We start from the raw sequence: 72,089 nt of genomic DNA on the forward strand, positions 1-72,089 counted from the left end.
AGTGTTGTCCATGGTAGTTTCGCCAGTGAAACTACCTTGGAAGGCCTACTTCAAAGGGGTTTCGCTGGCGAAACTACCTTGATGGCTTACTTCCATGAGGTTTCTTTGGATAGACCCTTTCAAGAGGCTAGGTTGAGAGAGGGTTTTCAATGTCACCCCCTATTCAATAAAAGTTGTAAGAAGGATCATAAGGGGATTGTCATAGAGAAGTCTACTCTACATGTGGGTTTCTTCGAAAGCCATCCCATTATGTTACTCACCATTCCCAAAGATTCATGTAAAGATTTGTGTATAAAATAGGCATTGCTATAATACTTTTCATATTTCTAAGTAAAACTATGTTTTGTTCTAATCTATTTTTGCCATATTTTTACATAGTTGGAAGCTTTTTTTTTCCTTCGCTCGGATGCTTGAAAGATTTCGCTTGAAAAATGCTCGTCCCCCTGGTCTTCTAGCTTCATACCTTTTTTGGCGTACTCTTTTAGGTACAATAGCCAAGTAATGCTGAAGCCTTTTACGCCGATCTTTGAGTTGTTCTTTGTGTTCATTTTGTTGTTCCACCGAGATGGCCATCTGTTCAAAATCTAAACTTTTTCATAGATGAGTGTTTGGATTCCATTTGTCATGACGGGCCTCACCTGCCAATCTTCTGGGACACCTTGGCCCCTGTCACCATTGGGTTCTGACCTTCTAGCTCTACATAGTAGTCAACTTCCACCCCTGGGGTAGCATAGCCGAGTCTATCTTCTCGTGCTCATCACTCCTGTTGGATAGTTGCCCCTGCCAGCCTCCTTCGGTCATTGAACTCTAGTTCCAACACTGCTCCGTCTCGCATAGTTGGATGTAGCCACTACCTTTGGTTTAGATATTCTTCACGTCTAGTTGTGTATCATCTTCTTCTCTCTGAGCGTGTGTCAACCATGCTTAAATAAAAAAGCAATCGAAGAGCAATCCATGTATCTTTTGCGTTCCACACCCCGGTCTTCAAGTACTCTATCAATTGATGCCAACTTACTTGGAGTCACTTGAATAAATTTCCTATAGTAACCCACAATTCCCAACAATTGTTTTGCTTCATCACGAGTTATGAACTCTCTCCTTTTCCGCACTAACACTAATCTTACCGACTCGGTTCTCTGTATTTCCTACCCTAATAGCTTGTCAACTTGCAATTCCCTTGACCTTCCCCAATAGGATTGCCAAAATGTTGATGCTTTTGTTCACTCACCCTGCTAACTCAAAAAGGCTCAGTTTAATTCCGAACCTGATCTTATGCTTCGTGCAGATAGCTCGCTCTTGCAATCCTAAGGTAGAACTGCTCGAACAAGTGCCAACGATTAACACTCGGAGGTAGTGGCTAGCTAACAGGAAAGAACCGTGTGATGACGGAAGAACACCGAGTTATTACCCACATTAACACTTAGTGAACTATCACAACAAGTGAAACCAAGGAGACAGTCAATTTCTCTTCCTTCAATCAAAGTTGCTTGATACAACTAAGCCACCTCGATTTGCAATGAACACTCAACAACCTAACAACTCAGGTCGGAGGAAGAGAACTCAACACACTGCTCTATTTTGTTGTCTTCCTTGCCTGTTACAACTTTTCCACCTAAAGAACCGCCTTCTAATTGACTGTGCGCTCGATGCGCCCACCGCTACTCGCCGATAGGTCGATTTGCTGGAATCAACTGCACCTCTTGTTGCAAAACGGATGCTCGACCGCCTCCTCCGCATCTTTCCCCCAATCGAGGTCGATGCTCGATGAACACATGTTAGCCTAACCCGAGGCTAAGAAAGAACTTGTGCTACATATTTTGCATGTAGTCGCTCGTGGCTACTTGTGAATGAGGTGAATGCCACCTTTAGCGCATTGTACTACATCTACAATTGAGTAAATGCTACTTGGCTGGAGCGGCCTTGAGCTACCCACTGGTGTTTTGCATGACGCAACATCTAGGGAGGTACCCAATGCTTTACCACATGGTGTGGATGGAATCTTGTTAACGAACTATGCTTTTTGTGCTTGTAAGCATAGGCGAGATAGCACGAGTTGAAAGCACACACCTTTGAGAATAAACATGGGCATTTTTTATATATTTAATATAGTAATGCATCTTGAGAGTACATTACATAATTGTATTGCATGGTTGCATGAACATGTAGTCAAGTTCAACATCAATTGGGAGGCCATGCATGTTAATTATAGCATAGAGGGTAAAAGAGAAGCTCAATATAATTGATGAGAACTATTCAGAATTGAAAGGGGAGTGCCCAAGTACCTGGGCTCCGAAGGGGAGGCATGGCAAGGGGATGGGTCTAGTGGGGGAAGCTTGTGGGAGGGAAAGCACCATACCAGAAGAATCTCAGAATACTCATAAAGAGGAGACTACTCCCAATACATAGGTGTCAAGGAGGTCAAAGGAAAAGAAGAGAGATTCATTCAAAGGAAGAGGCTAGTACTAGCTCAGAAGCAAAAGAGAGAGACTACACACGTGGAGATGCTACATGCAAAAGTGTGTAGATTGAAGATCATCCATGTCAAAGTCATCTAATGTAGGTTGGTTTTGAAATTCTATCTCTTTCTCTTTGAACCCATGTTATGCTGGTTCATTTTTCTCTCAACCTCTTTCTCTGAAGCTATTAAAGCTCTCTCAAGTTGTATAGCATGCATCCACACCGTCTATGCTTGAGCATGCAACTACTCACCAACAAACGTTCTCATAGTCTTGGATGGTCGCAAAACTCACACAAGCACAACACAAAGTCCCTCTCTATTTCTCTATAACTAGAAACTTCTGGTTGAGAGTGCTTTAGATACCAAGCCTTCAATATCTGAGAGACTCTTTCAACCTTGAGAAGACATTGCTTACTAGCGCAATAGTATGTTTTCTTCTAGTCTAGTCACAAGGAAAATTTGAATTTTTAATAATTTGTGCTTTGTATCTTCTGATAACATGAATGCACTTTAAAAACTTTTGGTTCAGAGGGATTTGGTACATATTATCATGGAAAATTTAGTGGTAGAATTCGAAAGTTACCATACACATGCTAACTAGCATAAGAAGCATAGCACATTAACCTATTTTCACCTAGCTAACTAGCATAATAAGTAGTAGTAGAATTCGAATTCGAAAGTTACCATACACATGCTAACTAGCATAAGAAGCATAGCATATTAACCTATTTTCACCTAAATCCATGCTATTGGATCTCACATGAGTACTTATCTTGCTCCATCTCTTATTTGACACGAATGCCCAAGCTAAAACTTGAACAACTTGACTTCATAATAAAATTCATATGCTTACACGATCCACAACGTACCCCATTGAAGTCTTTTCCCTAATCCTCCTCTATCATAACACAAAAGGTCAATCCTCCCAATGCGTTGCAATCTCAGTTAGTCTTCTTTCTTTGTTCACACACAAGCAAACATGCTTTAGCTAAAGAGACACATAGACAGGGCACCATTGAACTACAATAGGGAAGGGCTTTGTGAGTGTTCTTTGTTCACATGCAAGCATGCTTTAACTAAGAGACGCTGCAAGCAAAGGTCCACACCCCATCCCAAGTGTTAATCTGGACTTAGTATCATGGAATCGCCGCAACACAAGGAGTTGCAAAGTTGACCTAGCACACAAGATCCCACTCGAGCCCTCTGAGGAGGCACATAAGATCTCCATTCCTTCATAGTTGCAACCAAAGTGTTGTTCTATAGCATTGTGCATCGTTCTAAATATTTTGGCCAACCAGCGTCCCCTAGTCAAGAGTTTTCCACTACACATCTATGGGAACGGTTGGACGAATTCACAAATGTGGTACCAAGCGTGGCGTGCTTTTCCACTACTACTTTAGCCATTGTCTTGTTCAAAATGTGGAGAGCCATATTGGCTATTTCTGCCCAAAGAACCTTGAAATAATTTTCTCATAACATGCTCAAGCCCACATCTCCACAATCGTCAGAGTCTGGCACTATGCCATGGGATGTCCATGCTATATCGTCAATTGACGTGATGCCATTCTTCTTGCAATATGCATTGAACTCATTTGACGTGAATTCTCCCCCTCTGGTCTATTGTAAAAGTCCAAAGTTTCTTTCCTGACTCTTTTTTCACTTTAGCTCTCCATTCTTTGAATTTCTCAAGAGCTTGTGACTTTTTTGATAAACAATAGACCCAAGTCATTCTACTGAAACCATCAATAAAGGCTAGGAAATATTATGACCGAAAAGTGGCCCATAGATCCAAATAAACCAACTCCAATGGCTCAGCGGCCCAATTCATGGCCTCCATCGGCCCATCGTTGCTTGCCTTCCATGCAAACTTTGCAAACTTCTTGTTTTCTTGTTAGTTGTGAAAGTTCTTCCACCATGCCTCCCTTCTACATCTCTTCAAGAATTGAGTATCTGATGTGCCCGAAGCTCTCATGCCAAGTCTATACATTCGTGCATCTTCGTGTACCATCGTTACACTAATCTTGTAGAAATCCTTCTTCAATGTCTCTAGCATCATTACACTAATCTTGTAGAAATCTCTGTTCTTCAATGCCTCAAGACCTTACCCGTCGCTTTGGATTTCGTGATCACCTCGTCTGCATCAAAAATTACTCTCATCTTGCTCTTAGACAATTGATTGACAAAAACAAATGTTGACATGATCAGATACATTCAAGACAAGACATTTGTCAATACCTTATCCTCACCTGTACTAGTGAATGCAGCACTCTCAATACTCTTAATTGGGCAGCTTCAATTATCCCCCAATATAATAGATGATCCTGACAGGCTGAAATGGAATATGCGTAAGTATACCATCCGTAGACTTGGACACCCTGTCCCCGCGACCACCTGTACACCTTGTCAAAAAAAACCACCATCCTTCGAGGGTACACTGTCAGCATACCAATCATCTCCTCCATCTGTCACTACAACTAATAACCACCTCTTACTCAGGACATGTTCCTCTATGATGACATTGGCAGCCTTTCATTTGGTCTCTACCTTGTCAAAATCTTGCTTTTTCTGGTCCAGTCCAGCAATTGCACAGGAATCCGAAGTCACCCATGACCCAAAGTACACGCATCGGCTTGCAGAGAACCGTACACTCAACAGCTTAAGATGCCAAAGCATGCATGCTTACTTACACAGACCATAACCTAATCATTGATGCAGAAAGAAACTCCAAATATGGAAGCTAAAATCTATATTGAGACTGAAATGCCAGTGTATTGCCTTCATCATCCTCACGAAGAAATCTTAGCCATCTGCATCAGACTCAACAATTACTTTTCAGAATTTTCTTCATCGTTCTTTCACTATCCAGTACCACGGCAATGAAGAACATCTGTGTTGATATTTTACTGCAATTTCAAGAGCAATACAAAAAGCTTCCTAGAGCAAATGTGAAGATAACTAGCTTTCCTCCAAAGGTGGTTTTTTCAGCAACTCAATATGTTTCTCTGCTATCCACACTGGGTAATCCTGTTCCACGGCTGTTGGACTGTGAGCAATCACATCAAGCACAAGCAAAGGAGTCAATCAGTACTTCGTACAAGCTCAAAGAAAAACCATTGAGGTAGGTTCTGAAAAAATGGAAACATTTTCTAGACCATTGCAAGTACATTATGCATGCTATGGTATCGTCTGCTCAATTCCTGATATAACTGTAACTAAATGGTATATGCAGATCACAATAGCATACCTGTTCTGTACAATGCCCTGATTCTCTTGTGACACATAAAAGTAAATAGCTCTGCCTAAAATGTTGCTCCATCTTACAGGACCAAAGGTTCGACTGTCTACAGCATCCTGACAAATTATCTGATTAAGAAAACAGTTTGCAACACAAAGTTCATAGTCTGGGCAATAATAAATGCATAGTACCAATTGAAAACTCACCTTTGGCGGCAAACCCTCATTGTCACAGAGCACCCAAAAAAAATCCTTCCTCAAACAAAAAGGCTTGTCATCAGAATTTGTGGACAACATCTCATCACCTCCCTTTGCAGCAATGCGTCGAACTCGCATATAAACGTCCTTTGGATGTTTCACAAGCACAACGTCCCCCACATAAAATTTTCTGAAACAGCATACAAAAAGAGTTCAATAAGTTACCAGATATGTTGTGTTCATGCACCTGTACAGCTTCCAGCTCCTTTCAGTGCAGACAGCACTCAGAAAACATGTGTCAAAGTTTTTACGAAGAAACCAGTTGACGAGCTGACCAATTACTTCCTCACAGACTACCTTAAACCCCTATACTACTAGTTTATCTTCAAAGGAAACACCTGACACGAATTGAGCTCATCTGTCATAACTCAAAACAGAGGCTCGAGTGGTCGCTTCTCTGTCATTGATGAATAACTGCTCTCTGAGGGATGGCCTGCCCTTCAGCTCAACCACCTTGTCTGAAGGAAGCAACTATTCTGGAATACACGACCCCCTATGCGCAAACACGACTGCATCTCTGTCTCTGCATGCACATGACCTCATAGTGTATAAACCCCACTATAGGCTTTCATTATATGTTGGGTCCATTTGACACTGCGCTCCCCATCTTCCTTGGAATGCTTATCCCACTCAGCTGGCTATTATACGTCAGTGTCTTCATACTTGTGCTCACTTTTCTCACAATTGCTATCAAAGCCCAATCGACCTCTCCTATTCCCGCAACACCATGCTTGGGCCCAATTCCAGCTAAAATAAAGAAAAATTAGAATAACACGAAATGTTTGGTCTTTTCACTATGATCTATTGGGAAGGATAATAGTATCAAAAAAATTACAGCAATCACACATAGGATAAAATAGAAAAGGCCACCTTCTTAGTCCCTCAGATGGGCGTATCAATAAGTACGAACCATTACTTGAGAAGGTTGGTGCCATCTCTTTTGTGTTGTACAAGTGTACAAATGTCAAGTGACCTTGAAATACTCTTCTCCCAATATATCTAGGAAGTTCTTCTGGCTTCATCCTTCCTCCTTCTAACATCTACAGCAATCACCATGGGAAAAAAACTTGGCATGTGACGACATACACAGCTTGATATTATTTGAGCAAGGATGGGGAAAGATTAAGCGAATCAAACAAGAATTATTATAATAAAAAATACCCTAACTTGGCAGAGAGAATTGTGAGTGCTTGACATTTTAAGTAGTGGAATTTGGTTAGACCCTATAAGGACCTTGCATATGTTAAATCAACTTTCCTTCATCTTTATCAAAAGAATAAAGCAGCTTTTTTCAATGAACATCCACACCCAAATGCAATGGACATGTAGTATGGACAGAAATGGAGTGAACAAGAAAGTTAATAAAGAGTATTCTCACATGCACCCCTGCACTTGGGTGCAAGGTGACAACTGGCTTCATCGACAAAGTTCCTATGATAGGATATTTTGTCATGTGCCGTGACCCCATTGTGAACCCTTGTCCAAGGACAGTCAGGCATGAGCTACGTAGGTAAGGCACTCAACATTAGGTCAAGTCAGAAAGTCAGCCCTTATTCACTAGTACACACTAGAGAACAGTAGGTTAGTGTTTCAGTCTTAGGGTTCTAGGTAAGTCTATGTCTCAGCCTAGGATAGGGGCCCAAAAGGGCCCCCTCAGGGTTGAGCCAATGAGCTCCCATCAAGGGAGAATGGGCTGGGGGAAGGGCTGCCTTTATAGGCTTCCCTGTGCCCCTCCCTAGGCTGGGTTTTATGGGACAATGGGCCCAAACCAGCCAGCCCAAACCAAACGACTAGAAGTTGGTCAGTTTTGGGGCTGGTTGGCTCATCCCACAGCCCCCTATATAAAGGGGGGGCCACAGACCTCATTCCTCATTCAGCTCCAGCCTTCCCCGTAGCCTTCAGCCCCTCCAGTGCAGCCCGGTGCACCTCCAGAGATCCGCTGCACAGCAGCAAGAGTAGCAGTGCAGATAAGCCTCTAAGGGAGGAGTACACGCAGCAGTACAGCCAGGGTTTGGAACAGCGAACGGAATAAGGTTTGGTGTCTGTTTAAGCAGCTCTTTTTACAATTTCTTTAACAGTTTTCTCAGCTCACTCACAGCTCTTATCACTCAGCTCTCAGTTCACATCTCAGCTCTCTTTTAGCTTCCATTACTCTCAGTTTTCTATCTTCCCTTCATCTGTCACACTCACGCATCTCCGCTGCATGCCCGGGGACAGCACAAGCCTCTTCAATAGCCTTGCACAGTGGTCCACATCTTCCGTGTGGGCAGCATGGTCTTGATCGAGACTTAAGTTGCTTCTCAGGCATTTGTGGGTCAGCTCTCTATATTGAAGGGTCATCCTCAGAGTTCTCTCTCGAGCTCTCTGAAGGAGTGTCGATTGTATTCTTTTGCAGTTCTCCAAGATATAAAGCAGATTCCTTCCCAGTTGGAGAGGGGGGCCCTCAGTGGGTACAAGACCCAATCTCGTGTCGTCTACATTCTCTCTCTACACCCTACACTCTCCCTCTATGTCTTATGGTGCATACGCATACGCCTCGCACAAAGGTTTCAAGGTCGTCTTGCTGCGCATTACACGATCATTGACCATTGCATGGTACATTGGTATCAGAGCTTCAGTCTGAAATCCAGCTTAACTACTGCGAGTGCATGGTCTCGTTGAGATTCGGAAAGGACACACAGGCCAGCATCATGGAGCAGCAGAGAGAAGAAAGCAAAGCTTCGACTACTAGGAAGATAAAGAAAGTACGCTTTCGCCAAGCACTCAAGCAATGTTAGAGAAGCTCATGGAACATAACAGACTCCTCCTGGCCCACAGCTTGAAGAATTCATGGGAGTTGGGCGAAAAAAACAAGCAGCTGGAGGAAACACGGAAACAGCTCGAAGAAAAAGAAACTACAGAGGAGGACAAACTTGAAGAAGGCAAGGGACTCTCAGAGTGGCCCAAGCCAAGAAGCAGCACCAACTCAACCGGGAAGCTATGTTGCTCCAACACAAACAGATGTTGGCTACTATGCAGGCTAGCATGAGCATTGCTTCCTCCTTGGATCAACCGTACCAAAGGTTACTCCACTCACCCGGTCCACTTTGAATTTCACGAAGTACGACAGTAAGTGTGACCATTCAAACATTTTGCAGTTTATTAATCAATTCGTAGCTTATTTTTCGTTAGCTCGTATTCAGGACGAGCAAGACAAAGTCCACCTAGCCGCCCCTCATCTAGCCGGTGAAGCGGTGACCTGGTGGCAACATTGGTCTAAATCTTATATGAATCTGACCACACAAGTCACTAGCTTTAAGTGGGATATGTTTAGGACCGACCTCAAAGCTCAGTTTCTCAATACTTGCTGAACCTGGAAGACGAATTTTCTCATCTAGCCAAGAATGGTATGCCAGTATTAACCTATAGTAATAAGGTGATTACCCTAGCCCAGCAGTTAGGTGTGTCCGAGACCAACAAGCTCAAGTAGTTCATTAGGGGGTTCGATTCTAACATTCGATTCCTAGGCCGTAATTTCGACCCGCTCACTTAGGAGCGTGCACTTATTCTAGCTCAAAATAAGAAAATGATGCTGAACAGGGGAAAGCCTAAGCAGGTCCACCCAATAGCCAAAGCCCTGCAGCAATCCAACAACCCAGAGGGTAAAGGCCCTTAGTCCAAGGACAATAGCTTTCAAAAGAAGGACAACCAGCAATCAACTGGTTAGAAAAAGGAGTACAAGCCCAAGATGACTCCAGATGAAAAAGCCAAGGCGGGCATTACGGAGGATACTTTGCCACCACATCGCTGGGCATGTAAAGAAGGATTGCCCCCAAATGGTTGGCCGAGAAGGCTGCGAAACCGCCAACTTCTACCATCGCCATGTCTTTGGCACTCCCAGCTCCGCCTACATCAACCACAAACGTAGTTCTACCTGCTTTGAACATCGTACCCTCGGTGGTCTTTGAAGGTAAGGAGGGCGTGCTCAACGAGCAAAATAAAGCCCTCATCACAGCCTATGGCATGGCTAAGGGACAACGATTTGTTGTCCTATTTGACATGGGGAGTTCCAAAAATGCTATCCCCCCTTAACTCGCCAAAATGATAGGGTGCACTTTAGTGACTCATGAGCTAGCGGTGGACGGGTTTACACCCAAGCTACATACTCAGATCACACGTAAGGCCAAAAATTTTTCTTTCTCAATTCAGAAGGCCTCTTTCCAGTGTGACCTCATACTCACACCTTTTTTAGGTTGCGACATGATACTAGGTATCCAGTGGTTCTGAGAATATTCACATGTGCCCGATTGGCGACAAGATTCCTTCAGTATCCTAGAAGGACTATCTGCACCAGCCATCATCCACAGGGATAGAAGCATTCCTGGTATCCCTTTGATCTCCCACATCCAAGCAGCTCGTGTTGTTTGCAAAGGCGCCGTATGCGCATTGATGTATGTATGCTATCAGCTCAATTCAGTGCAGCCAGCTCCTCCTTTGGGGCAAGCCATGGCTGATCTAATCCAGGAGTTCCAAGATTTTATGCTCCTAGATGATCTTCCACCACAGCTTCCGCCTCATAGACCCAAGGACCATCGGATTGAATTAGTCCCAGACTCAACGCCTCCCAGTAAGTTTCCTTACTGACTATCTAAAAGTATGGAGGCAAAGATAGAACTGTGTGACGCCCAAATTTGACGACGAATAATACGAAGCACAGATCATATTTGGTATTATATGTTCACAGAGGTCATCGCAATTTAAACATATTAGGATCGCGTACAGTCGTAGGTTCATAATTTGGTACCTTCAGGGCTCTTTGGCATCGCGTAAGGAACATTATATGGTTGGGGGCATTCGAATCGTGGGTCAATTGCTGTGCGAAGTCCGTGAGTTACAATAGTCACATAGATTAGTCTTCTTCGTCATCGGATTGACTACTCTGGTGTTGCTTTTAATTATGTTTATCGCGGAGCAATTTTGGAGCGTGAAACAGTTACGGCTTGGGGCTAAGGTCACAATAGTACCCGATGGATTTTAAGGAGTGATGGGTCGTCTGAGTGCGTAGAGCTGGGTGTGATGTTTACTGTTTACGACGTGGTTACTTTGCAATGATGTAGCGTCCAAATCAGATATCAGATACTGACACAGATTTGGTGAAGGAGATCCCAAGAGCAAGGCAACCGTTTGAACGGTTGTATTGACAGAGGACACATCATTTAAGGTCTTTAGACCTTGAAGAAGGGGAAAAAAAAAGAGAGCCACGTCATCCATCCAGGACAGATTATAATTGCAGATTGGGAGTGATTTGTAGGGACAAGTTGGTCTCTTCATGCAGCATAAATATGACCAGGGAGCTCTCTATGCCTTTTAAGTTTTGTTGGAGTATATGCTAGTTTATCTATCTGGCAGAATTGCATTATTGGAGGATGCCTTGCAACAAATTTTAGCACAACAGTTACAAGCAAATGTAGGGCAATCCGAGCTCAGGAAAATGGTTCTTAGTATGTCTGCTAGACCATCTCAAGAAGAGAAAGGTAAATCTCCAATGAGCCTGAAACCAGAGTTCATACGGTTGAGCCTAGGAGGGCTAAGGTGCCTAATATTGCCAATTATAGACCAGAAAAGTATTCTGGTCGAATGTTTGACCGTAGTTCCGATATCATAGAGACCTGGTTTACACAAATGGGAAGAGGCTTTCGCCATTTGTGAATTCAAGAATGATATGAAGAAAATCTGCGAGGCCACCCATATGTTTAATGAGGCAGCGGATAGGTGGTGGATAAAACAACAGAAAGATGGAGTGGCATCCACTACTTGGGAGGGGTTTAAAAAAGAATTTAGAAAACACTTCTTACCTCTTGACGAAGCATCCCGAGCTTGGGATCAATATCGAAACCTTCGTCAGAGAAATTTATCAGTGGCGGAATACACTGATAAGTTCAAAGAAAGTGTAATGAAAGTTTATGAACCTCTATCTTAGCCAATCCAGGTAAAAGATTTTATCTTTGGATTGAATGATCGGATCAAGATGGAAGTTCGGGCTAAGTATGCGAACACGCTAGATGAAGCAATTGCCATAGCCCTGAACTATGAAGATGCCAAAGGGAATAGACCAAGTGGGTTTGTGCAGAATGGGACTCGGTATGAGTACCCGAAGAAAACTGGGTTTAAGAAGAAGTGGATTAGCAAAGGGAGTGCCCCACAGCTTAGTGGTCAAGCCAAGCAGGCGAAGCCAGTTGAGACTCCTAAATCAAGTACCACCATTGGAATGAAAAGAAAAGTAACACCAATGGCAGCCCGGGCTTGGTCGAAGTCTTCTTAGAACCCAGAGCAAAGAGAAAAAGCGAGGAGAGAAGGCTTGTGTTTTGGATGCCTTTAGCCTCATCAGTGGAAAGATTATCCACGAAATAAGGATCATCGGATGGCTAAGATGGTGATCTCAGAATGTGACGTGGAAATGGAGGGAAGTCCCAGAGTAGAACAGATGCAAATTCAGCTAGCGGGATCTTCTCAAAGGTCAGTACCTATTTTGTTATGTGTGTCTGTTGCTAAGCTAGTAACTAGTGTACTTGATAATGTCCTATCAAAGCCCGCAGCAACGGGGTATACCGCCTTTAACGATATGGAGTTAATTAAGATGAAAGGGCAAGTAGCCAATCATGATGTCATTGTGTTGTTTGACTCAGCGTCTGTGAAGATCCACACTTTTCGAAAATGCAAATGTGTGCAATGCATGCAGAATTTGAATGCTGATAGGCCCTCCAATGGGGAAGAGCGCCCTCGTGAGAGTACTTGTTTCTTTTTCGACCTACATGCAAGGTGGGAGAGAGATGGCGGATGAACGCAATGTGGTAGAGAGAATGCTACGTGAGATTTCCAATGAAAGGGTGATACCCTTTCATTAATGTCCCTTGAGATCACTCAAGTTCCATCTTCCCATTTACACCTACCCTTATCCTATGACCCATGCACCTACCATTCAATGCACTCTAATGCACCCTTTCCCTTTCCTATTGCCCCTAGGACCTAGACACGTGTGTGCACATCTTTATTACTAATCATTGGCCAATGTTACATAGTTTTGGCAGTACTATTTACACTGCTTGATCGATCATAAATACAAACATATAACTGCACCATCAAATTGGCGCCTAACAATAATAAGGTTCTAATGACTATTAATTAACTAAATAATCATTTCTCTTGTCATGACACTCCCTCCTGCTTAAATGAGCAGAAGTCCTCTTCTGGATTATTGCTTGTGTCTTCCTCTTACGTGCACTTTCTCTTGTTACTTCTGCCATCGCATCGCCTCTTTGTAATCTGCGAGTATCTGTGGAAAATCTGTAAAGAACTCTTCTTCCATCCATTGTGCATCACTAGCTGGCTGGTTTTTAAACTTCAGTAAATACATATATCTCTTCTTTCCATGAGTACTCTTCTCTTTATGGTACACGATCTTTTCCGGAGTAAGAACTTCAGTCCCATCTTCAAGTTCAGGTTCTTCTTGATGCTGAGTATCCAAAAACGCAGAAGTATCGCCATGGTATCTCTTGAAATTGCTCACATGAAAGATGTTCTTCATATGCCAGTGGGCTGGTAACTTCAGCTCATACGCTCTGGATCCTTCTTCTAGATATAAAGCTACTTCGGTGCTAGCTTGACAGGTTTTGTACTTCCTCTCACTGACTTGATTCTTCTTTTATCAATCTTCAATAAAACCCAATCATCCTCCTTGTAATAAACTTCTTTTCTTTTTTTATTGGCTGCCTTGCATTGTTGAACCTGAGCCTTCTTAATATGTTCTTTTACCTGCTCAATAACCTGTGACATATCCTCAGCAAACTGGTCAGCAGCAAAAATTCACTCCCCCAAGTGTGTTATTGGAGTGGGTAAACATTGCCCATAGATGATTTCAAGCGGGGCTTTCTTGGTGGAAGTATGTACAATGTTATTATAAGCAAACTCTAACATGGGTAAGAACTCTGGCCACCTTCTAGGTTGATCATGGACATAAGCTCGAAGTAAAGTAATTATGGTTTAATTGGCATTCTCACTTTGTCCATCTCCTTGAGGATGGAAGGCTATAGTAAATTTCAGTTTGGTTCCAAGATTCTCTAATAGAGCTGTCCAAAAGTTGCTAATGAAATGGCCATCATTATCGGATACAATGAATTTTGGTAACCCATGTAACCTAAAGATTTCCCTAATGAATAACCTTGCTGTTTCAGGAGCAGACAACTCTTTTTTACAGGGAATAAAATGAGCTTGTTTACTCAGCCTATCTATAACAGTGAAAATCTGCTCAAACTGACCAACCTTGGGGAAACCACACACAAAATCCATTGTAATGTGTTCCCACCTTTCCGAGGGAATAGGCAAAGGCTGCAAAAGACCAGCAGTCTTACTTGTGTCAGATTTAATGCACTGACATACGTCACATTGTTGAATAAAGGTCGAAACTTCTTTGTGAAGTTTAGGCCAATGGAAGTATCTCTCAATATTGTCAATGGTCCCTCTAATGCCTCTATGTCCAGAATATGGACTCGCATGTAACTCACTCATGACTAGATACCGAAATGTTTTGGGTACACATATGGCACGTACAATAAATAAGTATCCATCCACGATGGAATAAGCCTCTAAATCCCCGACCTCATTACGCTGAATCTTCCCATAAATGTCAGCGAAGTCCTCATCTAAAGGATAAGCTTCAACCATTGCTCCTAATGATTTCTCCTTAATCACAGAAACGTGATTACCGTCTACTCAAAGCATCAGCTACTAAATTCTCCTTTCCTAGCTGATATTCGATATTTGGTTGCCCAAAAGATTGAATATATTCAGCCCATTTGATTTGCCTTGAAGAGACAATGGGTTGAGAAAACAAGTGCTTGATACTTTGATGGTCAGTCTTAATCTTGAAAGCAGAACCATATAAATAATGCTTCCATAACTTTAGAGCATGAATGACTGTCAATAACTCCTCCTCATACGTGATATATTTCAATTCAGCCCCTTGAAGTTTTCTACTCTCATAAGCAATGGGATGCCCTCCTTGCATCAATACTGACCCAATCGAGGTACCACTCACATCCGTACATACAACAAAGAACTCTTTGTCCATGTCTGGAAGTGTTAACACTGGTGCAGTCACCAATGTTCTCTTAAGCTCCTCAAAAGCTACTTGGTGAACCTCTCCCCACTCATACAAGAAATGCTTCTTCAACAAATATGTTAGGGCTCACGTGGCTCAACGAACGGAAGGTAAAACTAAAGCTTGCCTGGCCCTCCAAACAAACGACAGGCTTGTAGGTCGGCATGGAGTCGTCGTTGAGAACAACAGGTATGGTGCTGCAGTTGGCGATTCTTGTGCTCTTCGGTATTCAGCTTCCTCAGTGGAGAACGAAAAGGCAGAGAGGGATGCGTGCAGCTTGTTTGGGTGCCGAAGCCCAGGGTACAGCAACAGTTTGAGCACAGAACGACCTTTCTCTTGCTAATGAAAGGCCTGCGTCTAGCCCGAGGTTGGATTTTGCCTCTAATGAATTTTCAATGGAAGGCGGCGACAATGATTACAACGATGAGCTTTATGATTCGGATAATCCAAACCGAACACCCGCACGGGAATTGAATATGGAAACTTACATGATTCCACTGCTAGATGATCCCATAGGTGACTTCTAGAGGCAATACCCAGACATGAGGTCAAGAAAAGGATGGGATCTCAGCGGAATTTCCATGAACATTCGCCAAGCACAGATTACTCTAGACATAAGCAACAAATTGGAACCACAACTAGCTTGGCATAGGCCAAAGTTTCTCAAAGAAAAGTACCTCCTTGAGTCATCCTCAGACTTGTCGCTCGAGCTCTCTGAAGGAGTGTTAGTTGTATTCTTTTGTAGTTCTTCAAGATATAAAGCAAATGCTTTCCCAGTTGTGGAGGGGGGGCCCTCGGTGGGTACAGGGACCCAATCTGGTGTCGTCTACATTCTCTCTTTAAACCCTACACTCTCACTCTATCTCTTATGGTGCATACGGATACGCCTCGCACAAAGGTTAAAGAAGGTCTTGCTGTGCATTACACGATCATTCACCGTTGCATGTTTATTCAATTTCTGCTCGGAATAGTTGATTAAAGGCACACAAATCAGTGTGGATTGTTTGAAAGACTATTCAAATCTTTATGTGTAACCCTTTGATATGGAGGGTTGACCCACAAATGCGTGAGAAGCAACGACTAAGACCACGCTGCCCACACGGAAGATGTTGACGATTGTGCAAGGCTATTGAAGAGGCTTGTGCTGTCCAATGGAAGCTAAAAGAGAGCTGAGATGTGAATTGAGAGCTGAGTGATAAGAGCTGTGAGTGAGCTGAGAAAACTGTAAAACAAATTGTAAAAAGAGCTGCTGAAACAGATACCAAACCTTCTTCTGTTCGCTGTTCCAAACCCCGGCTGTAGTGCTGCGTGTACTCACTCCCTTAGAGGCTGATCTGCACTGCTAACTCTTGCTGCTGTGCAGGGGATCTCTGGAGGTGCACCGGGCTGCACTGGAGGGGTTGAAGGCTATAGGGAAGGCTGGAGCTGAATGAGGAATGAGGGCTGCATCCCCCCCTTTATATAGGGGGCTGTGGGGTGAGCCAACCAGCCCCAAACTGGCCGACTTCTAGTTGGTTGGTTTGGGCTGCCGCATAAAACCCAGCCTAGGGAGGGGCATAGGGCAGCCTATAAAGGCATCCCTTCCCCCAGCCCATTCTTCCTTGATGGGGGCTCATTAGCTCAGCCCTGAGAGATCCTTTCCGGGCTCCTATCCTAGGCTGAGACCTAGACTACCTAGGACCCTAAGATGGAAACACTAACCTACTGTTCTCCAGTAGGTACTACTGAGCAAGGACTAACTTTTTGACTTGACCTAAGGTTGAGAGACTGACCTACGTAGCTTGTGCTTGACTGTCCTTGGACAAGGGCTCACAATAGGGTCACGGCATACGACAAAATATCCTATCATAGGAACTATTTACACTTTGTCAATGACGCCAGTTGTCACCTTGCAGCCAAGTGCTGGGGTGCATGTGACGTTCCCTCCTTAACTTGGTGGTATGTGCATGGCATCCAAGTAGTCCGCCAATATCTACGGGAACTAGAAGAAACTTTGGTCTTAACCACACCGCTTCATGGGTTCCTCGATCTCGAAACTTCGTTTAGCATTTAGGAATCCGGCGTCCTGAGATTGTGGCAGAGAATCTGCTCCGGCTCAATGACTTTTGGCTCATCGATCAACTCAGGCTGCTGCTCATCGGAGATATCGCTACGTGCTGCCCAATATATGGCTTCAACCATGCCATGTGAAAGACATTATACATCATCCAACGTTTTGGTAACCACAGCTTCATAGAGGCATTGTTGATCTTCTTAGTGATGGGGAATGGTTCAAAACTTCTGAAGGATAACTTAGGGCATTGCTTGCCCACCTATTTTAGGCTTTGCTTTATAATCCTCAGATAAACCCAATCGCCCTCTTTATAGTTGACATCTCGTTGGGACTTATTGGCTTGGCACGTGTATGTTGCTTGAGCTTTGGCGAGGCAGTATTTAACTGACTCGTGATCTCGGATTCTCAGCCATGGATTCTGTAGTTTTGTTGGCCTCTAGGGATGGTGATATCATCTTGATGAGGAGCGAAGAGAACCTCCTACGAAAAGCAGCTTCATACGCGGTACACCCAATACTTGAAGAGTAGGTATCATTCAATATGGCGTGTACTAACGAAAGGTATTGCTCCCGCTTGGACTGCGAATAATGACAATACGATTTTAGTATATTAAAAGCCAATTTATTGTATACCTTTGATTGCTCATCGGTTTGCGGATGAAATGCGTTGGACATTGGGAGCTTGGTGCCAAATTTTTCGAATAGAGCCCTCCATAAGTGTGAGGGAATCTCCGTCTGTGATAATGGTTGGTGGCAAGCCTCCAATCGGGTACCAATACTTGATAAACAAGCGGGCTATGTCCTTTGCATTGGTCGTTTGCTTGCACGGAATAAGCATGCAAAATTTACCAAACCGATGAACAATGGTTTGTGGGAAGGGGTCCCACAAAATATCGTGATGTCTTGCAAAGGACCTTCAGGGATTGGTAAGGGCTGAAGTAACCTGCCATCTTCTGATGAGACACGTTTACCTTTTGGCAGATTTGGCATCTCTGCACATAGCAGTATACATCCTTCCGCATTTTAGGCTAGTAAAAGTTCTCGCTCTAGCTTCTCCAATGTACTATTGATGCCGCCTGTGCATCATGGGTATCACGATATAAACATTCAAAGGCCTATCTTTCTCTTTACAATCACAGGCATAGGCACATATTTTCCTCCCAGCCAACCTCGATGGTAGCAAGCTTACAGAATCTCCATTTTTTTACGTAAAAGCTTCTGCTTGCAAAATCCCAACGAGCCCCAATTCCCTAGATGGATCTAGTATGCCACATGTCTACATTTTAGGGTACCTCCTCAATGCATCATTTACTCCTCTCTTGGAATATCATTGAAATCATTTGCCCCTTGGCACATTTAATGCATTTATACCCCTTAGCCTTAGATCCACCTAGTCTAGTGCCATATCACCCTCACCAAGGACCTTGACTTTGATTCCTTTCTGATCATTTACGTAAAGCCCAAACAAATATAATACAAACATTGATCCTTTAAAGGAAAATGTCGATTGACCCTTCGGAGGTCATGTTGCCTCAACTTGAGCGTAACATTCCTTCCCTCTTCAGGCATCAGCGTCCTTGATGATAAAGTCTAGGAACACTCTCCATAACTAGTATACGGATTCCCAGGTAGCTTCTGATAGAGGTCAACCATGCCATGCAACCAACACCGTGGGTATCTTCCGATTGCGTACTTGCATTGTTCCTCGGTCCAGGATTCTTGTTAGTTTGCGTCCTGCATTATCCTCTATCTCCTGAAACAAAACAACACCCTCGATTAGTGAGTCACCTGTATGTAAAAATTTATTTAAACGAGAAACATGAAACACTGGGTGCACCTTACAACCCTGTGGTAATTCTAATTTATAGGCCACCTTGCCTATTCTTTTTAGAACTAACCACGGCCCACAATATCGGGGTGATAACTTAGCACACTCTTCTGTAGTCAAAGATTTTGAGTGCGAAGGAACTTTGAGAAAAACTTTTTCTCCTTCCTTAAATTCTCTAACGGATCTGTTTTCATCCGCATACGCCTTAGCTCTATCCATATCTTGGCGGATGTTAGCTCTCGCAAGTGCTAGCATCTCCCGCATCTGAACCTCAAAGTTCGCGGCACTACGCACTTTCTGAGGTACTCCAACTGTAGTTGGATTCGCTGGTCTATAACCATAGTTCAGCTCAAACGGATTGAACCCTATAGAGGAATGTTTTCTATCATTGTAGGCAAATTTTAACAATGGCAACCACTTGTCCCATGTATGTTGCCTCAATGATACATATGCTCTAAGCGTATCCTCTAAAATTTGGTTGATTCTTTCTGTCTGACCATCCGTTTCTGGATGATCGCCACTACTCATTCCCAACTCAGTCCTTAGTGTCTCAAACACTGCAGTCCAAAAATGACTAGTAAATTTGACATCCCTGTCTGACACTATGGATTTGGATAATCTATGCAAATGAAATATATGTTTAATAAACAAATCCGCCACTTGCGGGGCGCTAACAGATTCTCTAGTTGGAATGAAGTGAGCCATCTTGGTAAGACGATCAACTATCACAAGGATAGAATCATATCCACCTTGTGTTGTAGGCAGAGCTACAATAAAGTCCATGGAAATGCTCTCCCACCTACCTAGTGGTATTTCCAAAGGTTATAAAAGTCTGGGTGGCTTCACCTGTTCTGCCTTACTTACTTGACACGAAAAACAGCGTGTCACATATTCTTGAATATGCTTCACGAGATCATATGTCTTCTCGACTCCTGGATGTCCCGTACATGGGCTATCATGGCATTGTTGAATGACACTCTCCCTGAGATCATTCTGATTAGGTACTACTACCTTGCCATTTCTTTTTAGCATACCATCCCTTATGGTATATCTTGCATAAGTTTGGCCTTTTCTGGATGCAAGGTCATCCTTTTCCCCGGGTTTGAATACATGAGCCTTAGGCCAAAGGCTCTAGACGAGCTCGTCTACCTTTTGAGTTTCTCTAATCTCGGTCATTAGAGCATTCTCTAATACTGTGAAACTCATATTATGCAATAATGCGTGACAACGCATCAGCAACTTTATTATCCTTCCCTCTTCGGTACCGAATCGTCGAGTTAAACTCTTGCATGAGTTCTGCCCACCTAGCTTGGCGGCCTCTCAAGTCAGGTTGTTTACAAAAATGTTTCAAAGTATCATGATCAACATCAACATAAAACTCTGATCCATATAAATAATGTCTGCATGTTTTCAGAGCATGGACAACAACATACAGTTCTAGTTCATGAGTTGGCCAATTTCGTTGAGAGGGAGAAAGCTTCTTGCTTTCAAAGGCTGCTGGCCTTCCCTCTTGGAGGAGAACTGCTCCTACTGTAACGCCACTTGCATCGGTTTCAAGGCAAAATGGTTTCTAGGGATCAACTATTTTTAACACTGGTCGTGAGACCACAGCTTGTTTTATGGTGTTATAACTCTCTTGTTGATTCTGTCTCCATATAAAAGGTACTTTATCTGAGGTCAAATCAGTCAATGGCGATACTATTTCGGAATATCCTTTGATATGCATTCGATAAAATTGGACAAATCCCAAGAATGATCGCAAAGCGGTTAAACTGTGAGGGATTGGCCAAGTCAGTATCGCAGCCACTTTCTTTGGATCCATTTCTATCTCCTCAGGAGTAATAATGAATCCTAACTATTCAAGTCTTACCATACACAGTACGGTTTTCTTTTTATTAACATAAAGATTGGCTTTCCTCAAAGTACCGAACATTATTCTTAAGTGTTCGTAATGCTCAGTAATACTTTTACTGAATACCAGAATATCATCAAGAAAATGTACTACAAAGTTTCTGATATACGGACGTAGTAAATCGTTCATAAGCATGACGAATGTAGCTGGAGCATTGGTAAGTCCAAACGGCATTACGAAAAACTCATAATGTCCAAACCTGCTTCTAAAAGCGATTTTATGCACATCCTCGGCTCTAATATGGATTTAATGGTAGCCACATTTAAGATCTATCTTACTAAAAATTATGGCCTGTAACACATCTAGCAAATCATCGATCCGAGCCATCAGATACCTGTGCTTAATAGTGATATTATTCAATACTCTGTAATCTATACAGAGGCGAAAAGTATCATCTTTCTTTTTTTTAAATATCACTGGCGAAACAAAAGGTGAGAAACCGGGTTGAATCTGCCCCAGCTTGAGGTATTCTTCCAGTTGTCTTCGTACCTCCGCTTCTTCGGTAAAACTTAACCTATAGGGAGGTCTATTTACAGGTTTTGCCCGCGGGATTAGTTCAATCTTATGCTGAACATTCCGCTCTAGAGGCAACCCATAAGGTAACTCATCCCTAAAACAATAAGAGAACTTCTCTGCTATTTGATCAGCCAGCTTGACCATCTCTCCATTTTGGGTAACATCAGTGCTAGCCGAAGAACCATCAATCGGCTCTACCGATGCTATACAAAGAAATAAAAACTCTTCTTGAGCTTTTCGAATTTCCATTATGGAAACCAACGGTCCTTGAGGTATATCTTTTTCACCTCGTAAGACATACATCACATCATTCATCTTGAATTGATAAGTGTGCTTTTTCCAATCTATGGCTGGATTCGTCCTAGAATGCCAAGCCTAACCCAGGGCTATGTCTGCATGAGCAAGCTTTATCATTTCAAAATCAAGCTTCTTTGCGTAGTCATGAATTCGAAGCTCCAACTGAGTAACCCTGGTCCCATACTTTAGTTGAACTTCCATCTGCCATTCTGACTGTATATGCATAGTTAGATGGGCTAGTCTTTAATTTCAGCCTCTTTACAAGCTTGGAGTTAATTACATTGTGCGTTGACGCTGTCATGATAAGAGAAATGATTATTTACTTAATTAATAGTCATTAGAACCTTATTATTGTTAGGCGCCAATTTGATGGTGCGGTTATATGTTTGTATCTATGATCGATCAAGCGGTGTAAATAGTACCGCCAAAACTATGTAACATTGGCCAATGATTAGTAATAAAGATGTGCACACACGTGTCTAGGTCCTAGGGGCAATAGGAAAGGGAAAGGGTGCATTAGAGTGCATTGAATGGTAGGTGCATGGGTCATAGGATAAGGGTAGGTGTAAATGGCAAGATGGAACTTGAGTGATCTCAAGGGACATTAATGAAAGGGTACCACCCTTTCATTGGAAATCTCAAGTAGCATTCTCTCTACCACATTGCATTCATCCGTCATCTCTCTCTTTTTTGTAGAAACGGTTGGTTGGCCCGTTTTGAGACCACCACCGTTATGCTCATTGTATCAGTTATCTTTAGTCTCATAGACCTTCACGGTCTCCCGAAGACTTTAATAAACTTTCTTTCTTTCTTTCTTTCTCCCACCTTGCATGTAGGTCGAAAAAGAAACAAGTACTCTCACGAGGGCGCTCTTCCCCATTGGAGGGCCAATCGGCATTCAAATTCTGCATGCATTGCACACATTTGCATTTTTGAAAAGTGTGGATCTTCACATTTGGTATCAGAGTGGTGACGATCCACGAGCGGGACGAGAAGAGGGCGACAGTTGCGGACGACGGAAGTCGCAAGAGAAGTTGCGGAAGAGGATCACGACCCGAGGTTCCAAGACAAGGGATTTTTCTGAAAATTTCTGGTCTTGAACAGTGAACGGGGTGTCCTCAATAGGTGAATTGCCCCCCCCCCCCCACACACACACACACACACACACACACACACATGTGAATGTACCCTTAAAATCCTTAAACTGTGAGGAAAAGGGATCCCCCGATCTCCCTAATGGAAAGTTGGTTCGGAATAAGATTTTAAGGGGGGTGATCCACCCATCAAGTACCCCCTATAACGGTATCTAGAGCTCCAATCTGCTCAAAACAAGTAGCCCAAATGGAGTGTACCAGTTTACAGCAGAAATACAAGAAGAAAAGCTTGAAAGAGAAGGAAAAGGAGGTCATTTTAAGTGTCTTCTCAACACAAACGAAGCGGGAGTCGGATAAGTACCACCAACTCTACAACACTTGACTTTTGCTGTAAAATAAACCTCTTTTTTTTTTAAATTGCAGCAAGACATTTTCTCTCTTGTATTATTAAAAGGAAAGAATGGAAGGGGAAGGGACATATAACAATGAACTTATTCCTTTTCCTCCATTACCCCAAGGAGAGAGAGAAAGAACACCTTCACCCCCTCTTGAAGAGGATGGATTAGATGAGAGTTATACACATCTTGAGTATGATAACCCACAAATAGATTTACAGCAGTCTCTCCTTCAAGAACCTCTTGATAGGGAGTTCTCCTTTCGTAATGAAAGAGAAATGAGACTAGCCAAGAAAAAGGTGATGAGTTTACGCCTTCAACTCAAAACCCAGTACACATAGATTATAATCCAAGTGCAAGAGGAAGAGAGGAGACTCCTGTTGATAAGCTGATTTTCCAGCTTAGCAATATGATTGAGCAGTCCATTATGACAAGATTAGAGACTAAGAGGACTTTAAACTTCGGGGATGAAGAGTTGAGTACCCCTTCTAAGAGGTCCAAATTCCAACCACGAGAGAGAATTGAGTTCCCCAAATATGATGGGGCAAGGGAGGCTGACAAAATCCTCAATTGGATTCGCCATTTTGAGCTATACTTTGTCCATCAAGACAAGACCGAGCGAGAGAAGCTTGCTCTTGCCACATTGCATCTGCAGAAGGATGCTCTAATGTGGTGGTCCTTGTCACAAACAGGAAAAGAGCCTATCATGGATGGGCTAAATTCGTGGAGCAACTGAAAGCCACTTTCATGCCACCGAGGCATGAAGAGAACCTAACCTTTCGTTGGGAGAGGTTTAGGCAGTTCGATAATGAGAGTAATGTAGATTTTACAGCCAGATTTTGGAAACTCTCTCTAGAGTTACCCGAAAAGAGTGAGGAAGATAGGAGAAAGAAGTATTTAGCAGCTTTAAGCCCAAAAGTAAAGTACGAGGTTGAAATGTTTAACCTGACCACACTTAAGGACCTCACTAAGCTGGCTGAAATAGCCGAGAGGAAATTGAATCCTCGTAAACCCTTCAATAAGGAGGATGGGTCATCACCTAAGACCAACAATATACCCACTTTTAGGAAACCAAACCGGTTTAAGAATAATAAAGGTAAGGGTAAAGCTCTTGTAAGGAATGTGAACAGCCAATCACGTCCTGGATGGGTGGCATTTCCTTCTATGACTGACGGAGAGAAGATGAAGTTGATTAAGGAAGGAAAATGTTTCGGGTGTAAGAAACATAAGCCAGGGCACGTATGGCATAAGTGTCCCGTTCTCTTGGCTAAGATTGCCAAGACGAATTCAGTAAAAGGGAAAGCCAAGGCATCCAAGCAGGAGGGTGAGGCTTCTACCTTGTCATCCTCGAAATCTGCTGTGACTATTGAGCCAATAGTGAATGCTATCCATTCAGCCAATACCTTTGGGCCTCATGATCTTTTTGAGGTGTATGGATTCGTGAATGGACAGAGAATAGTGGTTCTCCTAGATGATGGATGAAATTATGACTTAGTAAGTGATAGATTGGCAAAATTACTCCACCTTAAACCAGAACCTTATAAAAAACATGTCGCTTTCAGGAGCTTTTAGGGGACACAATGAAGAAGACACATCCATAGTACGGAATATTCCTTTTCGTATACAAAAATATAGAGATCGAAGGGATTTTCTAGTAGCCCCTTTACAAGACGTTGACATGATTCTAGGTAAACCATGGCGGTATGATTTTAACCTTGCTATTCATCCTCATACTCATCATTGTTGCTTTGTACATAAGGATGAAAACATAAGGGTCATAGGGGATCGGGATGTGTATACAATTCCATTGATTACTCCTACCCAAGCCAAGCGAAAAGATTGGTAAAAAGAGGGGTAGATTGTAATCTTGTGTATATACAGGATTCACGAGATCTTCATATCTCAAAAGAAGATCGGAAGAGAAATGAGTTCCTTAGAGCTTATGAGGATCGATTTTCAAGAGATGACTCAATCGAATTGCGTATGGAGAGAGAAGATGATCATGCCATAGACTTAGAGCCAGGAAGTTCTCCTCCATGTAGAGCCCCATACAGGATGAACATGATAGAAATGGAGGAGGTAGAAAAAGAAAATGAAGATTTGTTGCAAAAAGGCCTGATTTGACCAAGCAGTTCTCCATTTTGGAGCACCTGTATTATTGGTTAAGAAGAAGGATGAATCATATCGTATGTGTATAGATTACCGTGCTTTGAATAAACTTACGATTAAGAACCGGTATCCGATTCCAAGAGTGGATGATTTATTGGATATGCTTAAAGGTGCTAAAGTTTTTAGCAAATTGGATTTGAAAATTGGTTATCATCAACTTCGTATGAAAGCTGGGGATGAACATAAGACTGCTTTTCGCACTTTCACTAGTTTTTGGTCATGCCTTTTGGCCTAACTAATGCTCGAGCCACTTTTAGTAGGCTGATGAGAAGGGTTTTGCGACCCTACTTGGAAAAATTTGTCATAGTCTTTTTTTATGACATTTTAGTTTTCAGCCAGAATGAGGAAGAGCATAAGGATCACCTTGCTAAGGTGATGGAGCTCCTAAGGAAGGATCGATTGTTCCTAAATACCAAGAAGAGTGAGTTCTTCAAGACAAAAATAGAGTATTTGGGACCATTGTGTCTGCTGAGGGAATTCGGGTTGATCCTAAAAAGGTCAAGGCCATAATTGAATGGCCAATACCCAAAAACATACATGAGATGAGATCCTTCCTAGGGATGTGTAGTTATTATCGCAGATTCATTAAGAATTTTGCACGTCTTGCTTCCCTGATGGAAAATGCTTACCTGACAGTGACAACGAAGCAGGCCTGATGGGTGAAAAGTTAGATGATGATCCGAGCAATGATGAGCAAGTCTTTAATAGGAATCAAGATGCAGATGATGACCAGCAAAGTAAAGATGTGGATGCACTTACACTTGACATGTCTAGGCATGCAAACTTTGAGGACAAAGTTTTTGAGGAGGTGAGTATCCAGTGTTGTATGGTCTCCATTAAGGAAGAAAATATTGAAGACCACGGTGATGATAACAAAGGATGCCAAAGTAAATCCACTAAGAAGCAGATTGTGCAGCAAGAGCAAGGTATGCATGAAAGTTTAATCCCTGAAGCTGCATCACCACATTCAGGAGCAGTACAGTGGGAAAGATAGCCACATGAATAATGCCCTTCACTATTGCTCACTCAATGAGTATACCTGGGAGTTTTGCCTCCAATACTTAGCAGCCATAATGGGAATGAAGGCATTTTGCATGAGTGCTGTAAATGCAAGGGCAGCATGTCATAAATATTGCTGCCATGTATTGGCACTTTCAAAATTTGAGAACAAAGTTTTCAAAGAGCAGTCAAAACTTGAGCTGCTCAACTTAAATGACATGTTTATGAAGCACACAATAGAGATGCATTCATTTGGGACTGAACTTAATGGTAGGAATGGAATGTTAGAAATTACCCAACAGAGGGTACGCACAGCGGAAGACTTATAGTAATGCCCAAGAGCTCACACAGTGGTGTGGGGTGTGGAATCACAAACTTCTTAACTTATGTGCATAAAATAGATGTGCAGACTCATCAATAGAGAATGAACCAGCACCAACCAGATAGAGAAACCACCAAAATAATATATTTCTGTCCAAAACTATGGACACTACAAAATAGATAGATCCAGAGTCCCACCAATGGTGTGGTCCTCTGATCTAACCACAAGGTCCTTCTCCTATCTGCTGGCTATCTCTAGACTCGAGCCCGCGTGCTCCACCTCGAGCGTAAGTAGACTTTCCGTCCAAAGATCTCAACACCTTGCTGCCCTAGTAGGCAGCCTAGGCTTCAGCCCCAAGTGAGCTCAGTCTGCAGCAACTCTGGCCCTGCTTTGCCTCCTGGATGTAGGCCCAAAGATCAGACTTCTGTTGCTCCTGCTGCTCCTATGTTTGCTGACTTGCTGGATGAATTGTGAGGCATCAAGCCTCTCCTTTTATAGGCCTAGGGGCCTGTCAAAAAACAGACCAGCCTGCCCTAATCTGGCCGACCAGACTGTGGCTGGTCCAGCCCTTTAAGGGCTCACAACCCGGGGCTTTTGGCCCCATACTTCTAGGGCCTTTGGCCCTCCAATCTAGGCAAGGGCCCAGCCCTATATAAGCCTGCCTGGCCAACCTGGGTGGGCTATAAATATGCCCCCCAGGGTCAGTCCCTTGCAGCCCTCCTTGCTGCTGCCTCTGGACACCTGGGTGCCCACTCTCCAGCCCTAAACCATGGCCTCCAAACAGTCCCAAAACCTGCTCCACATCTGCGCTTATCCATCCTGCACATCCTGCCATCATTGCGCCTCTGCCAGGCTCTTCTCCAGTAGTGTACAGAGCTGTACACCCTGCAGATGTCAGCGCCATGTGATCGCTGGGTCCCTTGTGCTGGCTACTGCTTCGCCTTTTGCTGCTGCAGATCTATCCTAGCTCTGGGTACTTTCCATGGTCTTTGATGTGAGGTGCTGCCCATGTGACAGCCCCCTCTCTTTCTTCTCTCTTGGGCACATCCTGCCCCAGGTCTCCCTCCCCCACGCTCTCCTCATTTGGGGCCTTACAGATGGGGAGGTGACCTTTCCAACACCCCCTCTCACCGACACATCTCGGCCCAATGCCAACACGTCGATGACGATGCTCCAGTAACTCCCTGGTCGTAGTCCTTTGGAACACTTCAATGTCGAAATCTTTTCCTATCTTTTCATCTAGTGGCTCCTGCTCCACCAGGTCTGGTTCCGCTTCCGCACACCATCCTAGTACACAAGTCCATCTTTGGTAGCACCTCCTGGCACCACCTCCTTCAGTGACGTTCCCACCTTCGAACTCGAGCAATCCAACCGTCACGATCTTCCAGTTGTCCCCCTCATAATGAGTGAACAACCTGGAGTCTTCCAGGCACCATGCTCTGTTTCAACCCGTCCTTCCTTTGGCAAGGTCTGCAACCAATGAATATTTCCAGATAACCTGGACCATGAACTCTCGCTGGGTTCTCAAGCAGGTACTCTTCTGGCTTCAGTACTCTTTGTCCATCACCTTCTAGCAATCTGAGTTCGAGATTTGAAGAAGCACCAATACTTCCCCCTCTGCCTTCGAAGAAGGCCGATTCCTTCCAATCTCGTATCACCTGAGACAAATAAAGAACAGAGTCTCTCCACAGCATGCTATAAAGGCTCAAATGCAAAATATCAAGTACATACCAGACTGTTGTACTGCCTGTGTGTTTGCCCTGAGGGCAAACCCTATACCTCATTGAGGCACCCACGAAAAACCTGTGTAATCTTGTTTTGTCCCCTTCTGAAGTACAACATCCATCTGACCATGAGAACCCAGGGCCTTCCATGGAATCCACCCTCGTGTCAGTGCCGACAGCCACACACCTAGAAGGTACCAAGCGCTCCATGCTGTCCTTCACCTTCACAAAGGAATCTGACTCCTCATCCACCCACATCTCTATGTCAGACATCCTCACTGTGATTTCGGGATCAACATATCTGACCTCGGTAACACTCGGTGATGTCACCAGGAACAACTCTTTGATTACCACATTTGCTTTGGCCTCTCCCTCTGAATCTAAGTCGGACTCCTTTTTGTTTTTTTGATCTGCCTTTTTCTTTCTGCAATCCTTTGCAAAATGTCCTGACGTATCACGGTAGAAGCACTTCTTCTTCTGCTTCCTCTTCGAAGTCTCCTCATCATTAGAGTCGTCTTTCTTGGACTTGCCACTGTTAGGCTTGCCCTTTCCTTTGCCAGCATCATCCTTCGCTAGCATCGCCTTGTTGTCTTTGTCCTCATTGTAGAGCTTCTCCCGAGCTTCCTCTTGTAGCAATAATGGACCCAACTACTCAAACGTCAGAGGTTTGGTCCTCTGTCCTGCTGTCACAATCGTAACAAAGCTCTTGAAACTCCGATGTAGTCTCCTCAGTACCATCAAGGCCAAATGGCATGAGTCTGTCTTCTGACCAACTGCAGCCAGCTGATCCCTCACCACCTTGACGTTCGTTACTATGTCACGTATCTCCTTCTTCCATATCAAGATTGTAGAGTTGATGCTAAAGAAGCAAAATCCGAGAGGTGTCGTCCGTCTTGTACAAATCCTTCAGAGTGACCCACGCCTCTACTGACGTCTCGGCCAACTGGATATGTGGAAGAACAGAGTCCGCCATAGTCCCTATAATTAATGCCAGGGCATGGGCATCTCTGTCTTCCCAAGCTTCGAGCTCCTCTCTGTCTACTGCCATGACTATCTCCCCTTTTCTGTCCACCATGTCCTCCGGCTCCGACTCCACTCCCGTGGTCAGCTTCCACAATTTCTGAGCCACTAAATGACTCCCGATCTTCACTTTCCAGATCGGGTAGTTGGTTCCGTCCAGTTTCCCAGAGTCTCCAAAGTTAGGGATAGTGAATGAGAGAAAACTGGGGGAGGAGGAAGGGAAAGCAGGGGCTGAAGAGGCTGTCGAGGTCGACATCTCTACTGTTTATACCACACAACAAAGTCAACCAAACTCAATTTCAATAAACCAGAACTCTGAACACACCTGACTGAACCTGAGTCGCCCTCCTTCTCGCAAGGGCACAATCCTCCAGTCGTAGAAGTCGATTCCCAAGAGCTTATGAATCAGGGTCATCCTTCAGCAAGGTCCTTGCCTTTAGGCTCCCACACCTGTGAGCCTCCTACTTGGGCTCTGATACCATGTTAGAAATTACCCAACAGAGGGTACGCACAGCGGAAGACTTATAGTAATGCCCAAGAGCTCACACAGTGTGGTGTGGGGTGTGGAATCACAAACTTCTTAACTTATGTGCATAAAATAGATGTGCAACTCATCAATAGACAATGAACAAGACAGATAGAGAAACCACCAAAATAATATATTTCCGTCCAAAACTATGGAAAGAATACAAAATAGATAGATCCAAAGTCCCACCAATGGTGTGGTCCTCTGATCTAACCACAAGGTCCTTCTCCTATCTGCTGGCTATCTCTAGACTCGAGCCCGCGTGCTCCACCTCAAGCATAAGTAGACTTTCCGTCCAAAGATCTCAGCACCTTGCTGCCCTAGTAGGCAGCCTAGGCTTCAGTCCCAAGTGAGCTCAGTCTGCAGCAACTCTAGCCCTGCTTTGCCTCCTGGATGTAGGCCCAAAGATCAGACTTCTGCTGCTCCTGCTGCTCCTATGTTTGCTGACTTGCTGGATGATTTGTGAGGCATCAAGCCTCTCCTTTTATAGGCCTAGGGGCCTGTCAGAAAACCGACCAGCCTGCCCTAATCTGGCCGGCTAGACTGTGGCTGGTCCAGCCCTTTAAGGGCTCACAACCCGGGGCTTTTGGCCCCATACTTCTAGGGCCTTTGGCCCTCCAATTTAGGCAAGGGCCCAGCCCTATATAAGCCTGCCTGGCCAACCTGTGTGGGCTATAAATATGCCCCCCAGGGTCAGTCCCTTGCAGCCCTCCTTGCTACTGCCTCTGGACACCTGGGTGCCCACTCTCCAGCCCTAAACCAGGGCCTCCAAACAGTCCCAAAACCTGCTCCACATCTGTGCTTATCCATCCTGCACATCCTGCCATCATTGCACCTCTGCCAGGCTCTTCTCCAGTAGTGTAGAGAGCCGTACACCCTGCAGATGTCAGCGCCATGTGATCGCCTCCTATTCTGGGTCCCTTGTGCTGGCTACTGCTTCGCCTTTTGCTATTGCAGATCCATCCTAGCTCTGGGTACTTTCCATGGTCTTTGATGTGAGGTGCTGCCCATGTGGCAGCCCCCTCTCTTTCTTCTCTCTTGGGCACATCCTGCCCCAAGTCTCCCTCCCCCACGCTCTCCTCATTTAGGGGCTTACAGATGGGGAGGTGACCTTTCCAACATGGAAACCAGGCCAAGCATGCAGATCTCTAGGATACTACCAGATGGCATACGTTCATCACTAGTAGGAATGACAAAAGCTGCAAGTACATGGTACAACCTCAAAATGACAGCCCAAATTATGAAGACAATGGACAGCACAAAGAAGATGGCTGTTATGGCAATGAACAGCAGAAGGAAGATTTCTGTTATGACACTTCTGAGAAGGTTTATGATGGCAAGTGACCCTTTTACAACCATATTGGTCTAAACAGCTACTGTTTCCAACAGTACATGGGTGCACAACAGCATGATAATGCAGATTTGCCACATGATGGAAAAGATGCACATGGAAGTGTGATGGAAGGACACCAAGGTAGAGCTACAGTTAGGGGTGAGGCAAACTTGCCACAACACAAGTTGGGTCGTACAAGACAAAGGCAATCAGCTTCTTTCTGAGAAGGGTGATCTCATACAACACGATGATGCTACATCCTTGTCTGTAGAGCACAAAGTTAAACTCATGCATGTGGATTCCGTCACATCCCCACACAAGATGCAAGGTGGACAGGCGGTAGAGTATTTACTGCACAACCAGCCAAATCCTTCCATCTTTGGGAAGCGTATTAGTGAGCAGCCCACTATGATCTCGCCCATGGGAAATTTCAGCCAGAAACTTCCACCAACGACTCTTCCAAGGGGTGATAACCTTGAGTCATGTGCAGGGGATATAGGCACATCTTCATTGCTGCCATGTGGCACATCCCAACCTCATGTTGATGTTTTTGGGAGAGCCTGTCCCTCTAGCACTCATCTCTCAGCTTTGCTTCAGCCCAATGCCTATGAGAGGATTTGGCCTCGATCAAAATCAGACATGAGGCTCTACATAGAGTCTATGTAACATGCAACGGTTATCTGATCGTGTAATTCACAGCAAGACCTTCTTTAAACCTTTAGCGAGAAATGAGCGTTGTTTACCATAGAGAGAGGAAGGAGATGAGGGTAGAGAGAGAGTAGAGTCGACAACTGATTGGGTCCATGTACCCACTGAGGGCCCCCTCCCCCAATCAGGGGAGAATTTGCTTTATACTTGGAGAACTGAGAAATACAAAGAACACTCTTTAAGAGAGCACGGAACACGCTTCTGAAGAGCTCACTGTGCACACGTATAGCAGACCCAAAGACCAGAGAGGCAACGCCAACCAATACCGAGACCTTGATGCTGTCCACACTGACGATGTAGGACGCTTCTGCAAGGCAAGGAAGAGGCTTGTGCTGTCTAGCGGAATGCAGGGTTACTGTGTGAGTGAGAGAGTGAAAAGCTAGAAGTGATAGATCCTATGAGAGAACTGAGAGATGACGGAAATATAGAGCTGAGAGTGAGCTGTGTAAACTGTAAAAGAGAGCTGAGAAAGCTGAGGAAACAGTGTCCAAACCTCTCTCCGTTTGTTGGTCCAAACCTCTGACTGTTGTGCTGTGTGGTCACCTTCAGATCAGGGTGAACTGATGGCCAAGGGACTGAGGCTAAAGCAGGGCCAGATCTGAGGATCTCAGGGGCTGCACAGGAGGCTGAAGTGGAGCTGTAGGAGGACTGAAGGCAGGAGCAGACTGAATGAGAAAACAGAGCAGCCAAGGGGCCCTTTTATAGTGCTGGACTGAGCCAACCCAGTCTGTATTACAGACTCAGTCTGTTTTACAGACTGGCTGGCCTACAACCAGCCTATAAAAAGCCCTCCCTGGCTCATTTGCCAGGGGAGTTTTTGGGCAGCCTTTGCAGGCTGCCTTCCCTGCTTACCTGTCCAGCCTTTGGGGACCCTAAAGGGACTCCTGACCTAGGCTAAGACCTAAACTATAAGATGGAAACACTAAACCTACTATTCTCCAGTGGGTACTAGTGAACAAGAACTGACTACTGACTTGACCTAAGGCTGAGAGACTGAACTACGTAGCTTGTGCTTGACTGTCCCTGGACAAGGGCTCACAAAGGGGTCACAGCATACGACAAAATCTCCTATCTGGGGAATTATAATACACTTGTCGATGTAGCCAGTGTGTCACCTTGCACCCAAGTGCAGGGGTGCATGTGACATTCCTTGCTTCTTAACTTGGCGGTAGGTTCATTGCTTCCAAGTAGTCCGCCAATATCTAGGGAAACTCCTGGAAAAAATCTTCGTCCAACCACACTGCTTCATGGGTACCTCGATGCCAGAACTTGGTGTAAAACTCCCTGATCCTGCGTCTTGACCCATGCTTGAATTTATGAAGAAGGATCAATTCTGGCTGCAAAACTTCGGCTTCATCAAGAACTTCAGGTTGTTGCTCGTCGGAAATCTCTGAAAGAGGAGGCCCAAAATATGGCTTCAACCAAGCTACATGGAACACGTTGTGCATAGTCCAACTGTCTGGTAGGCGTAACTTCATTGAGACATCGTTGATCGTTTGAATAATAGGGAATGGTCCGAAGCTCCTGAAGGACAGCTTAGGGCATCGCTTGCCCACCTGCTTCAATCGTTGCTTGATAATGCGTAAATACACCCATTGACCTTCTTTATACTTGACATCTCGTCTGGATTTATTAGCTTGACGTGTATACGATGCTTGAGCTTTGGCGATGCCGCTTTTCATGGACTTCGTAATCTCTGCCATGGATTCGGTGGTTTTGTTGGCTTCAAGAGATGGAGACACCATCCGGGTGAGGAGTGACGTAAATCACCGTCCAAATGCCGCTTCATAAGGTGTGCGACCAATACTCGAAGAATAGGTATCATTTAAAATGGCCTGCACAAGCGGAAGAAACTGCTCCCACTTTCCCTGAGCATCATGACAATATGATTTCAAAATAGCAAATGCCATACCATTATACTTTTCCGTGTCGCCGTTCGATTGCGGATGGAAAGCGCTAGACATCTGCAGCTTAGTACCAAAATTATCAAACAAGGCTCGCCAAAAGTTAGACGTAAACTTAGAGTCCCTGTCGGATGTGATGGTCTTTGGCAACCCTCCAATGGGATACCAATACTTGATAAACAAACGAGCTACATCTTCAGCACTGGCCGTTTGTTTGCAGGAAATGAGCATACGTTCCAACTCCCCTCCATAGACTTTGAAAGTCGATAAGGGAACTTACTTGGAGATGTCGAGTCCGGAAGTAGATCTGCGATGGTCTTCCGGTCGGTTGGAAGGTAGCTGGGGTGGCAGTGTTGGGATATCTCAAGGTGTATGCCTCAGGCACACCTTGGTTTCTATGTGTGATTGCTAGAGGCACAGTTAGGTGCCCATAAGCACAGTTAGGTGGTGGTAAGCCACATAGGATGATTGAGAGAATCTAGGAGCAGATTGAGGAGATGATTGTGGAGCTCTGAAGTCATCAGCCATGGGAACCCTTGCTAGCTTGAGATCCTAGCCATTGACAGATCCATGACCACCATGAGATGGCATGAGACACCTTGTGCTAGTTGTATCCTTGACATAGCCTGAGGCATTCCCTTGAGGGGGGGTTTGTTGGGATATCTCAAGGTGTATGCCTCAAGCACACCTTGGTTTCTATGTGTGAGTGCTAGAGGCACAGTTAGGTGCCCATAAGCACAGTTAGGTGGTGGTAAGCCACATAGGATGATTGAGAGAATCTAGGAGCAGATTGACGAGATGATTGTGGAGCTCTAAAGTCATCAGTGATGTCAGTGAGCATGTAAGAGGTGCCTACATAAGGACCTCACTCTTCTTCATTCTATAAGCAAGATTTCTGAGTTTGTGTCCACTCCATGCTTTCTTTTCAGTTTACCAACAAGCAGATCGTCCCGGAGCATGATGTCTTTGAAATCGTGGAGTAGATCCACCATTGCTTGCCCCATCGGAGGAGCGGCTTGAACTGCAGTGATCTGGCACTAGACATAAACAAGTGCACACATGGCACCCTTGCGGACGACGCCACCTGCTTGAATATGAGAGATTAATGGAATCCCTAGTATGCTCCGATCACCGCGTATCACGGCGGGCTCAGGTATACCTTTCACAATCGTGAAGGTGTCCTGCCGCCAATCAGGCGTCGGATCATGCTCACGGAACCACTGAATCCCGAGGATCATGTCGCACCCCATCAAAGGAGTCAATATAAAATCCCACGTAAACATGGCCTTCTGAATTGAAAAAGTGAACTGGATGGCCTTATGCGTGATGTGTGTGCGCAAGCCGCGCGTGAACCCGTCCACTGCAAGCTCGCGAGGCACCAAGGTGCACCCCACTGTCTTGGCAAGCTGAGGGGAGATGGCATCTCCTGAACTCCCCATATCGAACAAGACAATAAACTAATGCCCGTTAGCTGTGCCATACGCTCGAATGAGCGCCTTCTTTTGATCTAGAAGTCGCCCTCCTTCTTACCTTGAAAGACCACCGTGGGAACGGCGTTCAAAGCAAGGAAGACGGCATTCGTAGCTGAGGATGGAGGCGAAGCTGGAAGAGCCAATACATTAGCGACGGACGAAGTAGGTGCTTTCGCATCCTTTTCGGCAAGACAATCCTTCTTGCCATGCCCAATAAAGTCGTGGCAATGAAAGCAGCGATGTTCTTGGTGGTATCGCTTCTGCTCGTCGGGCTGTAGATAGCCTCCTGTAATACCCGCTTTAGCCTTCTCATCCGGAGTCATCTTTGGCTTGGATTCCCTCTTTTGACCAGATGCCTGGCCGTTTTTCTTATGGAACTAGTTGTCCTTCTGATCCTTACTCGCTGTGTTGTTTGACTGTTGCGGGGCTTTGGAATCTTTCTGGACCTGCTTGGGCTTTCCACTATTCAGCATCATCTCCTGATTCTGTGCAAGAGTCAGCGCCCGCTCGTAATCTAGCAGGTCGAAGTTCCGAATGGTAAAACGTATGTTCGTGTCCAAACCTCGAATGAATTGCTTCATCTTGGCGCTCTCCGTCACGCACCTTATTACTGTATGTCAACACAGGCAAGCCATTCTGGGAGAGACGAGCGAACTCATCCTCCAGGTTAATCATATATTGGGGTGGGAGAAAACGGGCTTTGAGGTCGGCCACAAACGTTGCCCAAACGAAATTCGTCTTAAACGTTTTTGGGTCAGTATGCTTACTAGCCCAATGTTGCCACCAAGTCACCGCCTCACCTGTAAGATGAGGGGCTGCAACGTGGACATTATCTTGCTCATCTTAAATCCGCGCTAACAGAAAATGAGCTACAAACTGATGAATAAATTGCAAAATTGTTGAATGATCACACTTACCATCATACTTAACAAAATTTGAAGTGGACTGAGTGAGTGGTGTTACCTTTGTCGATGGCAAAGCTGTGGCGGAGACGGCCGCTACGCTTAAACTTGCCTGCATAGCAGCTAACATCTGTTTGTGTTGGAGAAGCATCGCCTCTCGGTCTAGCTTTTGTTGCCTCTCTGCCTGGGCGAGCTCTGCGCGTCGCAGTGCCTCCTCATTTTTGCGTTCCTCACGCATCAACAAGAGCAATTTTTCAAAACCTATGGTTCTTCTTTCTTCCAGCGGCTTTTCTACTTCTTTTCCTCCAGACGTTGTTTTGTCTGGTCTAGCTGTCTTCTGCTTTCTTCCAGCTGGGATGAATGTTCTTCGAGTTGTTGCAACAGGACCCGATTTTGCTCTAGAAGGTTCGCCATCACTTCTTGAGCATTTGGCGGAAGCGTATCTTGTTGGTAGTCTTTCTCCTCTTCAAAGTCTTCACGATTGAAATCTTTTCCTGACCCTTCCATGGTGCTTGATTGTGTCTCCTTTCAGGATCTCAGCACAACCATACACTCGCGGTAGTCAAGCTGGATACAGACCGAAGCTCTGATACCAATGTAACATGCAACGGTTATCTGATCGTGTAATTCACAGCAAGACCTTCCTTAAACCTTTAGCGAGGAATGAGCATTGTTTACCATAGAGAGAGGAAGGAGATGAGGGTAGAGAGAGAGTAGAGTCGACAACCGATTGGGTCCCTGCACCCACTGAGGGCCCCCTCCCCCAATCAGGGGAGAATTTGCTTTATACTTGGAGAACTGAGAAATACAAAGAACACTCTTTAAGAGAGCACGGAACACGCTTCTGAAGAGCTCACTGTGCACACGTATAGCAGACCCAAAGACCTGAGAGGCAATGCCAACCAATACCGAGACCTTGATGCTGTCCACACTGACGATGTAGGACACTTCTGCAAGGCAAGGAAGAGGCTTGTGCTGTCTAGCGGAATGCAGGGTTACTGCATGAGTGAGAGAGTGAAAAGCTAGAAGTGATAGATCCTATGAGAGAACTGAGAGATGACGGAAATATAGAGCTGAGAGTGAGCTGTGTAAACTGTAAAAGAGAGCTGAGAAAGCTGAGGAAACAGTGTCCAAACCGCTCTCCATTTGTTGGTCCAAACCTCCGACTGTTGTGCTGCGTGGTCACCTTCAGATCAGGGTGAACTGATGGCCAAGGGACTGAGGCTAGAGCAAGGCCAGACCTGAGGATCTCAGGGGCTGCACAGGAGGCTGAAGTGGAGCTGTAGGAGGACTGAAGGCTGGAGCAAACTGAATGAGAAAACAGGGCAGCCAAGGGGCCCTTTTATAGCGCTGGACTGAGCCAACCCAGTCTGTAAACAGACTGACTCAGTCTGTTTTACAGACTGGCTGGCCTACAACCAGCCTATAAAAAGCCCTCCCTGGCTCATTTGCCAGGGGAGTTTTTGGGCAGCCTTTGCAGGCTGCCTTCCCTACTTACCTGTCCAGCCTTTGGGGACCCTAAAGGGACTCCTAACCTAGGCTAAGACCTAAACTATAAGATGGAAACACTAAACCTACTATTCTCCAGTGGGTACTAGTGAACAAGAACTGACTACTGACTTGGCCTAAGGCTGAGAGACTGACCTACGTAGCTTGTGCCTGACTATCCCTGGACAAGGGCTCACAAAGGGGTCACAGCATACGACAAAATCTCCTATCTGGGAATTATAATACACTTGTCGATGTAGCCAATGTGTCACCTTGCACCCAAGTGCAGGGGTGCATGTGACAGTCTAGGCCACCTCGAATGCAGCCTGGACAGATTTTTGTGGAAGCATATTTCAGATTATATCCAATGGATGATGAGGGCAAGGTTCCTCATGATGGCATGCACCCTGTCCACACATGGTTAAAGTTGAGGGCTTCGTCTTGGAAGCCCTACACATGGGCAGCTTTCAAAGACCTCATGGGTGTCATGGTTAGAAGTAAATTACAGCAATACAGCCCAGAGCTGAAGGCCTTACAGGTGAGGACTGAAAATCCTTGGAATGCTGAGGAAGCACAAGCACTGCTGGAAGTGTTAGAACCTGAGTACAGCAGCTATAATGAGAATGATTTTCAGTTCCTAGCATATGGCCAGTTGAAAAATGCAATGCAACAACAACTCCTCAAGCTGCCTTACAAGGTATATGGCAAAACAATGAATGCTTCCGACGTGGGGAAAAGTGGGCAGCAAGGCACGGAGAGGTCCCCAAAACAGCTGTCTTGGGGAGAGCCAATTTGTATGTGCTTTTGAAGCTTCTTCATGACAAGTATGCTAGGTGGGATCAACACTTACATGACCCCGGTGGTGCCACAACTTATGGGGACAAGGACTATCTTATTTTTCCTTTTGACCCGGGGGGCATATGTTTCACCGTTTTGCAGCAGCAGGGAGCCTTTGTTTCCAGCCACCACTTGCAATTTTGAGGGCAAAATTATATTGAGTGGGGATGGTTGTAATGAAGGCCAAGATCAGGGCAACACTAAACATGTGGGTGGCCTCGCGGATCTTCTTGATATCATTTCTGATTTCACAAATGGCGAACGCCTCGTCCCATTTGTGTAACCAGGTCTCAATGACATCAGAACTACGGTCATTCATCCGACCAGAATACTTTTTCAGTCTATAATTGGCAATATTAGGTACTTTAGCCTTTCTAGGCTCGACCGTATGGACACTAGACTCCGGTTCCATTGGAGCCTTTCCTTTCTCGTCTCGAGAAGGTCTGGTAGACATACTCTGTATCACTCTTCTAAGTTCAGACTGCCCTGCATTGGCCTGTAACTGTTGCGCTAATAACTGCTGCAAGGCATCCTCAAGTAATGCAATCCTGCCAGATAAGGTGTGAGCTACTGGGCGCGACACCTGCTGGGTCGGCCGGACTCCTGATTCACCAGAGTCCCTCCTGGAAGCTCCTTCATATGCTTCCATTCAGGTCAATGGGTGTTTTTTTTTCTTTTTTTTTAATAAACACCACTAGAACACTGTACTTACAGACTAACAAAATTCAGTGTACTGGCACTCTGACACAATTCCCTATTCTAGGGAATACCTGCAATCCCACATGCACATTGACTAGGCATTTGACACAGGCATAACCCAAATACCACTTTTCCCTATACTAGGGAAATTCCTGCAAATCATCTCTGACTGAAGCACACAGGCATATACACAAGCATAAACTCTACTGTACAGAACAAATCGATTGCAAACTAAGATGATGTATAGAAAGGGAGCAAATGGGAAAGAATGATGCTCCCTGGAAGTTCCACGACTTGCGGATGTCTCAAAGCCTGCTCCCTGTCTCAGAACGATACGCTATCTACTGCTTTGAGTAGCTGCTAGATGACCAGAAGGCCTCGTCGTGAATTTTGAAAGCGGGGGACCCGTCAACCACACACTGTCGTCGAGTCACCCACATGACCATACCGCTGCCCGTATGTCGCCCATCGCTATGTGTGAGCTCTCACGAAGTAATTATGCGCTCTTGCTTCCGTTAATGTTCCGTCAAATTCCTTCGTCACAATTCACGAACTAATTCCTTATCTGTTTCGCAGATCTTTCGCTCAGCTCCACGTTTCGCCTCTGCAACACAGCTCGCACTAAGCAAATAAGACACTCTTTTCTGCCCCCTCTTTCGTCTCTGTTGGATTACGTATCGTCGTCGAGCGCCGATCAGACCTCTCCGTCCGTGCCACCCTGCGCTTCTCAACTGACTTTTCGTCAACCTGCCTTACGGGAACCCCTGCTCCAACAACAGCTTAGAAGCCTGGAGCTTGGCTACTTTGTCATCACACATCCCGTGCCTGCACCTCCTTCATAGGAGATAATTTCGACTTCACTTTCCGTTGGATCACACAGATCCCCTCTCTTACCTAGCCTGCGCTCTGATACCAGGTACATCTCCTTAGATTTCTACTGCATATCACAGGAGTAGCACCATTTATATTCCACCCAGCCAATTCCTGTTGAAGCGTGAGAGCTCACAGAGAGTCGAAATCCAAAAAATCATACGTGAAGGTACATTCTCCTTCTCTCACTAACTCCAACAAGCCCCATCTCCCTGGATGGATCTAGATGCCACATGTCATCATCATAGGGCCTTCCTAATGCATCTTTTCACCCCTCTCTTGGGGTACTTTAATTCCAATCGCCCCTAGGCATATTTCTTGCATTAGGCCCTTAGCCTTAGATCCACCTAGTCTGGTGCTATCAACCCTCACCTAGGACCTTGACATTAATTCCCTCCCGATCATTTTCATAAAGCGCAAACAAATATATTACAAACATAGATCCTTTAAGGGAAATGTCGACTGATTCTTCCGAGGTCTTGCTACCTCGGCTAGAGCGTAACAGCATAGGTGTTCACAAGTGTAGCATAGGTCCTCGGGTCGTATTCCGGTGAGAGGTGTAGGCTAAAGCATGGAAAGTGGTTCTAGCATAGGCGAGGAAGAAGAGTTGATCACATTTTCACCTCCATGGGAGTTCAAGGGTTAAGAAAAGGGTTTGCAGGGTTTAGAAGAAGGATAGGTTGAGGAAGCTAACTAAGGGAAGGCTTTAGAAGGAGTCCAGGGTTGAGAGAGGGTCTGTTAGAAATGACCCAACAGAGGGTACACACAGCGGAAGACTTATAGTAATGCCCAAGAGCTCACACGGTGTGCAGTGTGGGTGTGTGGAATCACAAACTTCTTTACTTATGTGCATACAATAGGTGTGCAGACTCATCAATAGACAATGAACCAACCAGATAGAGAAACCACCAAAATATATATTTCCGTCCACAAATATGGACACAATACAAAAGAGACAGATCCAAAGTCCCACCAATGATGTGGTCCTCTGATCTTACCACAAGGTCCTTCTCCTATCTGCTGGCTATCTCTAGACTCGAGCCCGCGTGCTCCACCTCGAGCGTAAGTAGACTTTCCGTCTAGATCCCTTCCACCTTGCTGTCTTTGCACCAGCCTAGGTGGGCATCACTCTGAGCTAGGTCTGCAGCTCTACAGCTCTCTTGTCACCTTCTGGATAGAGACCCACAGGTGGCTGATCTGCTGCTCCTTCTGCTCCCTGAACTGCTGCACCAAGTGATGTGAAATGAGGCCCAAGGCCTCTCCTTTTATAGGCCGCAAGGGGGCTGGCAAAAAAAAAAACTGACCAGCCTGTTACAGACTGGCCGACCAGTCTGTGACTGGTCCAGCCCTAAAAGGGCACACACCCCAGGGCTTTTGGCTCAAACTTCCAGGGTCCTTTGGCCCTCTATTCAAGGCAGGTATCCAGCCTATAGAAGGCCTGCCTCCTGCCCACTGACAGCCACATTTCCTGCTGCATATCTAGGCCTGCACATCCTGCCATATCTGTGCCTCTGCCAGGCCCTCTTCACAGCCACGTGTCCTGCGCCGTACACTGCTGATGTCATCACGCCCTGCCAGGTCAGATCTAGGGCTTGCTGTCCCCGCCTTCTGCTCCCTCCACAGGTTCCGTCCTTTGCAGCCTTCTTCTCTTGTGAGGTGCTGCCCATGTGGCAGCCCCCTCTCTCTTTCTTCTCTAGGCATCTTCTGCCCTAGGTCTCCCTCCCCCACGCTCTCCTCATTTTGGGGCTTACAGATGGGGAGGTGACCTTTCCAACACCCCCTCTCACCGACACATCTCGGCCCAATGCCAACACGTCGATGAAAATGCTCCAGTAACTTCCTGGTCGTAGTCCTCTAGAACCTTTCGGTGTCTAAATCTTTTCCTGGCTTTTCATCCAGTGGCTCCTGCTCCACCAGGTCCGGTTCCGCCTCCGCACACCATCCTGGTACACAGGTCCATCTTTGGTAGCACCTACTGGTACCACCTCCTTTAGTCACGTTCCCGCCTCTGAACTCGAGCAATCCAGCTGTCACGATCTTCCAGTCGTCCCCCTCATAATAAGTGAACAAGCTGGAGTCTTCAGGGCACCATGCTCTGAGGGTCTGTTTCAACCCGTCCTTCCTTTGGCAAGGTCTGCAACCAATGAATATTTTTAGATAACCTGGACCATGAACTCTTGCTGAGTTCTCAAGCAAGTACTCTTCTGGCTTCAGTACTCTTTGTCCATCACCTTCTAGCAATTTGCGTCCAAGATTTGAAGAAGCACCAATACTTCCCTTCTGCCTTCGAAGAAGGCCAATTCCTTCCAATCTCTTATCACCTGAGACAAATGAAGAGCAGAGTCTCTCCACAGCATGCTATAAAGGCTCAAATGCAAAATATCATATACATACCAGATTGTTGTACTGCCTGAATATTTGCTCTGAAAGCAAACTCTCATTGAGGCACCCACCAAGCGCTTGTGTAATCCTGTACTGTCCCCTTCTAAACTCCAGCATCCATTTGACCATGAGACCCCAGGGCCTTCCATGGAATCCACCCTCGTGTCAGTGTCAACAGCCACACACCTGGAAGGTACCAAGCGCTCCATGCTGTCCTTCACCTTCACAAAGGCATCTGACTCCATCTCTATGTCAAACATCCTTACTGTGATTTCTGGATCAACATATCTGACCTCGGTAACACTCGGTGATTTCACCAGGAACAACTCTTCGATTACCACATTTGCTTTGGCCTTTTCCTCTGAATCTGAGTCCTGACCAATTGCTACCAGCTGATCCCTCACCACCTTGACCTTCGTCAAATGGCTATGTACCGTATCTCCTTCTTCCATATCAAGATTGTAGAGTTGATGCTGAAGAAGCACAATCCGGGAGGTATTGTCTGTCTCGTACAGATCTTTCAGGGTGGCCCACGCCTCTACTGACGTCTCGACCAGCTGGATATGCGGAAGAACGGAGTCTGCCGTAGTCCCTATGATTATTGCCAGGGCATGGGCATCTCTTTCTTCCCAAGCTTCAAGCTCCTCTCTATCTACTGCCATGAGTACCTCCCCTTTACTGTCCACCATGTCCTCCGGCTTCGACTCCTCTCTCGTGGTCAGCTTCCACAACTTCCGAGCCACTAAATGACTCCGGATCTTCACTTTCCAGATCGGGTAATTAGTCCCGTCTAGGTTCCCAGACTCTCCAAAGTTAGGGATAGTGAAAGAGAGAAAACTGGAGGAGGAGGAAGGGAAAGCAGGGGCTGAGGAGGCTGTAGAGGTCGACATCTCTACTGTTTATACCACACAGCAAAGTCAACCAAACTCAATTTCAGTAAACCAGAACTCTGAACGCACCTGACTGAACCTGAGTCACCCTCCTTCTCGCAAGGGCACAATCCTCTAGTCGTGAAAGTCGATTCCCAAGAGCTTCTGAATCAGGGTTGTCCTTCAGCAAGGTCCTCGCCTTCAGGCTCCCACACCTGTGAGCCTCCTACTTGGGCTCTGATACCATGTTAGAAATGACCCAACAGAGGGTACACGCAGCGGAAGACTTATAGTAATGCCCAGGAGCTCACACAGTGTGCGGTGTGGGTGTGTGGAATCACAAACTTCTTTACTTATGTGCATACAATAGGTGTGCAGACTCATCAATAGACAATGAACCAACCAGATAGAGAAACCACCAAAATATATATTTCCGTCCACAAATATGGACACAATACAAAAGAGACAAATCCAGAGTCTCACCAATGATGTGGTCCTCTGATCTTACCACAAGGTCCTTCTCCTATCTGCTGGCTATCTCTAGACTCGAGCCCGCATGCTCCACCTCGAGTGTAAGTAGACTTTCCGTCTAGATCCCTTCCACCTTGCTGTCTTTGCACCAGCCTAGGTGGGCAGCACTCTGAGCTAGGTCTGCAGCTCTACAGCTCTCTTGTCACCTTCTGGATAGAGACCCACAAGTGGCTGATCTGCTGCTCCTTCTGCTCCCTGAACTGCTGCACCAAGTGATGTGAAATGAGGCCCAGGGCCTCTCCTTTTATAGGCCCCAAGGGGGCTGGCCAAAAAAAAAAACCGACCAGCCTGTTACAGACTGGCCGATCAGTCTGTGGCTGGTCCAGCCCTAAAAGGGCACACACCCCAAGGCTTTTGGCTCAAACTTCCAGGGTCCTTTGGCCCTCTATTCAAGGCAGGTATCCAGCCTATAAAAGGCCTGCCTCCTGCCCACTGACAGCCACATTTCCTGCTGCATATCTGGGCCTGCACATCCTGCCATATCTGTGCCTCTGCCAGGCCCTCTTCACAGCCACGTGTCCTGCGCCGTACACTGCTGATGTCATCGCGCCCTGCCAGGTCAGATCTAGGGCTTGCTGTCCCCGCCTTCTGCTCCTTCCACAGGTTCCGTCCTTTGCAGCCTTCTTCTCTTGTGAGGTGCTGCCCATGTGGCAGCCCCCTCTCTCTTTCTTCTCTGGGCATCTTCTGCCCTAGGTCTCCCTCCCCCACGCTCTCCTCATTTGGGGGCTTACAAATGGGGAGGTGACCTTTCCAACAGTTGCAAGGTTAAGGAGTGGAGAGCTAGTCTCCTTCACTGATTCACGGGGTTAAGGGTTTAGAAGGAAGTACCACGGTTCAGGAGAAGGAAGGGAGGAAGAAGGGAGGAGGAGGAGGAGGGAGGAAGGAGGGGGAGGGAGGAGGAAAGAGGAGGAGGGAGGAGGAGAAGGGAGGAGAAGGGAGAAGGAAAGAGGAGTACAAGGATAAGAGTATGCTTGAACACAATCACATGAGAAAGCATGGATACTTGGAGACTATTTGTGCAGGACACCAAAGTAGCACTGAACACAATGCCACTCAAGGGAGGAGGAGGAAGGAAAGAGGAGTACAAGGATGAGAGCATGCTTGAACACAATCACATGAGAAAGCATCGATACTTGGAGACTATTTGCGCAAGGACACCAAAGTAGCACTGAACACAATGCCACTCAAGAGTGGGAGCTTCATTCCATAGAGAGAGATTTACACGAGGGTCCCTTCATTGGTGAAGGTCCTTTGTGAAGGTACCTTGTGAAGGTGCTTGTGAAGGTACTTGTGAAGGTATCTCAAAGAGTGAAGGCTTTTAGTCTTTGTCTCTCTACTTTTAGTCTTTCTCTCTAGATCTTGATTTTACAAGTATGACCAGATCTTTTCTAGAGAGGATTTTGGCTATCCTCGTCCCACTACATTTCTCAAGTTGTATTCCAAGCTCATGATATTACAAGTGGAGCTTTGCCGCTACTCCACACATGCATTGATTGGCCCTTGGCGCCACAAAGGCAACACTGACTTTGTTCTTCAATCCCCCTCCAACATCATAACAGAGTCCAAAATCCTTTGTACCCTAAAGATACTGCAAGATCTAGAATCTTGCATCCCAATGAGTCTTAAAAGGTGTATACATGAATGAGCTTAACAGCCCCATTAGAAAACTCAAGTCCAATCTGGTGTTCAGCAATCCGACAAGCTTCCAACTTGCTCACAAGGATCATGTCTAGTAAGCTTGGTATTCGGGTCCATTGGAGATGAAACACACTTGCAATTCTCCACACAAAGGCTTGCTGCGAAATAAGAAACCCCTCTGAGTGTGCCAGATCTCCAATCCCAAGAAGGGGAGCAAGCATAAGTCATTTGACAAGGCAACCCTTGTTATGGCTATGTGCTCCACATGATTGCTAGTCAATATGAGATCCTGAACATAAGTTTGATAACCAATGTGACCATAATCCCAAGAAAAAATGAAGCAAGCATAAGTCTCTCATCTCAAACTCCTTTAACAAGACAACCCTCGTCCTGGCAATGTGCTCCACATGATTGCCAGCCAATATGAGATCATGAACATAAAGGATAACCAATGTGACCATGTTTCGTTCCTGAAAGAGATACAAGTTTCGATCTGCAACTGATCTCCAAAACCCCTTCCTTTGAAAGAAGGCATCAATCTTCTAGTTCCAAGCCTAGGATAACTTTGGATTTCAGAACCTCAAAGCATGGATGCTACTCCACGTACACCTCCTCCTAAAGTCACCATTTAGGAATGCAAATTTAACATCCATTTGATACACTGGCCACTGCTGATGAGAGGCAAGGGTAAGAATTTGTTCGGATCATGGCCATCCTTGCAGTCGATGCAAAAGTGTCCTTATTCAATCCCTGGCTGCTGAGCATATCCTTTAGCGACAAATCTGGGCTTGTGCATGTCAATGGATTTGACATGTATTTGGTCTTGAAAACCCACTTAACGCCAATCACCACCAACCGTCTCAATGGCCTCGCATCCCAACGTCCGAGTCCCATTCTTATCTATGGCTGCCATTTCTACTTGCATGGTTTTCCTTCAAGTCTCATGTGAGAGAGCTTTATTTACTACGGTAGAGACCTTGTCCCAAAGGATCCGAGACACCAATACATAGTTTACCTGTAAATGCTAACCCACCAAGGCTTTGTCACGAACTCTTGCGATCTTCAGGGTCCATCCTCCATTGTCCACTCAAAGGGATGCTCTGTAACTCCGGAACTACTAAGTGTGTATCCACCAACCACTTTGGTACTCGACCAAAACAATATCCTCTTCCTGCTGCAGTGGCTCATCTTCAACCTCAGAAGCATCCTTTGCTATTGGCTGAGGCTGTGTGTCAAGAACCAAAGTACCGGGACAGATCCTCATAGTCATCTGGCTCACCAAGGAGCAGTGCTGCTCTGCAGTGGGAACTGTACAGGGTTGTACAAAAGTGTATGGGACAGGTGTGCAAGCAGCAAAGGCCTGCACAGCAGCCAGCAGCAAAAGGTGCAGCCGACAGGTGCAGTAGGAGCTGGTCGGGTCACTCAGGCAAGTCAGGGTAGAGTAGGACAGTGTCGCCTAGAGCTGGAATGCCACACGGTAGTATTGCGCCTAGGCCCTACCTTGAACCAGGTAAAGATTGCACAAATAGGTTGGGCCAATCTGTAGACTGGTCGGCCAGTCTACACATTAGGTCGGCAGATCTACAGCTCCCAAAGGGGGGCATTCACCATTCAATTGTGCAGGGTTTCTGGTGCCTTGGTTCGAGCTGCCCGCATTGCAGCACGGAGGTCCAAAACACCAGAAGAAGTCCTCACTATTGGCTGCCTATACAGCAGCAAGGATGACAGGATTCACACAAGACTTGTGCCTCACCATTGGCTGTCTACAAGCAGCAAGGAGTTCAAGGTTCATAAAAGAAAACTCAACCTTACGTTGGGCTGTTCACTGAAGCAGCAGGAAGGTGTATTTGCAGGGCATTACAAAGCCCAAAGAAGCTGTATGAGAGCAACGCAGGCTGAATTGTTTTGAAGGTGACACAAGGAGGTAGGAGAACAAATTTTGGGAGCGACAGGGGTCCACATCTAGGCAGCACCCTGCTAATAGATGCTGGCACACTGTGCCATGTTTTGTAAATGGCTATGTTTTGTAAAGGGCTTGGTCCATCTTTGAACAAATATCCATTTTGTTTCTACATCTCTCTCTTCAGCACGGTTCATTTAGTGTCTGCAAATCTCTCTCTCTACACTAGTACAGACCACTGAAAGAAGTTGGATTTCAGTTTAACACTGTGTGATTCCTAGGCACTATCTCTTTGTTTATCTTCCACTGCAGGGAGTGTTGGATATAGAAAGCAACCTCCACTCCTCTCTTTTCTAGCACACATCACCCCAAAAACACAAAAATGGGACACGTCCATTTATTACCAAAATAGGCCTCAAATGGAGTTACCTCAGGAACATCTATCATTAGAGATCAATTGAGGGTATGGACAGCTGTCGCCACAACCTCCCCCCAAAGTGACGAGAAAGGTTACGATGCTTCGACATAGTCCTCGCCATCTCCAACTCCTCCATTCTTTGAAGGAGTCCTTGATTAGCAAGCTCTCTCTTGATGCCCTTCTCTGCATAAAATCTCACAAAAGGATTGGAACATAACTCTAGACCTTTGTCAGCCCAAACAGTCTTCATCTGCAATCCAAATCCTTTTCTACTAGAGCACGCCAATCTTTGAAACGAGCAAAGGCTTGGTCCTTATGAAGCAGAAAATACACCCATGTAGACCTGGTGCAATCATCCACAAGCAACATGAAATGCAGGGCTCCACCCAGAGTAGGGTCTGCATATGTCCACATAGATCAGTGTGAAGCAACTCTAGTAGTTGCACCAAGCCCGCCTGGTAGCCAGCTTCAGAATGGACACCTATTATATCTTTCTTTTGGCTGTGTCATCTCTGGTACTGTGCATATACCTTAGCAATACTTGTGTGCACTTAAGATGAGATTTGCTTTATGCGTTGTGCGATACTTGGGCAAATTCTTCTGCAGCCAGAGTGTTGGCTGAGTTATTCTAACAACCCCTCACAGTTTCTTATGCTCTTTACTCGTTTCCTTCTCTGGCCCCTCTTTCTTCTTCCTTGTTCTCTTCATTTTCTTCTTCTACAAGCATCTTCTCATTTTTCCTATAAATTCGACTGGACTATGACATCTCCCAAATGCAGGGAGGCTGACGGTCTCCATAACCATAAAATATAGCTCAGAAGGCCAGCTCTTAAGGTTTTACAGACAATGGCAGTTTTTCACGTTTATGAAATCTTTTCGTTTCCACATACTGGAATGGTTTTTAATTAGGAGTTCGTGCAGAGACAACTAGTCCTTCATGTTAACTGCAGGTAGCTTTTCAAGGATCCAAGCGAGCTCTTCCAAGGGCTTCAAAGTGAAGGTCTGTATGACAGAAAATTATCTGCGGTCCGATGCCGTGCAAACGCCAGTAGATAATGTCAGGTGACTACACAAGCTAAATACGTTCTCCACAAGACTTAAAGACTATATCGTACCAGGAGTTTCCACTTCAAAAAAAAGGCCGTTTGAAATGCAATTGCTTACATTCGAGCCTGAGCAAACCATACTAGCTACTCTTTCGGCATGTCACAATGGCGAATTTCGCAAAGCACGAACCTTGGCAGCTGATTCGACTGACCAATCGATTTTTGCAATGGCATAGCGAATCCAAGTGCGACAAGAGGCCATTTGCTGCAGTTACCGTACGCACGAACCGAGATCTTTAGCCTGGAAATGCATTTGAGACAGAATCCTAGGGGCTTAGCACATGGGAAGAAATAGGATGGGAATGGGAAAAGGTGGTAGAACTGCTCCCATGCATATAAGTACTCCTAAGCACTGCCTTAAGTTTTGCCGGATGCAAACGATTGTCAAGATGAATGGACGATGCAACGGCTTGCAAACGTAAAGAGATTTGCAAAGTTTGTGTGTGTGAGAGAGAGAGTTTTCACTGTAAAAAAAAATGTGTGTGTGTGTGAGAGAGAGAGAGAGAGAGATTTCTTTAAAAAAGAAAGTGTGTATGAGAGAGAGAAAATAGAAGGGGGCCACTTGGCAACAAAGTGTGTGGGACACTTTGTAACAAAACTGTATGTGGAAGGCAGTGCTAAAAAGAACTAGGGATGGGTTTTAGGAGGAAGAGGACACATGGTATCATTTCATAGGAGTTTCGGACCACATGGGGACAAGGACACATGTCATCCTTCCATGTTTTTTGAATCCCTAAAAAAGGGGAACCCATTCTAGTTGCCAAGGGTCTAGAGGCCATGGTCCAAGGATGGGAGAAAAAGTGGCTACTCCCATTCTAAATCCATGGTCTACGAATGATGACAAAAAGATTCCCATCCTAAACCCATGCTAGCCCCATCCATGTGCTAAGGCCCTTCGAGGCTGCCTCCGTAGGGGCTCTATGTCATGGAGGGGAAAAGAGGGAAATCATGATGGCTATTTTGGATGTTAGAGCTTAATTTGGATGTTTTTCCCCTGATGCATGATATAATGATCCAAGGGAAAATGAGTGAGCGCTAAATGTCACATCAATAGTAGAGAAATGTCACATCAATGGTTCTCAAGGTGCAAGAAGAGGTCATGGGGAGGCCTTTCCCTCATATTAAAGTGGTGCGCGACCAAGCCGCGAGTCACTTTGACACATCACCCAACTCATAGAGGCCACCATTCTCCATGATTTAGGAAGACGTGATCCAATGTTGAGATCACATCTACGAGCCCCCATGACTTCGACGAGTAGGGGAAATAGCACCATGAGATTTAGAGCATGCGAGTGCTATTTCGCCTTATCCCACTCTATTTTCACCCTATTTTCCCTTTATTTTCCTTGGTGCATTTACACTTCATAACAGTAATAGTTATTTCCCCTCTTTTGCCCCTCCATAACATAAGGTCCTTTTTGCTAAAAGTGTCATTTAATACTAAGACTGCTAAAAGTGTCATTTAATACTAAGAAGTCATTTGCTTCCTTTTTGCGTCGAGTGCGTGCGTGCTTTAGGGGGTGTGTGTGTTCGATCACCAACTTGTGCCCATTGGTCCAAGGCAGGTGTGTGCATGTGGGGGGGGGTGTTTGATCATCCACCAAGGTAGTCCTATGCCCACCTAGTCCTGTGCCCACTGGTCTAGGGCAGTGGTCCCTCATTAAGATCAGGTGACAGTTGAGTGAAAGGTGGCGCCAAAAAAAAACATCCCTTAAAGCCAAAAGCGTAGAACTTAGGTCAATAACCTCTATGCTATACTTAGGGTCTTATGTCATTGGAAGAGCATCTTTTGGACATTTTTCCTCCAAGGGAAAATGAGAGAAGGCTATCAAGAGATGTTACATCAATCATGGAGAAGTACCACATCAATGGTTATCAAGGGTGTGAAAAATAGCACCTTGAGGTCTAGAGCATGGAGTGCTATTTTTAAGGTCCATAGGGATTTTTCCACCAAGTTTTGATCACCAGCGTCTATGCCATGCTTAAACGTTATCTATTTTTAAGACATTCATGGGGAACCTAATCTATTACTACTTTGCAAATTAGTTCCACTAGGCCATAAGGGTGATAGCCATAGGCCTTTCATGATCTTAAACTAGACCCTACTTCTTAGAAGACAATAGGAATCAAGAGAAAGGTAGGACACTTTAAGACAATGCGTGAGACTTGCCTTATGCAAAGACTTAGGATAGATCATTGAAAACTAACCTATGAAAGACTCTCCTAAACTTGATGAATTAAAAATCTTTAAGGCCCAATGCAAAATACCCTTAAATTTGATTTGGTTTGATTGATTATATATCATCATCCTATAAGTCTAAAAATAACTAGCCTAATGTTGAGAAAATAGAATTGACTGAATAAGGGGTATGTGATTGTGGTTAGAGGGGTATAACTAAAATCTCAAATAAGAATATCCATCCATCCAGTTTCAATGTGTTATCATTGCTTCCTTTGCTTGCACATGTATCTATATAGTTGTGCAAGCTCATCTTTACCAATTAGTTGAGAATTACAATTAGAGCAAAGAGTAGCAAGGAATCCAACCATCTTAGCACTTTCTTATCCATTCTTTGGGCCACTTATGCGAGGACAAGGTAACTCATGATTTCTCTATGGAGCCCATAAATTTCATCAACAATAGATGCAGTGTGAAAATTCTCAACAAAATGGAATCTTGAAGGATTTCTAAAAACCCCAATGCAATAAGGAGGCAATAATGACACTCCTCCCATTAGCTTTGCCCTCTTCCCTAGGGAATTCAGGTTATTTTATTGATTATTCATCATAATTAGAACACACCACTAGCAAACCCACTCTATTCTTATGAAGTCGAATTATGAGTGTAAGGCTTATCAAACAACAACAAGGTGTCTCCCTAATGTATCGACAAGATTAACATTTTTGGAATGAATTCTTATCTACCTCTCATGCTACAAGTTCACCATGAAATTTTTATCTTTTGAGTCTACTTAGAAACAAACTCAGTTTTTTAAAAAATTTCGAGGGAGGAGCTTCAAGATGTAATAATTACTTAACTGCATTCTTTGATTGAATACATTGTAAATGTTCCATGGATTTTATCTTGCCTAATACAAGTTTCATCCTATTCCAATTACTACATGTAATGAATTTAAAGAGTCAAAGGACACATCAACAGATATGCACATTAGTAGACAATGCATGTAATTATTAAATAATGAGCATAGGTACTATAGGTTCCTCCAACTTTAAAAAAAATTAACACATTGGTCAGGTGTCAAACCAAGTAGGTTTTTTTCACATTTCTTTCCAATACATTTGGCATGCATTGCTCAGGTGTCAAACTTAGTAGTGTTTTTTCACATTGCTTTCCAATACATTTGGGACGAAACTGCACTCCTTGGATCAATAGTTTAATTTGGTAAGAAACAAATAATCTATTTCATATGTTTTAAAAAGTGGTACATTCATAAAACGTGGTACTTTATGCTCATAGAATCCAAAAGTATGCAATAAGAAAGTGGTACTTTCATGCTCAAAGATTCTAAACTAGACAATAAGAAAGATAAGGAGCAATTGCCAATATTGCTATTGTTGTTCTTGTTGTTGCGGTGGTGGTGGTGGGGTGTGTGTGTGTGTGTGTGTGTGTGTGTGCGCACGCATGCGCATGTGCGTGTGCATGCATGTATGCATCTCCATCTCAAGGTAAAAATTCCTCTCTTCCACTTCTATGTCAAGTTTGTTTGGTTTCTTTGTCTTTCTTTCTACCTCTCCTCTTGTTTCCCTTCCTCTACTTTCCCTTCCTTTCTCTAAAGTTTCTCTCCTCCTTTCCTTTTCTTTCTCTCAAGGAAGAAACAACACATGAAAAATAATCATGAAAGAGGAGAGTATGAAAGCTCTACCTTTTGCTTTTATGCTTTCTCCTTGTTTGTAAGCTTCTCTTTGTCTCCTCAATCTGTACCCTTTTGAATGTTACTTCTAAATTCTCCAAGCTTCTCTTTTCACTAATTAGTTTTTCTAAAATGGTATGTTTTCTCTCTTTTATAGGGCAATAAACACGAAACACCTCCTCTTCCGGATGGGATCTCATCCGGTGCCAAGAAACGTACTTTCCAGGTAAGAACCAAGAAACGTACTTTCCAGGTAAGAATGTGCTCTCTCTTTTTCTTATTTTTCTTTTTGTTAATACATTGGCTACAGCTAGTGCTTAAGGCATTAGCTACAGTGATGGGCATAGGAACTCTCCTCCCTTTTCTCTCTTTTTCCCATCTCTCTTTCTCTCCTCTTTTCTCTTGCTCCCCTCTCTTTCCCTCCTCTCTTTTCCTCTTCTCTTTTCCCTCTTTTCCCCCTCTCTTTTCCTCTCTTTCTCCCCTCTCTTTACCTCTCTTTTCCCTCCCCTATTTTCCCTCCTCTCTTTCTCGCTTATTTTCTCTTCTCTTATTTCCTCTCTTTCTCCCTTTCTCCCCTTCTCCCCTCTTTTTCCCCTCTCTTACTCTTCTATTCTCCCTCTTTTTCCCCTCTCTTTCCCCTCTTTCTCCCATCTCTTTTCTTTCCTATCTCTTTCTCTCACCACTTGAGATCGTATCCTCATACACTTACTTGGGGGTCATCTTCTCCGGCCCGATTTTCACAATGAGACCAGCGATGCAGGCTAGACTGAGTAGGGGATACGCCTCGCTGGCTCGGCTAAAGAGATAATGCTTCCACTCCCACTTCCAAGACCCTCGGACCAAGGCTCTGCTCTTCGACTCCTTGGTCTGACCAACCGGTATATATGGCAAACCTTGTTAGAGGCCTGACATGTCCGAGATAGAGTGGACACAGGTGGAGCGCCTGTAGATCCTCATGCTCTCATGAATGATCTGGGGGAAACCATCTGTACCACATCACATTATTCAGACCGAGTTTGGTGCTTCTCCACTCTAGCTAGATACAGCCTTTTAGACCATCACATATCTACATCGGGTTAGACCATATGGGGACTGCACATCAAGGAGACAGAGGTTCCATCAGGAGGAGGACAGTATGGGTTATAGTAATGTAGAGCGGTAGACCCTCTCTTTCTTTAGCTTATGCATGTGAATATCTCTTGTGGAGATAAATTTTGTTTATGAATACTCTTTTGGAGATTTTTTTTGTATATGAACACTCTTTTGGAGACAATTTTATATATGAATACTCTTTTGGACCCAAATTTTGTATATGAATACTCTTTTGGATACATATGGTAATGTATTTTCTGGAAGATATATGATAATATATGATAAAGTCTTAAGTAAATTATCATTTCATAGCTTTAGTGAATTGAACTTGAGTTTTAAGTAGTAAATTGTCTTTTAAGAAAAGTGTAAGTATTTATTATTTTTTTCGCTTCTTACCCACTCTTGTATTTGTGTTTATTTTCTTGTTTGTGTTTGTGTTTGTCCAATCCCCCCAAATTAGACATGTCATCATGTCACACTTACCCCGTGATCATGGGACCCCTTGTAGGAGGAAATGTCATGGGCTCTACTCTCCATAGGACTTTGATTCCACTCAGCCAACTTCTCAGGGGACTACCCCTAGGTGGACTCCCTACGGGCCAACTCCTCAGGGGACTACACCTCGAGGAACTCCTTTGCTATCAACCCATGGCTTCGTCAAGAGTCCTGATGAGTTTATCACAACCATGCCATGAGCGATGTGGAGGCAGTGAGATTCTTTTCTCTCCTGTCCCAGAGGACCTCCACTATTCCCTCTCCTACATACCTCGGGGGTAGATCAAGGTCATCGATGGCTTAACCTACTCGACAACCATCCCTTCTAGCCCCTTTTAAGGGATCATCACTTGGGCGTACCCATCATAGGTCCAGAAAGAGTAGTAAGGGTTGAGGTTGCTGTGGTGGCACATGAGATGTAGACGAGTCTACACACTCCCACCAGTCCCAGTCTCCCCTATATTATGAGACGCAGTACCATCCTGGTCCCTTGCCCTCTCCACTCATAGGCTGCAGCACCCTAGAGATCACTCGCTCCCCTACTCCTCGCTCTTAATCACTCCACTCCTCACTCTAGCTCTGCTACTACATTCAGCACGCATCTTTCGGACTTTGTTTTGCCCGAGGACCTATCCTACAGAGTGAACAATGTTGGGGAGGTTATACAGGACGATGACAAGAAGTCGGTCACGAGATACATGAGGAGATTGGTGAGCACCCACCTCCCCAAGGATATATTCAAACCTTGGAGCCAAAAGGACAATAGAGCAAGGAGGCTATCATAGATGCCCTCGAGACAATTTTCAAATCCTAAAGGGTATGAGTTTGATTGAAATGCGATGCTTGCACGTATGGGGGAGGTCCTTAAGTCTTGTAGATATGAATTAAGGAAGGCTGTTAAGGAGGACAAGCACAAGCCAGGGTGGGTGGACCCCAAAGATTGGAAGAGAGCGAAGTCCACATCGATTGGGAAAGGGTGGTGGCGTGTCATGTGAGTATACCCTATTCTACTTCATTATCATTTGATGATCACCATTGTCTTACAATCGACGCTCTTAGTTTTTCTAACTTGTTTCATTCTTAAGGAGGCACGTTCGACCCATCTGGAGATCCGGACTTGAAGAAGAAGTGGTTAGGCTCGCAGAAGAGAAGGGCGAGGGATTAGGTGCATGCAAAAGAGACTGAGGACAAGGAGGGCGCATGCAGTGAGACCGATGGTGAGGAGGGCAGGGAGAATGAGGAGGGCAAGGAGGACGAGGAGGACTAATAGTAGGAGAGGACATTTAGTCATTTAGTATTTTCACACTTCTGGCCTTTTGTAACTCATTATTTCGGCGGATTTGCCATATTAGAGTTCGGCACTTTTGCCATTTTGTAGCACAGTAGCTCCACATTAGTGCATTACTTAGGCAGATTTGCCATTTTGGAGTTTGGCCCTTTTGCCATTTTGTAGCACATTACTTTGGAAGATTTGCCATTACTTCGTAGACCTTCTTTGCCAAATTGTAACACATACACCTCCTCATTTGTAACATTTAACCATGATTCTAATGGAAAAAAAAAGTCTATGGGGTAGGCTGGGACTGAAATAAGCCCCATCTTGTCCCACAAATTTTTTTAAAGCTTTTGTAAAAGCGTCGGTATATATTGATGACATTGTATTATTGCTATATAACGATGAAGACATCGACGCCCACACCGACACACTGATGGCCATATGTTAACAATGGTGACATCGACTCTTGCACCATTGGTTTATTTGTGACATCCATATTGACAGACATTCCGACACTTTTCACTTGTTTTAAAATTTTTTTCTTCATATTTAGCATCGGTATCAGTGTCAGAAAGCGGCTTGTGTCTTGTAGTGATCGAGACAACAAAAAGACGTGATACTGAAAAAACAGCAAGAGAACAAGATTCGAGTAGCCTGGAGATAAGTTATAAATGCTGCTAAAAACATAGCTATTTGCCAATTAAGGATGCTTCAATGGGGTGCTTAAGTGTAATTATATGTTATCAAATACACAATTGAGAATGTAAGTTGCATCTTGTAAAGTTGCAATTAACCAATGGAACATTAAGAACTTTATATATATATATATATATGCATCACAAGAATATGTTTTGCTTATATGAGTGCTTACTAGTAATCTTCAAGATTAAATAATCACATTTCTTGAGTTAATTTGGCAACAAATCACCAAGTCTCAAAACAATGCTTCATGAGTAGGGACGCACCCTACTTGTTCGCATGATAGTGGCATATAGGATACATGCTGGAAACCCCTCTCGAGTCTATCCAAAACACTTGGATCATGGATGGCGAGTTGATGTCTGGCAAAGTCCAAGTGCTGGCAGCTGAAATTTGTTCAATAACGTACAAGGCAGGTTTTCTTGATGCTGAAGTTGACAGGCTAATTGAATGCCTTTTCTATGCGTAACCACCGTAATTTTTTCCCCTCCTCACGTTTCGTATGGCGCAGCACCCAACGGAGTATACGATGATGAGGAAGACCAGCATTATTACGATGACAATGCCAACCTTGCGCCAATCGTTCTTCACGTTTTGAAGTACTCCTGCTTTGCAAGAATCGCAATCGAAACACAGCTGGGAAGATGCGTTACTCCACGTCTGGCAATCGGCGTCGGCTCCCCGGCCGGCTGCGGCACTGGTCCAATTTGTCGCCGTTACAAAAGTGAAATTGCAGGCGCTAGGAGGTTTGCAACATCCCGACTGCACGGAGTAACGGACGACACGGTCAGGAAGAGAGAATCCAGCAAGCAACGCCGATGCGATCTGAACTCACTACCTTCATGAATTGTGAAAAAAACCGAACAGCCAATTACCTGAACAGGAGAGAGATCTGCGTTGTAAAACGCGTTTGCTGTGGTGTAGTCGTGGGTCAGCTGGCTGCAGACTTTGGAATCGGCGAGGCAGCTTTTGATTTTCTCCCAGTTGCTAGCTTTGTCCACCTGCTTTTGCAACCAGGTGGAGTAATTGCCCAGATGGTACTCCTTGAAGTGTACATCCGCGACGGCCTGTCCCGCTCCTTTGTTGGTCACAACGAACGCGAATATGGTGAAACAAAAGAGAAGCACGATGAGAAGGAACATGACGGTGAGGTACGTCCAGAGCAGGCAAGTGACCCGGAAGCAGGAGCCGAAGAGGCCTGCGAGAGAGACGAGGAGGATGAAGAGGCCGATGACGATGACAGGACCTTGTAGGAAGCGGACACAGTCGGTGCTGTGCTTGGTAGCGAGCCAGATGCCAGCAGCAAGGATGGGGATAGAGAGGAGGGCGGTAAGGAAGTTGAGGATGGAGATGAGGTGGTTACTGAGGCCCATATTGGAGAGGCAAAAGGGAAGGGAGAGGTAGCTAGCAGGTGGAGGACGGTGGAGATGGAGTTTGGGATGAAGAGCTGGAGATGAAGAGGAGTGTGGCTATATAGTAGTATCACGAAGAGACGTTATACTCTATTTTAGTTTGCCGTCCACGCCCAAACTCTTGCTATGCCGCGTGAAGCTATGCTTGGTCAAGCCTTGCACTTTCTTCACTCCTTCGCATTGGCAACGCAAAGCAACAAAAATAGGAAACACAACAATATGATTTTCATTCATGTGGCCTGCAAAGAGAGAGAGAAGAAGGAGAAAGAGAGAGAGAGAGAGAGAGAGAGAGAGAGAGAGAGGGGAGAAAAAGTTAGAATAGTATTCAATGGGCTTGCCCAAAGTGAGTAGAGAGAAATGGAAGAGGAGTATTTGGAATGAATGCAAAAAAAAGACCCAAATTTGAAAGAGATGCTCTAAAGTCAGCACACCAACCAATCATGGAGTTTGCACAAAGTGAGTGAGAGAGAGAAATGGAAGAGGAGTATTTGGAATGAATGAAAAAAAAAGACCCAAATTTGAAAGAGATGCTCTAAAGTCAACACACCAACCAATCATGGAGTTTGCACAAAAAACGCATCGAGAAAATTATTTTTGGCATCTCAAAGTGGGACCTTCACTACGGCTACCTACAGCAGGCCAAAAAGCATGATTTCACACATGATATGACAATTTATAGAAACACCTTCAAAAATTTGAGGACTAGGATGGCCTCGACATGAAAGGGGATGGCTGCCAATGTCCTATAGGGTATTAGTATATAGGGGCAAGATGCTTGGGCAAACCTCATAGAGGCACTTCTAGGATCCCTACCCTCCTCGCCCCTCCTCCCCCCACCCTAGAAATAAAAGTCCTCTTCTTGTTGAGGAGTAGTGAAAGAAAACTCATCAGAGAATCTGAAGAGGTGTACCTAAAATACGAAACTATAGGAGATGGATTCAATAACAAATAAAAGTGATGTATTTCTTTTAAGGAATAGTGACAAAACACTATCAAACCTTACTTAGATTGAGGCTTAAATCTATGCCCGTATGCATTGTGTAAGGAAATAGTTGATGAGAAAGATGGATCCACTACATAGAAGGCAATAAATGCACATGCTAATAGAAAACCAACCTTGTATAATATAAATTACCTCCCCCTAGGCTTAAAAAATAAAATTTGTGCAATGATTTAGGACCTTTTGCATTGTGGGTTTTAGAGAGCACTACATCATCAATTTCTGTGTTCCTTTTTTGCACTCGCTTTTAAATTTCTCTTTTGATTGCTTTGATGCCTAGTTTGTTGTGGCCTGCTTCTTTGCAATCAATCCCATCACTGACTTTTTGGTGCCAGCGGTCTACGTTATTTGTGCACATAATGGTCTGTCATAATTTGGCAAACCTTTTAAGCTCTTGTGACCTATAGACTCTTTTGTGTAACTTATATTATATATTATGCACTAGTTCACTAGTGTGGCTACTTGTATCTCCTTGGGGGGTTCACTATGTAGAAATCATACATAGCACATGTGTTCAAAGATCAAATATAAAGATCATTATTTGACATAACTAGTTTACCCTATTCCTTAATCAACTTTAAGTTTTTCCCCCAAAATCTAAAATATAATTTTATAAAAACTATATAATATCCAATATACAATTCCCTTTTAAGGAATGCACATGAATAATTTGTAGTGCATTAGGAAAAAAGGAAACTCATTTTGGGACCCTGTAAGAAATTCACAATTTTCTTTTTTGTTTCCTCCAAAATATGCAAAAATCAAATTACAATAAAGGCTCCTATAAGATTCTCCCTTTAAAGTGGATTTTGCCCAAGTTCTTACATGTTTTGGCAATACATTCATGTCAAGACCTCATAACTAACTTTTAAGTATCGTTGTTCGTATTCTTTGAGGCTGCATACTACAATAATCCTCTTGCATGAGTGAGATCTCTCCTTAGGGAGCAGGGAGTCATGGCTTAAAGTGACGGAGGAGTGAGTGCTATCCTAGGTGAGGAACCCAAGATGTCATCCGAATTGAAAGAGGGTGATGAGGTTGTCAGCAGCCAACCCCTGTTGGAAAGTTTAATTGAGCCTACAAATCCTCTAAGTGGGGATCAAATGTGGGGGAAGGAGGCTCAGGAAGAGGGGGAGAGGGCTCCAAGGGGAGGCCTCCATCTTACGATGAGACAATCTTCAAAGGAGGTTGCATGGGACATTGTTTGTGCAGATGTGACCAGTAAAAAAAGGCCTCAGAGAAATCGTTGTCAAACATATAGTCCCACAAGTAACCCTACCCTCTCTCTAGTCTCTCTCCCTCATACCCCCCCACCTCTGCTCATCTTGTGGTGTGGCGTCCCCTCTCTTTATAGCAAGTCTCTCAACCCTTGACCCTCTTGCATGACTACTCTATCAGGCCTCACACCTTTGCTCCACCTTGCCCTCTCCTTGCAAGCTGAACCCCCTCACCTTTGTTGCACCTCTTCCTCACCTTCGCTCCACCTCTCCCTCCCCTCTGCTTGCAAATGCGACTACTCCCCTCAACCCCTCACCTTTGTCACAAACCCCTCAGCCTTTCACCTCTCTCGAGTCCCTCCCCTCTCCTTGTAGCATGACTGGTCCCCACCTCTTGTCATCACAAACTTCTCCTCATGGGCTACTCTCTCCATCCCCTTCACCGTAGCCCCACTCGCCCCTCCCCCTTTCTCACGATTGCTCCATCTACACACCACCCTTTCCTTGTGGTCACTCACCAACCCGTTGCTACTCTCTCAGTGCATGTGACCTTGCACCTCCCCTTCCCCTCAAACCCCTCACCTATGGTCACGAGCCCCTCCTCCCAAAGCTGCTGTCTCAACTCCCTCACATTTGCTCCACCTTCCCCTCCCCTCCCCCCTTGTGAATGCTACCCATTGTTCCTGTCCTCACTCACCGATTTCACCACCCCTCTACCCACCACTCCTCCTTGTAGCTTTTCTCTAAGTGCCCTGCACCTTTGGTTCCCACCCCTCCTCGTGGCTACTCTCCCTGCGTCCCTTAAATAGGAATTCATCCACACTAAAAGAAGGACTCCACAGAATTGTAAGAACCATAGCACTCGAGAAAACAAAGAATGACCCAAAATATCGTTTCAAATCTCTTTAGAGATACAACGAAGGAGAAAGAAACCTCTTCCCATAAACCTTGTTGTGTACCCTTCCATTGGTATTTCACACTCAAATGCCAGGGACTCCTGCAACTCTCCTGATGTAGGAATCCCACCCATGAAGAAGGACCCCACCCATGAAGAAAAGACTCCTCCATTTGCCAACTTCTCCACCTCTGCTTTGATAGAATCAAGGTGGATTTTCTTGGGATGCCTACATGGATGGGGTCATTTGTTGAAGGAAGTGGTGGTCACTCAGAAAGTCAGATTCGTTTGATTTCCAGATGCATGCTATTTGTGTAGGCAGATGGGACATCACACACAGAAGTGCCCTACATAGGAGGACAACATGAGCCTTGCAAGGAATGATAAAGATGGTAACAAGACATGAGAAGCCGGTGAAATCCCTAAGCCTAGGGACTTGATCATCATACATGAGACTGGAGTTGCTCTCAATGGTCGAGGGACAATCCTCAATCAGGCATGCGACGTCTGCATCTTCGATTGCAAAGCCAATGGAAGCTAGTATAGCTCAAAAAGAGGATAGGCAAGGGAGGATGGAGGTGACGAAAGGCCAAATGCCTTCGGAATCATTGCATGCATATGTACCTAGGAAGCAGATTCACAATCTTCAAAAGGTGAGTTGACTAAGTCACATGATGCTATTTCTCAGGAGTAATGGAAGGTGGTGGGTTGTAAGGGAAGATCTAGGCTCGAAGATTAGCATGCTAGCTCTAAAGTCTCCCCTCACCCCTAGGAGATCCAAAAAGAAATCAGTATGACCGTGGATGAAAGTCATGGAAACAATGAGGACAGGAGGAATTCTCGGCTTATGATAGGGAGAGAGTATTGGAGGAGATGCCCTAGTTCTGAGCAACTTCCATCGGATAAGAGACAATCAAAGGGTGGACTCTCTAAAAGAATCAAGAATATGGCTAGATCTATTGGAGGTAAAGAAAATAGATTCAACTTCATTTAGTATGCTTACAAAGGTATTGTCCAAACCGAGTGGTAAGGAAGTCCTACCAAGGCTTGTGGTGGTATCGTGGAATGCCAGTGGGTGCTATGACAAGACGAAGCAAAAAATATGCATCACTATAGTCACAAGATGGAGTTCGGATATTGTGGTCTTGCAAGAGTTCAAATGTGGCCAAGATGGCGGAATTTGGCTAGATTTCCATAAGCTAGGTTTTGATGTTGGTGAATTCTCTGGTTCAAGGTAACAGGCACTACCCAGCAACCCTCCTCACCCACTCCATGTCTTGTACTCCATTTTTGGAGCTCTCTTCAAGGTATCTTTTCCTTCTGAGTGTCGAGTATGGCTTCTGTCTCACTTGTGACGTGTGTAGGATATGGTGTACACAACCGCGGTTGAAAGTCATGGCACTGGTTGGCATTCGTGCAAGGCCCCACAATAGGGTAGTCTAGTAGTTTTGTCTAGGTCAAGATTGAGTGAGAGTGAGGTCTTCAAGGATGTAGAGGGGCAATATGTTGTTGTTTTGATCGAAGGGATAGGGTTTAAGGTCAATTTTTTAGGAGTTTATGCCCCAAATGAAGCTTCCTCTAGAGCGGAGCATTGGTCCTCGATGAATAGGCTAATGAATGATGGGAGGTGGATATTAGCAAGGGATTTGAATATAATGGTTTCTTAAGAAGATAGGACTTCGGGTCTTGGTGGTCTCTCTGGCTCTAAATTAGAAGCTTGGGAAGAACTTTGTCATTATAATGGGCTATAGATGTTGTTGACATAGATAAAGAGGTTCTGCATGGGTTTACCTGGTCGAGCAAAAGGAGGGGTGGGGATTGTAGTGCTAGTAGACTACATAACTTTTATTTTTCTACCGAGAGATGGCCTGCTCTTAATTGTTTACTGATGGTCTGTTCTCAATTTTATTGATGATATGGTGGCAATTACCTTGGAGTCTCAAGGGAGTGTTGAGAAATTGTGTGTGGTACAACAAATATTTTATGATGCCTCAAGGCTCCCTTGAGGTCTATATGTCGATGGCCTAAAACCTTTGGATTACACAATGCCTCTGATCCTCCTCATCATCCTTGGATGGATGCTATACTAGTTATAAATGGGCTAGGATAGGGATTGTGGTAAGATACCTAGGATCCCCCCTAGGAATAGGCATCACACTTTGGCAAAGATTTGATTGGTTTGAAGAGAAGATTTGGGTTAAAATAAAGACCTAGCATGGAGCATACTTGGATGGAATGCTTGGGTGTTGATAGTCAAACATGTGTTTGCTACATCTACGACTTACCTTGCCACCCTGTGGAGGTTTAAAATATGCCATTGGCAGGAGATTGAAAAAATGATGAGGTCCTTCATTTGGGCAAAATATAGGATAGCGAGGAACTAGTTCTCAAGTGGTTATACATTCCTTGGGAGGAAATGAAGGCTCCCAAAGCTATGGGGGGACCATGGGTTCTAGATATTGACCTATATAATGTAGACTTTTTAGGCAAATGGATTCCAAAAATGTTTCTATGCAATGATCCTTGGGTGCTATGCTATAAGTGGTTCCTATAGAATGCCAAAGGCAAAGGCGTTGGCACTTCGAAAGACTTGAATTGGTACGAGCAGTTGTGCTCGTGGTTTCCTACAAAAATTAATGGCTCTAATCTTTGTGCTAGGTTAGTGGATGCTTGTGGCCCATTGATGAAGTGGAAGGGTCATACTAGACTGAAAGGTGATGCCAGTTTAGGGGAGAATTTATGGTTTGTAAGGAAAAGCCATAGCATGGGTAGACCATACTGTGGTATGGTCCTTTTATAGGAAAAGAGTTTGGCAATGGATACACTTATGGGATCTTAGAGACCCACTTATGCTCTCTGATAGGGAATCAGCCTTGCTCAGAGAGGTACCTAACAACATGCTGGATGAGTGGCCCACAAACTACATCTATGTGGACACCTGAATAATCAATCAATGGGTTTTGGGTTCAACTGGGCTAAAAAGGGTAATAGCTAGAGCTATTTATAGGGGCTTGACAGCAGAACTATTTCTAATATTGGCCTTAACTAGGAATTAGGCTTAGTAGATCTTGCAAATGGTAGAAGGGAATAATTATTGATATATGGAGAGGATGTGCCTTTGGCAAGGCGGGGTTTCTAATTTGGAACGTAGTACACAAATGGCTGCCTTTAAGACATAGAATGAGGAAGTGGCCCTTGATAAACCCCTATTGCCCACTTTGTGGCAAATGGTTGGAAGACATAATGCACTTGGTTTGGGGATGTGAGATGTCGCAAAGAGTATGGAACCGTACTACAGTGTCAATAAGAAAGGTGGGGTTGATGGGCATGTTTGCTCTTAACTCGAACTAGAGATTTGTTGTATTGAGAGATGTAGAGGGGCTATCCTCCACCTTGGCTATGTGTTGGCTATACATCAAGGTGGCTATATTCATGGGAATATTGAGCCTTAGGAATGAATTAGCCTTTAAGAGTGGGATGACCCTTGCTTTCTAGAAGAGTGCCATAAGATATGGAGAAGAAGGATCCTTTGGTAGGGATGTGTTTGTTGTAACTTCTTGATGTCTTTTAGTGTCTTATTTTGATCTTGGGGCATATGTGTTGTAGGGCCATGGGATATTTGCCTTTGAAGATGCCCTTTTTTTACTATTAATAAAAGCCATCAATTTTCAAAAAAAAAGTATAATTGATTTTCAATATTTTGAAGCATCCATGCAAAGAATTAACATGGAATTATCAGGGTAAGTCCATTGCTAGCACTTTGTTTTATGACAAATTGATGAGGGTGTGAAGCAATGGGACAACATTGCTCAATGAAATGGCAACACGTGACCATGCCATTGAAGAACAAGTTTAGGGTAGGGAATATGGTGGAGAACTCGTCTCCCTCGTAGATCATGGAGGTCAAGGGTTGAGGGACTAAGGGTTTAGGGAGAGCATAGGAGTGGGAGTGGAAGAAGGTATAAGAGCATAGGGGTGGAGGAGAGAGAGGAGAAGGGAGGAGGAGAGAGAGGAGAGAAGAGGATGAGAGGGAGGAGAAGGGAGGAGGATGGATGAGGAAGAGAGGGAGGAGGAGGGAGGAGGATAAGGGAGGTGAAGGGAGGAGGAGAGGGGAGGAGGAGAGAAGAGTAGAAGGGAGGAGAGGGAGGAGAAGGGAGGAGGAGAGGAAGAGGAAGGAGGAGGAGAGGAAGAGGAGGAGTTATAAGGTTAGGACATGCTTTTGGATGTGTAGTGTAAGGAAGCATGGACACTTTGAGATAATTACTTGGAATACAAAAGTAGAACTCATAACAATTCCCCAAACAGTGTGGGCTTCATTCCATTATGGGGTATTTATACAAGTTGGAGAGATTCTCTCTCTTCATGTAGGAATTGTAAGAAATTCTCTCTCTACATTTAGAACTTGCATGTAGGAGTTACATGTAAAACATGCATGTAGGACTTGCATGTAGAACATGCATGTAGGAGTTACATGTAGAGTTACATGTAGAGGTTGCATCTAGAACATGCATGTAGGAATCACATGTAGAACTTGCATGTTGGATTCCTAAGAGGTTATTCGTAGCCTTATGCAAGTACAAGTGGAGCTTTGGCACTACTATACACACACATTTTGTGCTACCTAAGTCCATGTTGGCACAAAGACAACATATTCCTGGATCCATTTTATTATCTGTCCTCAATTTATGGCTTATTTTGATTTGAGAGTAGTGGATGTTGAACTTGTGGCATGCTAGTCGCTCCAGCTGTAAAGTTATACAATTTTTGGTATGTAGCCAGGAGGCTTATATCCACTTGAGGAGAGGTAGACAACTCTAAATTTTGGAGGTGATCTCGTTGCTAAGGCTGCAGACTCTGTCATCAAATCTTCTTGGGAAGAGGTTTGGTGGGGGTCTCGTTGTTTGCTGAGGTTGCCATTTCTTTCTATCTAGCATTCATGTTGGATGGGATTGCACCTAGATCATTGAACTTATAGATCAGTTTGTATGCAAGTGTGGTACTTGTGCATGAGGAGACGACTATGATGTTTGGTGGGGGTCTCGTTGTTGAGGCTACAGACTCTTCTGTCGAATCATCTTGAGATTTGGCATAGCTTCTTGTCCTTTGTAAATTCATTGCATGCTTTGAGAGTATGGAATGAAAGTGTGTGATACTATTATTGATGCAATCTATCATGTGCCTATGTGAAATTGTGTGAGTGCACGTGACCTGTCGACTAGGTAGGCACTAACTATGTGCTTATTTGTGGGATTTTATAGGGCAACTATGACTCAATCATTCCTAATTGGAAATTCATTAGGTCTACCTATATGGGCAAAAATGTGCATATGCTAGTGAGTGTGTGTGTAACAATCTAGTGCTAACTCTTGAAGACTTGGTGTCCCCGAATCTTCATTATTTTCGAGGATGGCTTACGTGTTGATGTAGTGGTGCTTCAGTCAGCTCCCATTTATGGTTGTGTTCAATTGGACTCCATCCAATGTTTCTAGCAATACAGCTCGGATGGGATTCAATTTTCTTACTCGATAAGGTCCTCGACCTAGATACTTGAGTTTTTATTGTGAACCTTGGAATTGTATAGAAAAACTAGGTCACCTTCCTTGATGTCTTTGGCTTTAAGGTTTCTGTCAAACCATGCCTTTCTTCTATGTTTTTCTATTGTCATGGCATGGTAGGTGACTAATCTGGTCTCTGTGTGCTTCTCCAATTGATAGAGTATTTCTTTCAAGGATGCATGATCTCTGATGCATTCCTGTACTGCTATGCATAGGCTTGGTATCACAAATTCTAGTGGGACCATAGCTTCAAGGCCGTACACCAATTGAAAAGGTGTATTCCTTGTACTGACCTTGAGTGTGGTTTGGTATGCCCATAAGGTTGCATTTAGTTTCTCTGCCCAATCAGATGGCTTTGGTTCTACTACCTTGGTGAGGATAATGCATAATATTTTGTTGGTAGATTCGGCCTATTCATTCCCTTGGGGGTAGTAGGGCATGTTTTTTCTATGAATTACCATAAAGCCAGACAAGAATTATTGGGATAACCTCATTGAAAAAATGTGTGCCTCTATCCGACACAATTTCAATGGGGCATTCAAATTGGGTGATCACATTCTCATATAAGAACCTTGTTGTGCTTTTGGCATCTGCCTTTGTGACTGCTTTAGCTTCAACCCATTTGGTAAAGTAATCAATCACTGACCACAATGATGTGGTGTGCCTGTGTTCCTTTTGCCAATGGATGGATGGATGGGACCCATAAAATAAATCCCCCATTTTTTAAATGGTTTTTATGAATGGCTATTTTTAGGGTGTTGAATTTCTTGTGTTGTGGTTTAGTAGTCCGATGGCATACATCACAGATTTTGACACATTCATTGGCATCTACCCAAAGTATTGGCCACCAGTAGCTTGCAAGGAGGACTTTTCTTCCTATTGCTTCCCCTTGGAAGTGTCCTCTTGCAATGCCTTCATGGACTTCACTGAGGATTGGCATGATCTCATGTGGCATTACAAATCTCCCGAAAACTTGGTCCTTGCCCACCTTGTATAGTTGTCCAGTTGATAGGGTGCAACTTTTAAAATTAGTTTTCTTGCATCCACTACTTTCATTTCAGGGGTTGGTCTTCTTGCCATTAATTACCCAATGATATTTGCACACCAATTTGGAATAGCATCTATTTGGAATAGTGTGGCATTTGGCAAGTCATCTTCTACTCCATTGGCTTCTTCTCTTGACTTGACACGAGATAGGTGATCAGCAATGTAGTATTGGGAACCTTTGTGGACCACTATTTTGAAATTGAATTCTTAAAGTAAGAGGAGACATTTGGTTATTCTTCCTGTTGTACATGGATGGTTCACAAGATAAAGCGATGCTTGATGGGGTCGGTGTAGAAGACAAAATCATTTACCAATAGATAGTGAGCATATTTCTTAACACTATACACCATTGTTAGGGCTTCTCTTTCTGTTGTGGTATAGTTGATCTCTACATCATTGAGTTATTGACTAGCAAAGTAGAATGGGTAGTCTTTCTTATGTTCACCAGGTTGGCAAATCACACTCCCTATTGCATAATTGGAGCCACCAATATGAACATGAAAAATCAATATCCCAATTGGAAGATATAAGGATGGGTGCTATGATTAGGTGCCACTTTAAAAATCATAGGTGCCACTTTAAAAGCTCAAAGGCTTGGTCACACTCTTGTGTCCATAAGAATTCCACTAATAATTTGTAAAGTGGTTTGGCAATCATGGCATATTGCAAGATAAATCTTTTATAATAGCCAACATGTCCCATAAAGACATGTACACCTTTGGAATTTATAGGAGGAGGCAATTCCATGATGATCTTGATTTTGTCTATGTTAGTTGCAATCCCATGTTGAGAAACAATGTGTCCAAAAACAACTCCGTGGGTGACCATGAATTGACATTTTGTTGGATTCAAGGAGATGCCATACTCCATGCATTTGATAAGAATTGCTTTAAGACATTTTAAGTGGTCTTTTTTGTTCGAGTGGATGCACAAATCATCCAAGAACACCTATAGGAACTTATTTAGAAATGACTTGAAAGCAGTGAACGTGACACTCTGTAATGTTGCCAGGGCATTACAAAGGCTGAATGGCATGAATCTATAGGAAAATATACTCCATTCTGTAGCAAATGATATTTTTGAGATTGGTCAGCAGGAGAAATTTGCACTTGGTTATAGCTACTAAAGCCATTCAAGAAGCTGTTTATCTCTAATCCAGCCACTTTTTCCAACACTGCTTCTGTTAAGGGTAGGGGATAGTGATCCCTGATTGTGGTGGCATTCACATTCTTTAAGTCAACACATATTCTTAGCTTCTTGTTGCATTTAGGCATGATGACAATGGGTGAAACCCAATTAGTGTGCTCTATTTCATAGATGAATCCTACATCTAAGAGCTTTTCCAGCCCATCATAGACCACGGTGCCACATTTTGGATTTGTTTGATAAGGTCCACATACCTTAAGGTGGGCACCTTCTGTAATAAGTATTGTGTGTACTGTTGCTTCTGGTGAAATTCCCTTCATTTCCTTGTATGACCATGCTAGGCCATCTCAGTATTTCATTAGGAGTGCTTTTAGCATTTTTTCCTCTTCTTCTATGAGCTGTTTCCCAATGAATACCAATTTCTCTTCCTCCCCTTCAAGGGCAAGGTTTATTGTGCGAGTTTCGGCCGGTCCCTCATAGATTGGAGTCTCTCCAATGTTATCAATTTCTTGCACTTCAGATTCTCTTACTGGCCTTGGCATTGCTATGGGGACACTACCACTTTTGTAGTTCTTGAAGTACTCTGGCACTTCTCAAAGATCAGACTCTGATGGTGTTGAACTAGCTTGACATGGGATATGGTCATTGGGTGGAGTAGGATCATTATCCAATTTTTGAGGCTCTTGTGGGCTTTCTTTTTTTGACGTCTCATTATCAAGCTTCATCCGCACATGTGGCTTAAACTCCTTCAAGTCCATCAGGGGACAATTCAAGAGGAGGTGTCTAAGTTTTTGGGGGAGCTGGCTTGGTAAGATATGGTTTCATCTCTGTGAACCATTCTTGATGTTTTGTCATATGAGATGATGCACCACTGTCAATGTACCAAGGATCTTGATCTGCTTGGTCGACTTGATAACTATAATCCTCTTTCAAATTGAAATCAATGTCAAGGTACACTGTTTTAGTCTTTTGCACATCCTTGCTTGCAGGGAACATATTCTTAAGTTCATTGGCATAATGGCCGCGACTTGAATGTCCATCGTGATGATTTCCTCTTCCTCAAAATTCCCTCGATTGCTCTACTGGATTGATCACCTTAGTCATACATCTTCTTGCGGCAATCTCTTTTATAGCATCAAAACTTACGATAGTAGTTGCACTGAATGTTTGACACATTGGAGGATGCATTCCCTCATCTTTGGAATCTTTCTCAATTGGAATGATTTCCTCTTTGCTGATGCTGATTTTGTTGAGGATGATGCTAATGATGTTTCTAAATTTGATGCTAATTTTTTTGCTAATGATGGCCACTTTGCTAGAATGATCTACCTTTGCCCCTACCTCTGCCTCTACTTCTATCTAAAGCTGAGAATGCTTGATCATTGGAATGACCTTTGTGTGCATGAATGGCTTGCATCCTAAGTTCTTCACCAAGTAAAACTGACTAAAGCACTTCCAATGTCAAAATTTGCCATTCAATGGGAATACTGTGGACTAGATTCTTGTCTCCCTCTCCTAGTCCATTCAGGATGACTTGAACCATTTCTATTGGATTCATGGTCTCTCCTACTTTGCGAGTTGATTGTTGTAATCCATATCCTAAGTACGTAAGCATGACCAACTTCACTGTTGCTATTGCAGAAACTTAGGTTTATTTGGTTTCTCAGTGTGAGAATCTTGGAAATGTTCTTGGACTCATAGAGAAATGCAAACATATCCCATACTACTTTTGATGTCTTGACTATGTTGAGTTCTCCTAGCATGACCTATTGCAGATTTTGGTTGATAAGATGATATGCATACTTGTCTTTCTTGTCCCATTCTGCCCGTGCTCGCACAATGGCACGATTTTCTATACAGGTGTTGTCTCTTTTGGTGTAGCTGGAGATCCCATTGTAGATCGTGCTACTATTGTTGGTGCTGCAACAAAAGTTGGAGTAGAGCTATTGTTGGCTGGATCATCCAATGGTCTAGGTGTAGATCCATTGACATACTCCCATTTGTCTTTAAGTACAAGAATGGTCTCCATTTGGTATTTCCATGTGCCATAATTGGAGTTGTCTAGCTTAGCAGATGCCTCCAAATTGAGGTTGCTAGTCATAAACATGGTGCAAGAAATGTACTCAAAGTGTCTGTGAAATCACTATTTGAATCAATTGCAAAACTCTCAATGTGAAATATGAATTGTTAGTGAAGATAGAACAATAATATATAATCAAATTTGTGATAAGGTTTGTGGCAAATGATGCAGGGAATATCGTAGAGGCTTTACAAGGCTTGAAATGATGTGCACAATCCCAAAAATAAGTCAAATAGGCTTTACAATGATGTCATGTGTTTGTGAAATCAAATCAGGTGCTATCTGCCCATTAAAAAAAGGGTCAGTGTCTTTGAACACTCTGAAGTTTGCTCACTGAACTATGGAATGTCAAGTTTCAGGTAATGTGATGATATGAAACCACATGTGAGCACTGGGACTAACTTTGAGTAGGAACTATTTAGGAAAAATTTGGCATGGATTTGATTGCCTTCTTTTGAGTTCTCTCTGCTATGGATGATTTAATCTACTCTAAACTAGAATTAGAACAACCATTGAGTGATGAAAAAGTAGCAAATAATTCCTTTTCTTTGTTCATTTTAGGTGCTGGGTCAGATGCATCGATGTAGAGGCTGATGTGCATGAAGGAAGTGGATTTGTCATTGAGGCTCAAAAGTGTGTGGCACTTGCACCAAAATGTGCGCATGATGTGATGAGCATGTAGAGCACAAAAATTCAAGCGATTTTTTTTACTGGAGCACCCTCAAACTCTTCTTGGATCAAGAGATACGGCTTGATCTAGGTGGAGGGGCAAAAAGGGTGCAAATGTGCTCAGTGATGATTTGGCACTTAAGGGGTCGCATGCAAAAATAGTGTCTATGGAGAGGTGTGCTAGCATGAGGTGGCAAGAGGATTGCAGTGCACAGTGTGCCTACAAAGGGGTAACTGTGCCATGTGGTAGTGCTAAGGTGGCAAGTGAGGATAAGGGTGCCACATGTCACAAATTTGACCACTTTATTAGGGTTAGCCTGACCGGGTTAACCTAACCTTGGGTTATGTAACCAACCCTATCCCTTGGTTGACCTAAGGTCAAATATACCTAACCAGGTGAACTTAACTTGAGTTAGGCTGAGGCCTATCTACTACGTGTCAATAAGGTTACCAATCATATTGGTGATAAGGTTAGTAGCACGTGTTAAACTCAAAGGTCTAAGACCTTGGAGAAGAGAGGGACACATTTTTGGAGCTGTGTGGCAATTTTTGCGCATGGAGGAGCCAATGAAGTAGATCAGCTTGCAAAGATTTCATTGTGAGGTGATTGTTGGTGGAGCAATTGCTGAAGGGGTCA

General features: G+C 44.3%; 2 protein-coding genes across 3 annotated transcripts; both read right to left on the reverse strand.

The window, feature by feature from the left end:
- Positions 1-3,418: 3,418 nt before the first annotated feature.
- Positions 3,419-49,449, reverse strand: LOC147893109 (mitochondrial ATP-independent inner membrane protease subunit 2-like). Of its 2 annotated transcripts, XM_087387596.1 has the most exons (6): positions 49,128-49,449; positions 6,821-6,990; positions 5,900-6,080; positions 5,703-5,809; positions 4,705-5,501; positions 3,419-4,593 (listed from the first exon to the last, which is right to left on the reverse strand). In XM_087387596.1, the coding sequence occupies exons 1-5, from the start codon at positions 49,197-49,199 to the stop codon at positions 5,414-5,416; spliced, it is 618 nt and encodes a 205-aa protein (XP_087243722.1). In that variant the 5' UTR covers positions 49,200-49,449; the 3' UTR covers positions 3,419-4,593; positions 4,705-5,413. The 2 variants fall into 2 exon arrangements, with proteins under 2 accessions (XP_087243722.1, XP_087243723.1); XM_087387597.1 differs by lacking the exon at positions 6,821-6,990.
- Positions 49,450-56,717: 7,268 nt separating this feature from the next.
- LOC147893110 (tetraspanin-8-like) lies at positions 56,718-57,877 on the reverse strand. The gene is made up of 2 exons (XM_087387084.1): positions 57,307-57,877; positions 56,718-57,193 (listed from the first exon to the last, which is right to left on the reverse strand). The coding sequence occupies exons 1-2, from the start codon at positions 57,802-57,804 to the stop codon at positions 56,891-56,893; spliced, it is 801 nt and encodes a 266-aa protein (XP_087243210.1). The 5' UTR covers positions 57,805-57,877; the 3' UTR covers positions 56,718-56,890.
- Between the last annotated feature and the right edge of the window lie 14,212 nt (positions 57,878-72,089).

The sequence above is a fragment of the Dipteris shenzhenensis genome, chromosome 16, assembly GCF_047967505.1.
Source record: "Dipteris shenzhenensis isolate YYH24624 ecotype China chromosome 16, Dip_SZ_1.0, whole genome shotgun sequence".
Taxonomy (NCBI): Eukaryota; Viridiplantae; Streptophyta; class Polypodiopsida; order Gleicheniales; family Dipteridaceae; genus Dipteris; species Dipteris shenzhenensis.

Excerpts from the sequence above, each read along its gene's own strand:
- LOC147893110 (XM_087387084.1), bottom strand. The coding sequence starts at position 57,804 with ATGGGCCTCAGTAACCACCTCATCTCCATCCTCAACTTCCTTACCGCC. Across the intron at positions 57,194-57,306 it reads CAGATCTCTCTCCTGTTCAG|TCGGGATGTTGCAAACCTCC; the intron begins GTAATTGGCTGT and ends TACTCCGTGCAG.
- LOC147893109 (XM_087387596.1), bottom strand. The coding sequence starts at position 49,199 with ATGGCCTCTTGTCGCACTTGGATTCGCTATGCCATTGCAAAAATCGAT. Across the intron at positions 6,991-49,127 it reads CAGTCGAATCAGCTGCCAAG|ATGTTAGAAGGAGGAAGGAT; the intron begins GTTCGTGCTTTG and ends TGATTGCTGTAG. Across the intron at positions 5,810-5,899 it reads ATGAGGGTTTGCCGCCAAAG|GATGCTGTAGACAGTCGAAC; the intron begins GTGAGTTTTCAA and ends ATAATTTGTCAG.